The 72,089-nt window shown below is 36.7% G+C and overlaps 2 non-coding genes across 2 annotated transcripts; both read left to right on the forward strand.

Moving 5' to 3' along the window:
• Window positions 1-33,879: 33,879 nt before the first annotated feature.
• LOC116120480 lies at window positions 33,880-33,986 on the forward strand. The gene has a single exon (XR_004126555.1). It is a non-coding gene; the product is annotated as a small nucleolar RNA R71 (small nucleolar RNA).
• Window positions 33,987-45,137: 11,151 nt separating this feature from the next.
• Window positions 45,138-45,244, forward strand: LOC116120478. The gene has a single exon (XR_004126553.1). It is a non-coding gene; the product is annotated as a small nucleolar RNA R71 (small nucleolar RNA).
• The last annotated feature ends 26,845 nt before the right edge of the window (window positions 45,245-72,089 follow it).

Below are 72,089 nucleotides of genomic sequence, written 5' to 3' on the forward strand. Positions count from 1 at the left end.
AACCACACAGTTTGAGAGATTTGGCCGCGTGATTTGAGAGCTCTAACGTGCACAATCTAAGAAATCTGGTGTGAGCAATCTGAGAGCTCTGATGCGTAGGATCTAAGAGATTAGATGTGCGCAATCTGAATGATTTGACCCCTCAATCTAAGAGCTCTGATACGTGGCATCTGAGCTATCTGATCGCTTGATCTGACAGCCTTGGCCGCGCGATCTAAGAAACCTGCTGTGTGATCTGATAGCTTTGACCTGCACGATCTATGAGATCTGGCCGCACGATCTAAGAGCTTTGTTGTGTAAGACTTGACAGATCTAACTGCACAATCTGAAAGATTTGGCTACGCAATCTGAGAGATCTGGTGCAAGCGATCTGAGAGTTTTGATGTGCGCCATTTGAGAGATCTGATTGCGTGATATGAGAGATCTAGTCGAGCGATCTAGAAGACCTGTCAACGCAATTTGATAGCTTTGATCAGTATGATCTAAGCATTTTGACTGCATGATCTGGCAGATCTGGCCACATGATCTAAGAGCTTTGATGTGGACAATATGAGAGATCTAACCGCGTGATCTAATAGATCTGGCCACGTGATCTAAGAGGTATGGCCGCACGATTTGAGAGCTTTGATGCATAAGACTTGAGAGATCTGATCGCACAATCTAAGAGATCTGGCTACACAATCTGAGAGCTCTGGCTACACAATCTGAGAGCTCTGATACGCGTTATCCAAGAGACTTGATGCGCATAATCTGAGAGATTTGTTCGCATGATCTAAGAGATCTAGCTGGGCGATTTGAGACCTCTTACTGCACTATCTGAGAGATCATATGTGTACGATCTGAGTGATCTGACCACACGATCTAAGAGCTTGACGCGTACGATCTAAGAGATCTGACCACACGATCTAAGAGATTTGGCACTCGATGTGAGCTATCTAACCCCACAATTTGAGAGCTTTGTGTTAGAGTAAGTGCCCTAGAGCCAATCTATTATTGTAAAATTGACTCTGCAATAAATGTTTATTTATCAATAAAAGGCATATTCTTCTATATCATGTAAATCATAGTCATATGTAATGATATATATCCTTAGGATGGTAGAACCGTGACGAGGGTATCAAGTGTTTCAAATCTTGATAGTGAGAACCCTATGATCACATATGGTGGCCATTCTAGAAACGTCTGTAGCCTTAGTATTATTCTGACTAAGGACACATATAATACGGTATGGCTATCATAGTGTTGAACGACTCTGTCAAAAGGTAGTGATTGATCTCACTTGTCAAGGTTGTTTGCCGACAACCTAGTGCAACGCATGGGTGCTTGCTAGAGGCAATTTCACTAGACAAACCCACCAGAGGATTCCATATGGATGGTAACCCTAGTGTAACACTTGGCAATCCAAGCTTTTTATTGTAATGCAGGACTTAGAAACTTCAATGGAGTCTGTCCTTCAATATGTGAAGGAAATTCATATTTCTTTCAATTCTTGGATGGACAAAATGGAGGTTGATCTGAAGAAGAAGCAAAAGAAGAAGAAGAAATATGTTCTGACAGAACCTGTTGATCAGAACGTGATGTCTCCTTTTGCTCCAGTTCCTTCTGCTATCTCTCATGCTCTTGCAATGCCTACTAAAGATGCTGCTACTCGTGAAATTGAAGAAGAATAGGCAGATCATGCTGATGAGGAAGACACTGCTCATGAGGAAGAAGAAAAAGTTGTTGCTGAAGAAGAAGAAGCACTTGAAGACGCAACTGCTCAGGATGATACCCATGTGTGCACTCACGATACTCCTTTAGTCTAAGATGAAGATGTTGATACCTTCTTTACTGCTGTTCCAAAAGTTAAAGTGGAGGATTCTCATGTCACCATCACTGCTCCTTCAAAGTGCAGAACCAAGAGAAAATCTTTAAGACTTATGAACAAAGAGAGGGAGTAAGAAGCATAAGGGAGTGATTTTTTTTTACTGTTATCTCTCCATAAGAGAGTTTGTTGCTACTGTTTTTGCTTTGGTTCTATAAAACTCTTTAGTTATCTTACTTTGATGTTTTATGTTTATCTTACTTTGATGTGCTAACCTGGAGTTCACATTTGTGTTGTTTTTGTTGGTTATTTTTGTTTGTAAGTTGTTTTTACAAATCTGCAGGTTTAATTAGTTGATTGAATCAGGTTTGCACTTAATCCTTTCGTGTTCTTTGTTCTTTGTTCTTTGTTCATAAGTTGGACAAAGGGGGAGAATGTGGAAAACTCATATGTGTCAAACTTATGAATTGTGTGTGCACACTAATTGCCAAACTTGAGATTTGGCTTGTTTTATTTAGAATGTGTGTGTGCACAACAGTTTGTGCTCTCACTCTTGCTTTAGATATTTGCAACCCAGTACGAGTTCCATGACTGAAAAGGTGAAAAAGATATTGTTTATCTTTGTCTCTCACTTTTTAGGACCTTTTTACATGTGTCATAACATCTTTAAGTTGTCCTAGGGAATAAAAGTACTTTTCCCAATTTGCTTTGTGGTCCAAACCAAAAAGAAGGAAAACTTTCCATATTTGGACAAACATGCGTCAGTCCCTTGTTCGTTCACTTGGCATTTTATTGTTGAGCAAGAAATCCTTCATTATATAATACCTCTTCTTGCGTATGAATCTAACCTTTTGACACTTTGTTTCATTGTACTCTGATTCTCTTAGAGAATTTTTCTCTCACAAGGTTCAAGGTTCATTTCCATATTTTGTGCCAAAACCTCACCATATCAAACACGTTATTGATGGCTTTTTGGAAGATGGTTCCTTTGCTGATGCTGGTGTGTGGCATCAGTGGTTGAAGCTTGGTGGTTCATAAGCTGCTCACAAGTGTGTTTCCGCTGTGAAAAAGATCCAAAGATGTTGCTACACGTTAAGGATTCAGAGTGTGGTGCTAAGTGTAAAGTTGAATAAGGAGTTTTTTTTACTGTAACTTAGATCAGCTTTGAACTATATCTTGTAATGTGTTTTTAACTTAGTGGATTGCTTTGATTTGGACAAGGTCCCATGGATGTAGGCTAAAAGTGGTTTTAGCCGAACCATGTATATGGCTATGTTCTTTATTTGCTACACTTGTGTTTGATGTGTTCAAATTGGAAATGTTTAATCTACTTGGTAAATATTCCGCTGCACTTAAAATGGGTAAACACACTCTTTAATGTGAGTTAAATCTCCAACTTTCTCCCCAACACTAACCATTAACAAAAACAGAAAGGGGATCCGTAAACAAAATTTTAACATACCCGAATCATCACATTATGAAAAACAACCCTAGATCTCATAAAATAAAATCCAACCCATCAGATCAACAAATTCAAAATCTTGCAATACAACCTTAAACTCACCGCCCACGACTGATCCCCATTTATCGGTGATCAAATCACGGCAAATTGAGCACGAAAGGGAGCCAAAACCTTTACCACCGCTATTACACTCACCTCCATTGCTGACTGCAGCATCAACTGCCACATCGTCATCGTCATTAGCCCTTAATCCCATAATTAAACAAAATCGCCAAATTTGAAAACCCTAATTCAACGAAATAAAAAATACCACTACCATGACCCAAGGACAAGAAAAATAAAAAAAAGTTAAAGTTGAATTACACGAAACTAGAAGGTAGATTAACAGAGAAATGGAGAGAGAAAGATGATGAAATTGAATGGGTGTGAGATGTGTGAGAAAGAAGAGCATGAGGAGAAGAGAGCTGTAGAAAAAATTGGCTCTGTTTGGTTCACTAGTTTGATGCTTTTTATAATAGTATTTTGGAAAAAGTAAAGTTAGGTTATCTTTATGAGAAAAGTAATTATTAATGTTTGAAGAGTTGAATAAAGTAGAATTGGATTTTGAAAATATTGGAACAAATGCATTTTTGGGTTTTTATGATAGAATAGTGGAATATGATAGGGTAATAATAGTGAACCAAAGAGGCCCTTAGGAATTAGGGTAATTAATAAATTTATTTTTATTTTACACGGGTACCCATGGGATTTAGATTTTAAAACTAATTAAATTTGATATTGATTATAAAATAATCAAATTGATAGAAGAATTTGAAAAGCAACCTTTTGTAGCTTTTGACCATAAGATTATTTTTAAAACTCATTTTGAAAATAAGAATGACAAATGAAGCCCTTTGTAAGATATCAAATTATAAAGTAAATTATTAAAAAGCCAAATTAAACAAATAAATAAATTAATCATTTTTTTACATTATAAAAATTGGATTGCACTATGGCAATCATTGTCTCCAGCTCCGATAAGCCACCTCTGAATTCTGATTCGATGTTTGAGTGTAGAGGAAATATATTCTCCAACCACCTGCACTGAAACACCACATCAACTTTTAGCAAAACCATTAGGCTTACATAGATGGGCAAATTCCAATCCTGGCAACACCAACTGTGTTGCTGGAAGTGCCCTTCAATGGTCGCCGAAAGTTGACCGTCGGTGCTAAAGGTGATTACCATTGTGCAGACAAATTTTTGTAAGTTTAAGTTTTATAAATTATTATATAAAAATCTTTATGTATAAAATGAATTAAATAGATTTTTTAAAATATTTATCCAAATGCTATTTATAGTTATAAATGTATCTAAGAATGAATATATACTTTTTGGTCATTATACATATGAAAATCTAATTTACCAAACACATATATGGTATATAGCTTTTGAAACTCACGACAATTTCAAAAATTAAATTTACCAAACACATTTTTGATTATTTTTAAAGTTTGGTATAAACTAATTAAACTTATAGCTAAAATAATCCGAAACTAGCCCTTAAAATGACATATTTTACTCATTAAAATATATGTGTAATCATAAAATATATTTTAGTATATATTTAATAAATATTACAAAATATACTAAAATAATTTATCTAAATTAAAATTTATTAAATCAAATATTAAAAAAAAATCAGAAGAAAATAGCGGTGGCACGCAACCAACTGTCAGAATTCGACAATAAACTGTCGAAATCAAGCAATCCCTACCAAGACAGTCGACGTCATAGCTAGTCCTCTAAGGACTGACATGAGCTGATCTATCAGAATCTGGTGGTTTCACCGGATTCTGACAAGCCATTTGGCCACAATAGGCGACCAAATGTTTTGCCGCCTTTTATGGCCAAATAGCTTGTTGTAATCCTCTTATAAATCAAATTATTTCATAGTCATCTTCAAACTTGGTCAGTTTTAAAAGCTGATTAACAAATACTTTTATTGTTGTAGCTTAAAACTTAATTGATTATTTTTAAGCTACAACAATCTCAAACACACTCTTACTTTTTTCAATTTAATTACAATTTTATCATTTTTTAAAACTACTAAATAGGATATAATTTTTTTATATATATAATTTGTAGCTAGATATTATAATTATTTGCAATGAAACAAATAATTTATATCAAAAATTTATAATTTATTGCTTCGATTAAAATTAATTGTAACAGATATTGCTATAATTAACAAATTTAATAATAATTACAAATTTATAGCAATATTTTCATATTAGATAGATAATATTACATCATAAGAAAAATTCTAATATAAAAAATAAAATATTAATAAAGTCATTTTCAACCAAATAATTATCTACTCATAAAATATTTTATCCTAGTAATTTAAAATGTTATCAACTAATTTTTTTACAAAATATGAATGCTTCAAGGTCATTACTACCAACCCCAATTTAAATAGGCATTAAATAAGTTGTTGATTTTCTAGTTGTTGCTATTGCCATCTCCGGTCACTGACATTTGTGACTCCACCATTCTTAATTTCCTCTTCCTACTTTATTCTTTTACAATTGTATTGTACCATTGTATTAAAATTTTTATCAAAGTATTAAACCAAACACATAAACAATGAAAAAGTTTTTAAGAAGGTAATTTTGCAATATTTTATATGATTTAATTTGTTTTTTTCTATTTTCTTGCATTTTCTATATATAATTAACAATAAACAAATGTTGCCATTCCCAAATATTAATAGTATTATTAACTTTGTCATCATCATCATAATCTAAAACATACATACAAGTCTATATATACAAATATGTAACATTACCAATTTTTATAATTTCTCAATCTCATGCCTAAAATCATCTATATTTCATAAAGTGTTAGTTTTAAATTATCATAGGAAAGACAAAAACCTTAGAGATCTTTTAAAACAAAATTTTATTTTACAAAAGCTCACACTCTTAACTCGCTGAGGAGTTCTTTTAAGTTGGCTATTGGTTGAAGGTTCCAATTTACTGTTGACCTTAGCGGTGTGATTAACACTATGTTTTACTATAACTATTTAATTCATAAGTAATAAAAATAAATTAGAATATCTATAGCTGCATATTATAAGGATTGTAGCAAATTAATTTTTACATTCTTTATTTGCTACAAATTCAAATAATTTATAGCTAATACACACATACTAGCTATATATTTAAACTAGTAGCTGATAATGATACTATAATATTGTTACTATCTTGAAAATAAAATTTGTATAGCTAAATACCTTCATCAGCTACAAATTTCAATATTTTATAGCTAATGCACAAATAATAGCTATATAGTTAAACTCGTAGCTAATAGTGATACTATATGCCATGTAAATAAAATGTTTATAGCTAAATACATTAATTAGCTACAATGTTTTACCATAGCTAATACATTGTAGCTAAATGACTAGTTATTGCCACGATTTTAAGTTAAAGCAAGAGATGAATATTAGCTTCGAGTGAGGAAGTCTTATCATTAAAATTATTTCAATTAGATATAGATTTTGACTTTTGTAGTTGTAAATATGTATTTGCTGCAGTTTTCCTTTCTGTAGCTAATTTTCATAGCTATATGTCTATAATGTTGTAGTGACCATTGGTTAGCTGTGAGCCGGGTCCAGATCAATCCAAAACCTTATCTGAAGGCTCAACAACTATGGTAAACATCTAGCAATGTGCCATAGCCCCTAAACCACGATGAAGGAATAGCTCCATCAAACCTGTATTAGGTCATATTTTCCATGTAGGTAACATCCTTCCGTTCTCATATCCTGATAGATTATGAATTCACAGATCGTCAAAATCCTAACTCGATATCATTCTAAATTGTCGATCAATATGTTCGGAACTCATCATCATGAACTTACCTTCGTATGACTAATGTTATACTCTAATAAGATATTTTGGTTTCTGACATTTATCAACATTCATCCTGGAACTCAAATTTGGATGGAGTCAGTGAGTACTTGCGATCCTATATGTCTGAGTCAACGGATCCCTTCTTGACCATTGTTCGTTTCTGCATATGAACAACGCATGACCAAGTAGGCTTTAACATACAAGGCATGACTAGCCTCATACTTATACACCATATCAACTGTGTGCATCCGTACATGGTTCGACCACGATGTCTCAGGTCAAAGGACTACATTGTACACTAACATGACCAAATGATAAATCATTGACTACATGCAATTCCATGTGATTCATTTTTTGTCGGTCACATTTGAAAAATAGTTCACCAACTATTAATCCATACTAATCCACTAGTGACATGACTAACCCCCCCCCTCCCCTTTTGAAGCATTTAGTATGCCTACTATGTAATATTGTTGCCCAAACAATATTACTTCTGTAGGGAACATTTTGATAATTTCATTTACTTATTAAATGGATTATCAGGACAATTCATATATATACTTTATTTAAATGCATGACAAAATAAAGGAAGCAACTTATATATATGAATCAAAGAACTCTTTCTTTCATTTATTAATATATTGATACAAGACAAAATGCTCTGAAACCGACAACATTAATGGTTTCTAGGGCATACACTAACAATTTGACCAAACTGACAAGCTTCACAAAAAGGTTATTTTACTGCTAGAGGAACCATGTACCTGTAGTTTATTCAGTACACTTTGTATGGTTCTTACATTTCTATGACCTGACCTAGCATGCCATAACATAGTAATATTAATGTTTACAGTAACTAATTTATCCTTATTACATTAGAAAGCACCAGCAACTAAGGTTGCAACATTTGTAAGCATGCCAAAACAAGAGCTGAAGTTATTGCTGAAAAAAGATTCTGTTGCAGGAGAATGAGCATAAGATGACAGGGAAACGGGGATTCACTGTGCAATAGGAGATATTTGCAACTAATACAGACCATCTTTCAAATTGCGTTGGAGTAAAATAACTCTAGTAGTCTTATCCTTTTTCATATAGTGATCAGAATGAAACTCAACAATAACACCATTATCCTTAGCTATTTGAGAAATACTAAGCAAATTTTTTACTATTTGAGGAACACATAACAAATTTGTTAATTGTAGTAATTTCTTAAAGAGTTAGAAGGTATAAGAGACATACCTATGTGAGTGATAGGAACAGCCTGCTGATTTCCAACTTGAACTTGAGAACCTCTTTTATAGTTGTTTTTAATCAATAGGTTGTTATATATGTTGTCATATGGTTAGTGGCTCCCGAGTCCACATATTAGGTCTGTACAGTTAAAGTTATGGAGTTACAACATATATATTCTGAGAAGAGGAAAATGGTGAGGATGAATTCCCAAATTCTTGAACTGAAGAGGCAGCATGAACAACATTTACAAGAATAAAAGGTTAATACAAATTGGTCTGTTGTGGATAATGACTATACTGTTAAGTAGCTCCGGTGTGAATAATGGAAAAACCAGGTAACTCAGGACTAAAATAACCACGAACAAGATTATTTATAGTGTCCTTGCATCATTCTTGCTGCCAATAGTGCTTGAGCAGACTCATTTGATTGAGTTTGAAACTGGGCTTATGGGGGCACTAAAGAAGAACCACCAGTTGTAAAACCTTGGTATCCTCGATCAAATCAATGAAAGCATTGTAGAAAGAATGACCTCATTTTCCACACACCTGGCATATAAGCTTTGGCGTAAAATAACCTCTACCTCTGCCTCTACTTCTCATCATGTGAGGGTTATACATCATCATGCCAGAAGGAAGGAAACTATTAAAACTAGTTGTGATTGGAAACTGAGATGAGTACTGGGAATTGAACTCAGTCGTTGGACTCCTTTGATTCATAGTACTACTAAAAAATGGAGGAAAAATAAGAGTCTACAGCTAAACAAAGGGTTGATTAGGAATTACAATTGAATTGGTGTCCTATTTTATTTAAGGTATTATTTGTATTTAAAAAATACAACGATCTCATAGTATCTTACATTATATTCAAGATATCAAATCTTCTAATTTAGGATATGCGGTATCTACACTTAAAATAAAATAAAAGATCAAAAAAAAAAAATAAAAAATGATACAAAGTTGTAACATTATTAATTGTTTTATAGGCCGACTTAGCATTAAGATATGGATGAATACTTACAAGGTATAAAAGCTTAGTAGCTAACTAATTTTACTTAAAAAGAGAATTATGTCAACATATATATCTTTAGTTTATTTTTTTTCTGTTTCGTAAGAATGCTGTTGATGCGTGATTTTGACACCAACCAAACGCACGTGTGAAATGCTGAGCTGGCTCAGAAGACACACGTGGATGAGAGAAATAGAAAAACAAAAACAATAGAGAACAACGTCTAAAGTGGTTCAGATGCTAAGGAAGCAAATCCTACGTCCACTGGTTTTGTATTAATGATAGTGGTCAGGTTGCGTTCAGCGGACTGACTTACAAATGATTATACAAGAGGGAGAATGCTATTTTTTCTTTAGAGATTAGCTAATCCCTTAAATGAGAGAGGAACCCTCAATTTATAGTGGGATGGATTAAGGTTATCATTACTAAATCTGTGAGTTGGTGGGATTATCCGTGCAAATCCTTCTTTATGTCCCATTACCCACCTTCTAGAGTGATTTACACGATTTGGTGCAGGGATTGGACACGTAGAATCGCTATAGCTTCTGGCTAGTCTGACGCTCACCCACTGCCCTGACACGAGCATGCCGCCCCTGTCATTGTATGACATGGCTGCCTTTGACTGGCTGTAGGCCTACCTAAGCTCTGACTTTTTATGCTGACTGAGTCTTGCGTCAGCCTTACATTTTTAGGCATAACAGAAGTCCCCTAGTTTTTAAGGTGTGAGGATTGGACCTTGGAAACTATAGTTCATGCCGTGACAAGATGCCTTCTGGTGTGCTGTCGTAGGCAACCAAGATTAAAACCTAAAAACACATGTAGTAGTGTGAGTCAGGGTCATTCCCACGGAGAGTGTCTAGCCGTATCTTATGTTATGTGAACAAGGCTGAGGGGGGTTTTAGTAAAACATAAACAATCACAGGAAAAAACAAAAGCAATTCAAATCTAAATCAATCAAAATAACGAAACTTTGTCTCCGTCAACATCCACCACCGGAATCTTACAACTGATCATTGATGCAAAAATAAATCAATTCTTGCTTTGAATATTCACCGTTGGAACTATTTTCCTATCTCTCCTTAATTGTAATTAATTAGGAAACAAGCGATCTTAATTAATCTTACCACTAAACAACCCTAGACAAGCGCTAAAGATTTAATCTAATGGTAGCCTTAAGAATTAGAGAGATCGATGAAGCTAAACAACACAAACTCAAGCGGTTGTATTTAATTTAGTTGAGTGTTCTTCTTAAGATTACTAATTCCTAACGCAGCAGATTATTAACCCTAATTGCTTCATAAGTTAGAGGAATCAAACAATTACGGATTTGATATCTAACTTAGCAGTAGATTGCAACAATTAATAAACTAGTAGGCCTCCTAGTAATTAAATGAAACAATCATAAAATTAGGCACAGAAGAACATCCAATACTCAAACATGAAAATTGAACACTAAAAAATATAGATTAGATCTCACAGTTTATTAATTCCGAGGCCTCCGTTTCCTTCGACCAAGTTATAAAAGTTTTAGCTACTCATGGCCATAAACAAAACTCAAAAGAAAGAAAAATTCCAGAGAAGAGAAGAGAGAGGCGTGGTGTCCCCCTAAAACCTAATATGATCTCTCCTTTTAAAATCCCATTCAAATCTGGGAAAACTACTCAATCTCCTAAACAAATTCTAATATCCTAAAATAACACTTATCCTAATCTGATTAATTGGAAATAAAATAGAGTCCTAATAAAATAGGAAAGTGGTATTTCCAGCTGTAATTTTCGTGCAACATGTATGTCTTCAAAACGTGCAATAATAGATTGACTTGCATGACAAGTCAGAACGTCGGCAGTGCAGGTGTGTCAACTTCAAGCCCGATTACAGCCTTGATTAAGAGAGAATCTTTCCAAACTCAAAACATGAAAGTTTTAGATATATTTCCTAGAGTTCCACATCATTTTGAATCATCTCAATCTGAGCTCGGATGAGAGAATTATGCCCAGATTACGATGCAGTGGCGAAACTGTCCGAATTCACCTACTTAGTTCCGTTTTGCAATTAACACCTCCATTTGCTTCCTAAATCAAAATAAAGTAATAATGAGTACAATTAGGCAACAAATACGTATAAAAGACTAAACATTAAGGGGGGTAAATATGACATTTACATTCCCATCACCTTCGAGGAAACTTTGGTTATCCCGACCTGTATGAGACGAGGTTGTGACTGCGTTTTCGTGCATACGATCTGATATAGTCTTCGCTTCAGGATGAACGACCTGATCTCAGACCATATCAGTGCCTTTGATTTTGATTTTCCAAAGTTTACGACCTGATTATACTTGGAATTCTCTGGACAAGGGATTGGGTTGTTTCGAAGCTGAATACTCGTCGAGTCACGTCGTTTAGCGACCAATGGGGTAGAACCGAGGAGACACGTTGCTTCATGACTGGCCAGACGAAGAGTGTTCTACGTAATGATCTCTTCAGACGTTACCTGTTGCATTTTTGTAAGAGATATATTTAATGAAGCGCCTTCTGCTCTGACAAACGTGTCCTATGCATAATTAATGCCAGCTATGCGCATTAAATGCGTGACATGCTGAAACAATATACTCTTATCAGTGCATTAAATGTAGATTGGGGTGCATTTAATGCGGTAGGAGAATCGTGCCGTCGTTTGGGTTTTTCAATGGAGAAGGACGACAATTTGGTTTTCTTGGAGTGTGATGGTCACCCTTCCCCATGGATCTGCGACACGTGGTCACGATCAATGGTAAGGTACATTTTTCCTCCCAAACATCGTTTGATTTCAGGAAAACCAAGTGCTAGTTCTCTTGCTATAAAACCCAGGTTCGTTTCAGGCAATGTCACCACACATCTTTTCAGAGAGAGCAAGAGACTTTTGCAAACTTGGATTCTTTACCTTCTAAGCCAGCGCGTACCTGATATTCGAAGCAGAAGGATCCATCTTCATATTCTGAGAGGTAAGAATCATTTTCTGTTTTTATTTCTCACTCCTAGTAGTTGATAAATGATTGGTTTTCCGGTAGTTGATCAGAGACGAAATGTTCTTGCTGGGTTTGAGCCATGAATGGCGGCTCGAATCATTCTGTTAGGGTTTTCTGGGATTTAGGAGGGGAAGTGTTTGCTTTCCTCCATGTCATTGTACGAAATGGTGTACGAGGGCTAAAAAGATTCCCTGCTTGTCGCTTTTGCAGACTGCAGTAGGATGGACCATTTAACAACCAGATCCGAGGAAGGGACTAGTTCATCCATGCAGGATGTTCCTGTGAGTCCCACCCAAGAGATCTTTTTGGTACTTACTGAGGATGAGCTCGATATGGTGATAGACCAATATGGTATCCGCGGGGATGTTTTCCGCAATAGGACGCGCACAGCTCGGCATCCGCCACGTGGGTTGGCTACGATCTCCGAGGAAATCTTCAAGGGTGGGGTGTTGATCCCTTTCCACCCTTTTGTCAGGTTGATCCTGAATCATTTCGGGATCGCACCGATGTAACTCACGCCAAATGCGTACATGATTATGGTTGCCATGTACATCGCGTGTCGCAAGAATGGGTTGGGCAAGCTAACCGCAGTAGAACTTGATTGCTTATACATCCTAAAAAAGAGCAAGGACAAGGACTCCTACTACTTGTCCATGCAACCTGCTATCGCAGCGGGGATACACAGTTACCCTAGCAACGCGGTGGCTTATGAGACTAAGTTTTTCTTTTCTCGTTACGACGACCTCTGTCACTTCCAAGACCCGAATAGGTTTTTTTCCCTTAACGAGCTCATGGACTTTGTTTTTCTTACTAACAAACTGTTTATTTTTTTGGCAGTTAACAAAACGACCAGTTTGGAGCTGCTCGCAGATCCAGACAGAATTGTAGCCTTCGGTTTCTTGCCCGAAGCAAGTCACGACGCAAAGCTGCTTGTGACAATCACGAATCTGCGGAGGTACGGCTTCTTTAATGTAGACGTGACCTTAGAGTCTCCATCGAGTAAGTTGCGTTAACTGGATCCTTTTTGATTGTGCAATGAACTATTTTTTACTAACGACGTTCATATGCAGCAACCATGCCTCCAAAGATGCCAGGGTCGCCACGACGAAGGCAGTTTTCTTTCCCTCAGGCGAGGAATGCTATGTAACGCCCCACTTGAGGTACGTACTTAAGATTTACTGTATTACTTAACAGTTCATTGATTCGGTTTTAATTGAGTTGGTATGTTGTATTGGTTAAGTGTTTGTCTAGGTTTTGGTTGAGATTTGGTGAATTTTGGAAATCCAATCTTCATCGGGGTGAAGGAGAATCTTCGCCGCGGCGATGAGGTGCTGCACCCATGGGTAGGTTCTGCCATGTTTTGCCGAGGCGACGGAATTTTCTTCGCCGCGGCGAAGAGCCTAACAAAAAGTTTCTTGAGTTTTCTAGAGAATTCTTCCTTTGGGGCATAATGACCATTCTACCCCTAATTAGTAGGAATAGTGGGGAGTAAAATGTAAGGAAATTAAGTAGAGAATGTGTTGGTAATAAGGGTGTATTTGCAAAGAATCAAAGGATATAGATGGAATTTCTAAGGAAGAGCAAGGGCAAAATGGGAAATGATGGTTATAATATGAGCTAAAAGGAATAAGTGTAGAGAAAATCTTCATTTCACCTATTTCCACCACCATAACCATTCTCTAACTTCTCTCAATTCTCCATCCAATCTTCCAAGATTTCTAAGGAGCTTTTGGGTAATTTTTTAGTAATGATTTCATCTAAAGCATCCTAAGGTAAGGATTCTTGCTTTAGATATAGTTTTGCTTATATTTGTATCTTGAAGCCTTATGGTTTTATGCGTTAAAGGTGTAGAGAAGGGACAAGGTACTAAGGAGAAGTATTAGTGGAACCTCTCCATTAAAGGTAAGTAAATCCAAACTAAATTGAGATTTAAGAATTTATTTGAGTAGAGATTGTGTATGTATATGTATGTATTATGCTTGCTGAGAAATTGAGATGTTATGAGTATGTATCTATGTTGATATGAATTTAATTGAGTTATGAGAAGTGTTGTGATTGCATAATGATGAGTTGAGTTTGATTGAAGTTGGAGGGAGTTTTGAGCAAACCCTATGGGAGTGTTTTGCCTTGACAGGAAATTAGAGTGTATGAGGGAGTTTTCCTCCCATTTTGGATGATTAAAGAGAAGAGTAGAGTTATAGATAAGTAGAGCTTTGGTATGCACATGAGTTGTTTGAGGAAATGCCTAAGTGAAATCTGCCCTGTCACAGCCGTGACTTTCTAAGTGAATTTTGGGCATCTTACGGATTGAACTGGGCTGAGACCAAAACATCAAAGTTGTAGCCCTGTTTTTAAGCTTTAAAACGAGACCAAAACCGTAGCAATCCGATGTGTATAACGCAAGTTATGCCCTTTTTAGTGCGACCTGTGCAGAATGACTGTTTTGATGCAATATTGCATTTGGCATTTCATAAGTGCATTAGTGAGCATGAGTTGTCCATACACATTTTTCTTATGCACTTAAGAAGTAGCTTGAGACATAGTAGAGAATGTAAGTATAAGCTACTTTAAGAGTAAAGAGAGAGAAAGAGAGAATGAGCACTAGAGAACGAAGAGAAAAGAGAATAGAGTAGGTTATGCGATGGGGAACCCGTGAGTAATGGGTAGAGTTTCCCGCATGTACGCCGCATTGAGAGAGCGGCATGAGTATGAGAGAGAGAAAAGTGGTGTAGCCCGTGAGAGTGCATGCGGATGAGGGCTATACCCGAGAGTACCCGAGAGAGAGATTATATACTCACATGGCCAAGGGTTCCGAATCCATGCATAACCGAGTCCGATCGGCTAGAATGAGTAGAAGTCACGTAGAGTGGGGGTGAGTCCCGGCCGTGCCTCTGATAAGATGAGGTCGTGACTACTAAAGAGAGTTAGTAGAAAAGAATTAGAGAGAGATAGTTACGGGGATAGATGCGTAGAGGATTTACTTACTGAGCATTAGTTGTGCTCACCCCGTTGTTTTTCATGTTTTGCAGGATCTAGGTGAGGACACGGTCGGATGGGCGTCGGCAAGCGAAGGGAAATGGCTACATTGTCCATCTTATTTTTGATGTTTTGTACATGTTACAATGTTTGTGAAAAGAATATTTATGTACATATATATGTTTAATGAAAGAAAAAATTTGGGCCCAACTATTTATGTTATTTTACATGTATGGTCATTATGTATTTTTTTGAGTATTTGAGTAGAAAGCGGCTATTACACGCTAGGAAAACCGAAGCTACTCCCAGTGGTCCCTCGGCCGAAGGGGCAACATCAGAGGCTTCGACGCGTCCTACTGAGACTCCCCAACCTTCGACGGCCACCCCGATCCGACCTATGGGCGCTTCCTAGCCTTTGGCTGCTCGCCCGAAGCAAAAGACAATGGCCTAACGACCCAGGAAGAGACACAAATTCGGGTCAAAGAATCAGAGTCTGAACCGGAGGATCTGGGCGTTCAGCCCGGGAGGTCGCAACCAGGCATTCCCACTGCTTCGGGAGCATCTCCAGCAGGGAAAGAAAAGGTCAAAGGAACTGGAAAGAGGTCGGGTAAGGAACCGGTGGGTAACACCCTTGCCGAGGGCACCGACAAGGGCACTCCAGTGCTGGACTCGATGGGACAACTGCCAGATCATTTGTAGTCGACGGTCTTCGCCTTGCTGGAGTGCGAACTCGCAGAAGTATTTGAAGAGTTCGTGGGTTTCGACCATGTGGACCTGATGTCCACATCAATCCAGCACATTGGCAAGGTAAAACAAATTGTCCTCAGCGAGGACTGCCCTTTTGTTCTTGGTAGGAAACTGACATTCTTCTTGTTCGCAGGCTCTGCTCTCCATGCAACTATCCTTGCAAAAGGTTCGGCTGGGAGCTGCTGCGGGAGAGGTCACGCTGAAGGAAAAGAATGCGAAGCTCAAACAGGACCTGGAAGCTACCGAATCAGAAAAAAGGCTATCCACTGAATCGGTGGTCTGGTACCTGAACAAAAGGGATGCAACTCTTCGTACAGTGGATTTTCAAAAGGCCGAGCTTGAGAAGCACGGGGAGGAGATAAAAGAACTTCAGAGAACCATAGCCAGGCTCTCTAGGGAAGTCGGCGAGAAAGATCAGGAGCTCAAAACGACCTCTCAGCGGGCCTTACGAGCAGAGCAGGAAAGAGAGGTCTTAGAGAAGCAAAGGCAGGCTCTCGAGGCTGAACTCTAAGCATGTTAGGGAAAAGTTACTTCACTGACCAAAGAGATGCAGAACCAAGCAGCGGAGATCGAGGCAAAAGCTGCTGAATGGGCGATTGAGTCTATCTATGCCTTGCGGCTGAAGAACCCGCAGATTGATATGTCCGACCTCTCGGAGGATTGGCGGGAAACTCTTCTTTCCATGGCGCGACTCGAGGATGACGAAGCAGCGGAGGTCACCCGAGGATTTGATCAGGGAGATGCTTCGGGACATGCCCCTGAGGAACCTGCAACCGACCAAACGGATGGCAACTAGCCTTGAGATGACGAGGTCGGTCCTTCGGGAGTTGAGAATCAGGACCGATAATTGTAATTTGTTTTTGGGAACTTGTCTTGTTTGCTGTATTTATTAATGAAATGCCTCTTAAATCTTGAGCACTTACAATTTCTGTACCTATGAGATTGCATTCTAACCGTTTATAACATTAGAACAAGTCTAGGCAAACATAATTATAACACGTCTATATGAACAGAATTACATGCGAGGATTATTACAAAAGAACAGGATAATACACTTGTTATTTACATTCACAAAGATTGCGAAAAATAAAATCTTTACAAGGAAAAACTGAGTTCGGAATTACTGACAATATGATCGGAGATGCTCAGCATTCCAAGCTCGGGGTACTTCGGAACCATTCAGCCTTTTGAGATGATAAGTCCCCAGTCTTATCACTTTGGCGATGTGGTATGGACCTTCTCAGTTCAGTCCTAAAACTCCAGCGCTTGGTTCTCTAGTACCGAAAAGAACTTCCTTCAAAACGAGGTTGCCGACTTGGAAGTCTCTTCTCCTGACCTTAAAGTCGAAGAACCTCTTCGCGCGTTGCTGATAGGTTGCTATTCTTAGCTAAGCCTTGCTGTGATGCTCTTTAACTAGGTCTAGACTTGCGTGCATAAGCGCTTCATTGTTGGCTTCGCTGTATATGTCCCTCCAAAGTGAACCGGTTTCTACCTCCATAGGGATCATTGCTTCGCAATCATATGCTAGCGAAAAAGGGGTTTCTGAGGTAGAGGTTCTCGGAGTTGTCCTATATGCCGATAGAACTTTGGGGAAGTCGTCAGCCCAATTTCCCTTGGCTGCGCCAAGTTTTGCCTTCAGAGTGTGCTTGATGGTTTTGTTGTTTTTTGGTTCTTCTTGGGTGGGTTGGCCCATGCAGGTCTAATCTCTAAAGAAAAAATAGCATTCTCCCTCTTGTATAATCATTTGTAAGTTAGTCCGCTGAACGCGACCTGACCACTATCATTAATACAAAATCAGTGGATGTAGGATTTGCTTCCTTATCATCCGAACCACTTTAAATGCTGTTCTATATTGTTTTTGTTTTTGTTTTTCTCTCATCCACGTGTGTCTTCTAGGCTATCTCAACATTTCACACGTGCGTTTGGTTGGTGTCAAAATCACGCATTAATAGTTTATGCCTGAAAATGTAGGGCACACGCAAGACTCAGTCAGCATAAAAAGTCAGAGCTTAGGTAGGCCCGCAGCCAGTCAGAGGCAGCCATGTCATACAATGACAGGGGCGGCATGCTTGTGTTAGGGCAGTGGGTGCGCGTCAGACCAGCTAGGAGCTATAGTGATTCCACATGTCCAATCCCTGCGCCAAATCGTGTAAATCACTCTAGAAGGTGGGCAATGGGACATAAAGAAGGATTTGCACGGATAATCCCATCAACTCACAGATTTAGTAATGATAACCTTAATCCATCCCACTATAAATTGAGGGCTCCTCTCTCATTTAAGGGATTAGCTAATCTCTAAAGAAAAAATAGCATTCTCCCTCTTGTATAATCATTTGTAAGTTAGTCCACTGAACGCGACCTGACCACTATCATTAATACAAAATTAGTGGACGTAGGATTTGCTTCCTTAGCATCCGAACCACTTTAAACGCTGTTCTTTATTGTTTTTGTTTTTCTATTTCTCTCATCCACGTGTGTCTTCTGGGCCAGCTCAGCATTTCACACGTGCGTTTGGTTGGTGTCAAAATCACGCATCAACAAATGCCAAATCAGTAAAGGTTGTCTAGTTGTTTTTTTTTTTTTATATTATATGAATTACAATTATCTCTTTAATTAATCAAATAATTGTCAAATTCTAATTTTACTTAAGAAGAGGACTGTTGATATATCTATCTTTAGTTAATTCTTTATATATTTTCCTCCTAAAGGATCCCCAATCAATTTCGTTTTTGGTAACATTTAAAATCTACCTTAAAATTAAATATCTTTTCACTTAATCAATATCCATATATAATATATGTCAAATATGCTTGTCAATTCTAACCATACATAGAAACCTACTACATATGAAATTAAAGTCTCATATAAATCCTTCTTATTGCAGCTTCGAACGTGAATAGAATAGAGTCGAAAATGGAGAAAACTAGAATTGGCTCTCTTTTGATGTTTTGTTTGGTGTTAGGACTTGTACTTGGACTGTCTTCAACCTCTACTTTCAAGTGCTACGAGAATTGTTTCCTTGAATGTGCTCAGTCTTTTAAACCCGTGACTTTCTGCACAAACAAGTGCTTAAAGGAGTGTGTCACCACAACCACAAGCTCTTTAGATGCCAATTACTTTTGCAAGCTTGGTTGTGCCACCTCTTTGTGCACCAATCTCAGCATAAAGAAAATTGATAGGACTTTGGGGATTGATGTTGCTGAAATTGTAGAAGTCGCTGAAGCTATGGGAAGGTACTCTGCAAGGATTCTAAAGGCTCCTGTATGGGCAAAAGACTATCAAGTGGGATAGATGGGGATATTAGAATTATTATTATGAAATAAGTATTAGGAAATAAGATATTATTAATTATTATTATGAAATAAGTATTAGGAAATAAGATATTTTTGTGGGAATCATTAGGGAATAATGTGTAGGTTTTGAGTGGAAGAATTGTTGCCTTGGAAGGTTACTTCCTTAAGTCAGGTTATTAGGGTAATTTTAGGATTATCTCATTTGCAATTTTTTTATTTTCATGTATATCCTTTAGTATTTTAGGTTCTATAGACTATAATTGAGTGGTTATCTCAATCTTTTTAGCATTTATTTGTTTAATCAAAAAATTTAATTTTTTTTTTTTTTATATTGAACTTGTAACCTCTGACATTAAATTCTCGGTCCATCCCTAAATATATTTAATAAATAGAGAATCTCTAGAACTCATAATTTGCCTTTCTTTTCTTGTTCAGCTACAGAGAAAGTGGAAAGCTGTACTGATTCATGCTTGAAGAATTATTGCACCCAGAAGTGATCACCAACTAATGAGAAATACTTGCTATTTATTGTTACTCAATAATAACTGTTTTGCTATCTAAATGAATAAATATTAAAAATTCTTTGGCTACAATCTAAATCTTTGTTATCAACTGTTGAAATTTATGTAAAGTAAACAATGAAAATAACTAGTCATAACGGCATGATTTCAAAGGAAAAAAAAAAAAAATAAGATTACGGCTATAGAATGATTAGGAACCTGGCCCATGTGACAACGTGGTCAGGGGACCAGGTCACAGTTTGACCAGTCTAACCGGTTTGACCAGTCTAACCGATTTGACCAGTCTAACCAGTTTGACCAGTCTAACCGATTTGACCAGTCTAACCAGTTTGACTGACAGTTTAACCGTCAATCCAATAGGTTTAAATTCTAGCAAACACACCCCTGATAAATATACATCAGACTTGAGTATGATGGGGGTTTTGGTGGGGAGATGTCTGTGAGGCAAATGGAGGAGTCGGGGTGATTTTTGGTGTCGGGAATGACAAGAAAAAGGAAAAATCGTGAAACCCTAAGGGTGGCCGATGGTGATCGATGAACAATCAAGGTCAGGGGCATTAGGGTTTTTTGCAGGGAGATGCCAATGAGGCCAATGGAGGGTTCGGGGTGATTTTAGGCACTGGAATCGACCAGAATGAGGGAGAAAGTGCCTGAATGTGAGAGGGGGTGAGTGGAAGGAGTAGGGGGTGTTTGTAATTTTGAGGGCTAGTTTTCTGCCTTTACCGGTTAAACCAGTGAAGGCCTCGGGTCCCGGTCTAACTGGTTAAACTAGCTAGGCCGGGCCGGGCCAAGTTCGGTTTCTAATCAATGGGCTATACTAATTTATCTTGATAATTGATGCGAACTCAATCCATGGGAGCTCTAACTCAACTGATGTGAGCTCAAACTTAATCCTTGGGAGCTTGAACTTAATCCTTACGAGCTCAACCAATGCAAGCTCTAATCAGCTAATACGAGCTCGAACTCAATCCTTGAGAGCTCAAACTTAATCATTACAAACTCATCGTATGCCAGCTCAACTAATGTGAGCTCAACCTCAAACACTTCATTTGGCTTCAATATAATTACATGGAAAGGAAACAATTCTAATGAAGTCAATCGAGAGCACATGGTTCACATGGGTCCATTTAATGAAAAGACAAGGTTATGATATGGGCGGCTTAAAACTTTCCTGAATTGACAAAGACAAGGATGACAACTTTGGGCGGCTCCTTGTTCCCTTCCTTTTTTTTTTTTTTCTTTCAATAAGTACAGTAATAAAATTAAAGAATAACAAATTTACAACCTAATGCCAACCCTTTGACAAGCCAAAGAGCTACAGAATACAAAAGAATGGAGCAACAAGGAATGACAACCAATCCTGATGCCCACCAACAAAGCAATCTAAAGCAGAAGGAAAAGCACTCTAGATTGCTGCAAAAACAAATAACTCAGCAGACGCTTTACACGGGCAACAGTAACCATAGAAACCAGTAAAAAATCTACTACTTGGGAAACTCAAATGTTGTTTTCAATTTCTTGGCTTTAGGGACAGTTAGAATAGCCTTTTGTTATGTCCTATGCTTATTGTATTTTTGTAATTTGACTTATCTCTCGTTGTTTTGGCACCACAAATGTTAGGCCATATATAAAAGCCAATTTTATTGTAATAGTCAGTTTTGTTGAATGAAATTTTAAGCTCTTGAAAGAGTTGTTTATCCCTAATCCTTTATCCAAGTCTTGCCAAGATTTGGTGGTGGAATCCAAAACCGGTGACTTTGCCTTCACATTTTGGGGACCCTTGGCCAATGACAGTCTTTACACCTTGGGATATTGGCTTCTACATTTGTTTATGTTGTTAGTGAATTTCATAGTCAGTGATGTAGCCTTTACGCTTTGGAGATCATTACCATCTACCTTAAATTTATCTTTTGTTAATTTCAACTCACTCTAAACTCAGTCGACTCGCATTAATAATAATGCGGAACAAAATCAATTGAAATCATCCATTGCAGGGCTGATGCGTTGAAATTACAACATGCAATGTGTAGTAAGTGCACTAGTCGCAAAAAGTAATAAAGTGATAAGTAGAGTATCGTTCCCACGAGGGTTGCGTGTTAAGCACTGATTTTCCTAGTTGTTTATCAAGTTGGAGAAACCGAAAGATGTTTGGAATTGCGGGAGACAATTAAGCTAAGATTAAAACAAAAATCACTACGTAATTTAAAATCTAAATAATGCAAACAATATTAATTCAAGAAAAAATATCAATTAAGACAAAGCGGTTAGGGTTTTGACTTCACTAGGATTTTACAAATTAATCTACAAATTCCGTTACTTCTACATTCACATGCACGCATTATAAATCAGACACCCTAACATGTAAAACATATATTGTCAGGCTATGTTTTCCTACTTATCCCTATTAAGCTTCTGCACCCAACAAATTGAAGGTTAATAGTTCTAAGTCTCTTAAGCTAAATGGAATCCTAAATTGATTTCATTGATTCTCAAACCTATCTCTAGCGTTCAATAAAACAATGGCAATTACCCTAAGAATCTAATACATGATTCACTTCTCAGTCTCATCATGCTCAATAAGTAATTTCAATAAAAACAAGAGTAATTACACAATCCATGCAATAGAATGTAAAAGCAACATCAATTTATTGATTAGACATTAAAATCCCAATTACATCAAAACCCTAACCCAAAAGTGAGTTAGTTCATACTAAAATTAAAGCAAATCAAAATAAAAACTGTAAACAAAGAATTCAACATGATGGAATAAAGAAAAGAGAACAAAATCTTCCCTAATTGATGAACCCAAAGAGTTTCAATCTCCAATCTTCTCTTCTTTCTCCCAAAACAAAGTCGAAGCCCTTCTCAGGCTAAGTCCCACTTATATAGTCGGTCCCAAAACCCTAAGACTCTCGCATAAAATTAAAACACACAGTTTTAATAATTGAAAATTGTAGACTTCGTCGCGGCATCGAGTTGGCTTCTAATTCACTATTTGACCGAATTTTTTTGAACTATTCTGAAATTACAAAACTGCCCTCCGCTTGCTTCCTAGCTTGAATCTTCAATCTTTAGTGATCTCCATTAGGGACAAGCTTCATAGTGCTTCAAATCCACTTTAGAACTTCCCCGAATCCTGAGATTCGCTTGCTTCTGGGTCCAGAAACTCAATTCCGCTTAGTATTTGTTATAACTGCACGTTTTTGGCCTGAAACATAAAATAAATGAAATTAAGTTGCAATTCAGGCACAAACGAAAGAAGAAGTATCCAAAATCCGGCCAAAAAGCCTAGATAAAACAGTATAATCCTAGGATTATCAAACACCCCGAACTTAAGACATGCTCGTTCTCGAGCATCAGGCACAAAATTTGACTAAAAGAGAGCAACTAACAAACAGAAAAAGATAACAAAATTGAAAATGAAATGAGAGAAATTAGAATCAAAGTCAAACACAAAGAATTGCCTAGAATTTATACAAGTCTAAGAAATTGTTGGAACATTATTACTGGAAAATGCTTAACACTCCAAGAAGTTATAAGTTAATTGACTATCTTTCTCTATCGGCCTCCTGAGTAGGTAATCCCCACTTCAGTCCACCTTCTGACTTCTCGGATTATTTTATGCAGAAATGCAAAGTTTATCAAATGGTGGTAGACTCCATAAGCCTAAGTATCAAACTACTCTCCACTAATGTGAACTAGACATCACTAAGAATCAAAAGGTCTTTACAAGCTTGTAACGTTAGGCTCGGTTAGTGGGCTCCATAGAAAAGGATAAGATGAACAAAGTAAGAGAACTCGGTTTTCTTCATGCAAATACTAAGAGCTACATTAATCTCCGCTTTCTTTCTTCACCACCAATCAAAGTGTCAATCATTTTATAACCCTCAAACATGTGCAATTCTTATTTTTGATTCTGAATTGAAACTCTCAATTTTCTATTTCTTTTTTTTTTTAAAAAAAAAACAACATCAATTTATTGAGGTCAATTACCCCTTCTTCTTGCCCTTTTTGTGACCCCCAAACTTATTATTTTGTTTCATCAAAATCTCACACAACTCTTCAAGCTCTTTTGTGTCTGCATTAGGTTCAGAATTCTCTTAAAGGTTGTGAAATGTGTTTAGGGTGAAAGGTTTGGGCATTTTTGGTTGATCAAGAAGAATAGGACAGTGATAATCTCATAAGGCTCAAATGGGTGACTAGGGAAAAATTTATTCATGGTCGGTTGGAAGGGCTCAAACGTTTCGAAAAATTGCCTAAATCATTTCCTTAATAATGTCTATTCCTAGAATTTCGCCTCAAGCACTTCTCAACTAGGTTCTAGTGTCCACCAACATTATCAAGACTTCACCTAACCACATAAAATGTTTCTAAGCATGCCGAAATAATGAAAATGGTGCTTGAACCACTCAACAAGCCTCTAGAAAAGAAAAATTAATCAACCAACCTAAACTTGAAGCAATGCTTAACATTTCCATAAATAAAATCTCAACAGTCCTATTCGGATCATAGACTTATGCAATTCATCATTGGTAACAACAATACAAAACATAAAAACAAAATATCAAATTTTCCTACCCCGAAACTTAAAATGACATTGTCCCCAATGTCACATCATGCACATTTCAGGAATAGAAAACATAGTTAAAGGGTATGAGATATTTCCCTGAGTAATCCGTGGAGGCTGATTTTCGTTCAACATCATGCACACCCATTCCTTGGCTTCCTCATCATCATCATCTGTAAAACAAATGAAATTCTATGGTGCCCACTATGTTAGAAATTTCCACTGAATAATATGAAAAATTTACAACGTAATCTCACCCTTACAAACTAAACTAGAAAATTCAAACAACAATTAACAATCTAACAAAGGAAAATTGGTTCCAATGTACAAAACAAAAACAAAAACAAATGAAAACAGAAAATACAAAAACAAGTGTTTCAGGCTTCATTCGTCGTCTTCCTCTTCTCCTTCGATGTCATCATCTTCTTCCATGGCATCATCTTCTTCCTCCTCTTGCCAATCTGGCCATTGGAAGTTTGAAACATCAATGCCTAGATTGGCGCAGCAGTTGTATTGTATCTCATACAGCATTCAAGTTTGCCCTACCATCCAATCTTGACATTGTTCCATCCTGTTCACCTTATCTAAAATTTGTAGCAACAGCTCCCTTGTCGTGGATGTTGAACTAGATGTTGTGGCTGTTGCTGTGGTTCTTGGTCTTTTCGAACCGGAGCTGGTTTCTTCACTGGGAGGACGTTCTAGGAGCTTGTGATAATAATTGTGATCGAGGGGTGTGGCAGATGAGGAAGTGGTTCATCATCTACCTTCTTGACTCCCACTCGAGTGCAAATCTCAGTGATGAGATGTGGGAAGGCGAAGCTCCCTTGTTCTGGTTTAGCTGCATGCCGTATACTCTCCATTATTATATTCCCCACATCCATTTTCTTTCTAGTGGCAATGGCATAAAGTAAAACTGCTCGCTCAAAAACCATTGTATTGTAGTGCGTTTCTGGGACCATCCGCGCACAGACAAAGTACTGCCACAATCTAGCCATGGGAATCAAATTAGTTCCTTTTATGCTTTTTTTGCCCTTCTTCGAAATTTCCCAAGACGTACCCGGCTTTGCTATAACCTTAAAAATCTCCTCTTCGTTAATCTCTTCTTTTTGAATTCTAAATACTCATCATGGTCAATTGGATCAATCTTGTAGAAATCATTGATAATCTTTGCACTAATTTGCACTTTAATACCCCTCACATAAACATGCCCGGGCTCACACTCAGCGAAGTTGGCATAAAATTCTCTTACTATTGGCTCTATTGCTAAGTGCTCCGGTTCACGTAGAAAGATATCCCAACCTCTCCCTCAATTCCAATCTTCTCTATGGACGGTGGTCAATCCTCTCTCGGCAATAAAACCTTTGTCTTTTCTCTTAATTGCTCCTTCGTAACGCTGCCTAGCCTTCTCATTCACAAACCTATTGTCGACTTGTTTTCCTTTACCCCTGGGAACCGTTTTGAGCGGCATTTCAGTTTTCAATAGTGATCACCCAAATCTACCCCTAAAATTGAGTAATTCAACTCCCAAAATTCAACACTAAAGCACACTTTCTACAAACCACAATCACGCCTCAATTCACACACAGGTTTCAAAAATTACACTTACACCCCAAAATCACCACTCTTCCAAACTCAATCAAGCCACTTCAAAATAAAAAACCCAACTTCCTCAACACAAAACAAATCAAAATCAACACTTTTTAAATCAAGATCACTCCACAATTCGCATCAAAATCCACAACTCACGAGATTCAATCAATTTCTCAAACTTAAAGCATTAAAAATCGCAATTGACCAAATTTAAGGCTAGAGGACTTGAAATCTTACTACACCCACGACGAATTCACCACCAATTTCTCCAATTTCTGCCCAACTCGAAAGATCCCCAAGTTTTGGAAAACCTAGGGTTTCCAAACTTTTCTTCAATACTTTGCAAAATCTTTGAAAAAGTGAGGTGATTTAGTTTTTTTGAGGGTTAAGGAGTCGAGTAGTGGGAAGAAAATTCACTGGAAACTCTCTGGATTGAAGGTGGAAGTGTTTGGTTCTTAGAGGTGCTTGGAAGTTTTCGCAAAAAATGAAAAGTCATTGCGAGTTTATATAGAAAGTAGACTTCACCGCGGCGAAGTTCTTGATTCAATTGTGCGATACACTCGATCCTGCGGCGAACTTTGGCAGTAAGTACAACGCCGCGGCAAAATCTGGAATTCCATTAAGTCTAATTTTGGGTAGTGTGTACAACACCACAGCAAAGAATAAACTTCACCGCGACGAAATCTAGGGACTTCCAATACTTGCCACATTTTGATTATCCACCTGAAACACCAAAAACAAACGAAATTAAACTATTTCCTAAGTCATAAAACATATAAACAAATTTAAAACAACTTAAAAAAAATTAGAACACTTGGGTTGCCTCCCAAGAAGCGTTTGTTTATACTTCTTTCTCAAGTCCTCATTCCGAAATGTCGAGTTTGATGGGTAGTGACTTGCAACTCAACGCCCCATCAATGTATGGCTTCAATCGCTGCCCATTAACCTTAAATGTCCTATTTTCTTCATGTGAAATCTCCATAGCCCCGTATGGGTAGACTTCCGTGACTATGAAGGGTTCGGACCATCTAGACTTAAATTTTCCAGGAAAGAGCCTAAGTCTAGAATTGTACACCAAAACTTTCTGACCCATTTCAAAGTTTTTTTTCGTGATATGCTTGTCATGCCACATCTTGGTCTTTTCTTTGTAAATACGGGCATTCTCATAAGCTTCATGAAGAAACTCGTCAAATTCATTCAATTTCAGCGTCCTTTCCTCCCCAATAGCTTGTAAATCCATGTTTACCTGTTTGACTGCCCACTATGCCTTATGCTCGAGTTCCATCGGCAAGTGACATGCCTTCCCATATACCAACCGGAATGGAGACATACCAATTGGAGTCTTGAATGCAGTACTGTATGCCTATAATGCATCATCTAACTTTCATGACCAGTCCTTCCTAGACGCATTAACTGTCTTCTCTAAAACTCTTTTCAACTATCTGTTTGACAGTTCCACTTGCCCATTGGTCTGAGGATGGTCTGATCTGGCCACTCTATGTTTCACTCCGTATTTTCCCAAAAGAGCATCAAATTACCTATTGCAAAAATGAGATCCCCTATCACGATGATTGCCCATGGTACTCCAAATCTTGAGAAAATGTTCTTCTTCACAAAGTTAACCAATACTTTGGCATCATTGGATGGTAATGCCACTGCTTCCACCCATTTCGACACATAGTCCACAGCCACCAAGATGTACATATTTCCATAAGAATTTGGGAAAGGGCCCATGAAGTCAATCCCCCACACATCAAAAAGTTCAACAACCAGAATGTTATTCAACGACATCTTATCTCTCTTTGAAATATTTCCACTTCGTTGATATTGATCAAATTCCTGAACTACCCGGAAAGCATCCTTGAATAGAGTTGGCCAACAAAATCTAGATTGAAGGACCTTGGCCGCTGTCCCAGTCCTTCCAAAATGATCACCCACTTCCTTCTCATGGCAATGCCTTAAAATACTCTTTATCTCCTTTTCTGGGACACACCTACGTATCATCTGATCTGCACAATGTTTATACAGAAATGGTTCTTCTCGGAAATAAAAATTCAAGTCAGAGAAAAATTTCCTCTTCTGCTGGAATGTCATGCAATTTGGGAGCACTCTCGATGATAAATAATTTGCAATATCTACATACCAAGGTGCTTCTTCAACTCTCATCAGTTTCTCATCCGAGAATGTCTCCTTGATTTGAGTTTCCTCTTCACTTCCCTGGTTTGGTCATTCAATCCTTGATAGATGATCTGCCACCACATTTTCTGACCTCTTTTTATCTCGGATCTCCAATTCAAACTCTTGCAGTAGTAGGATCCATCTTATTAGCCTTGGTTTTGCTTCTTGCTTTGCCAATAGATGCTTGAGCGCTGAATGATCTGTGTAGACTATCACCTTAGCACCTAGCAAATAAGAGCAAAATTTGTCAAATGCAAAAACAATGGCTAACAGTCTTTTTTCAGTAGTGGTGTAATTCAACTGTGCATCGGTTAGTGTCTTGCTAGCATACTGAATTACATGAAAAACTTTGTTCTTCCTTTGTCCTAAAACTACTCCTAATGCAAAATCACTAGCATCACACATCAATTCAAAATGTAGTTCCCAATTGGGAACTACAATAATGGGTGCAGACACTAATAAATTCTTAAGAGTTTGAAAAGCATGCATGCATTCATCATCAAAATCAAAAGAGACATCCTTAATCAGTAAATTGCAAAGGGGTTTAGAAATTTTAGAGAAATCCTTGATAAACCGTCTATAGAACTCCGTATGCCCCAGGAAACTTCGGACTACCTTAACGTTTGCAGGTGGTGGCAGCTTCTCAATCACTTCTGTTTTGGCTCGATCCATTTCAATGCCATCCTTTGAAATTCGATGACTGAGTACTATTCCTTCTTAAACCATGAAGTGACATTTCTCTCAGTTGAGCACCAAATTTGTATCTTGACATCACTGCAAAACAAATTAGAGGTTAGACAAGCAATTATCAAAAGAAGAACTGAAAATAGAGAAGTCATCCATGAAGACTTCTATGAATCGCTCCACTATGTCACCAAAAATTGACATCATGCATCGCTGGAATGTGGCTGGTGCATTACACAACCCAAAAGGCATCCTTTTGTATGCAAAGGTGCCATAAGGACAAGTGAATGTCGTATTCTCTTGATCTTCAAGAGCAATGGTAATCTAATTATACCCTAAAAAGCCATCCAAGAAACAATAATAAGCATGCCCCACCAATCTTTCCAACATTTGATCGATGAAAGGAAGTGGAAAAGGATCCTTCCTTGTTGCTTCATTCAGTTTTCTGTAATCGATGCACACCCTCCAACCCGTGACTGTCCTAGTTGGCATCAATTCATTGCTATCATTCTTTATTTGTAATGACTCTTCCTAGCTAAAATACTTGGGAAATATAATACGACAAAAACACATAAGCATATAAATAAAAGATAATGGGCCTAAAAATTTCTTTACTTTATATATAAAATTCTTTACATTAATAAAAGTCTCATGTACATAAGCTCAAAAATAGTAGACAGTGGTGCCATTTCCCTCCGCTTCTCGACGTCCATCCGACCGCTTCTCGCCTATTTTTTGCAAAAACAAAGAAATCAACGGAGTGAGCACTAATTGCTCAGTAAGTAAATCCGCTACACTAGCCTTCTCTTTGCGTTGCTCACATTCTGAGTTTCTTTCCTTACATTACTCTTCTCTGTTCTTTCTCTATTCTTATCTCTATTTCTCACTGTTTTTTTGTTCTCACTTTCTTTGTTCTTTCTTTCTAGTTCTTTCTGAATTTCTCACTACCCATGATAGAAATCATGGTATCATGCATAAGTGTGATGCAAATGCACAAATGCATAGAGATGCATTTTCTTTTCACTTTTCTATTTCTATTTCTTATTTTGTTTTATTGTTTCTTTTCTTTCTTCTTCTTTTCTTATTCTTTCTTATTCTTTGCCGATCGGACTCAGTTGATGCATGGATTTGGAACCTTGGCCATGTGAGTGAATACAGTCCTCATCTACATGCATTCTTACGGATTGTACGAATTCTTTTTCTTTTTAGGCCACTCGTTAGAAGCGGCGTGCATGTAGGTATATTTTTCTGGGTACAGCCCTCATCCACACACACTCTTACGGGCCATACAAATTCTTCTTCTTATTCTTAGGCCGCTCACTGAAGGCGGCATGCGTGTGGGAATATTCTTCTTCTTATCACCCACGAGTTCCCCATCACAACAACCTTTTTTTTCTTTTCTTTAGCACTTTTCTTTCTTTCTCTTTGTTCTTTAGTGCTTTTCTTTCTTTCTCTTTATTCTTTAAGTTCTCATACATATGCATATGTTTGCAAGTAGATGATTCATGCTTATTATTCTTTTTAAATGCAAATATTTAATGCAAGTATGCCATGTAGCATAAAAATAAGTCTTTCTCTATCATCTACAAGCTCATATCAAGATCACAAATAAATACACTCACACATACACTTCTCTTGGACATTTCATCAAACATAATGCATGCATACTCAAATTCTAATTTAGCTATACTTCTACTTCTTTCTCAAACCACCAATATATTGGAGCTTAGCTCCCTAAATTCAATATAAAACCTGGCCAGGATAATATACTCCATAATTTTCCTTAAATTCTTTCTCAACTCACCCAATCCTCAATCAATTTTTATCAATACAACCACCACTTCTCATGGTGGAAGTCCAATCATTAATCATCAAATTCCTCAACCATTCCAACAACCAATCTCAAGCATATATATTCATATAAGAAAATCTCTACACTTTTATTGCTCAATCAAGGGTTAGGGTTGGATTTACTTACCTTAAACTTGAGTACTTCCACTAGAATCTCTCTTTCTTTGGTAAATTTGTTCTTTCTCTAAAACCCTTTGGATGCTTAGGATTAAATCTCTACCAAAATCCAACCAAAAGCCCTCTAATTTTCCTTGGAAATTTGATGAAGAGATTGAGAGAATTGAGAATGAAAGTGGCGTGTGGGGTGTAGAGAATGGTAGGGTTTGTGTGCTTGAACCCTTAATATCTCATATTAATATTCATACCTTCCCATTTTGTCCTTACACTTTCTTAGAAATTTCATCTTTGTCCTTTAGTCAATTACAAAAATGCCCTCATCACCATTGCATTCTCCATAAAATTTCCTTACTTTTCACTCCCCACATTTTCAACTAATTAGGGGTAGAATGGTCATTTTTCCCTTAAGGAAATTTCTCTAGAATTTTCTCAAGAATTCCAGCCAGCTTTTTGCCCCGACGAAGCTTTTTCTTTGCCTCGACGAAAAATTCCAGAGCATACGTTGCCGTGGCGAAACTTGCAATTCCCAAATTCGCCAATCTTCCACCTTAAAACCAGCAAAACTAAGGGCAACCAAGCAACACTAAGAGCATACAAACATAACTAAGGGCAAACAAGCATAATTAAGCTACGTACAGTCATGTGGGCGTTACATTCTTACCGTGATATCTCCTTTCTTTGGAACCACTTGCACCGGGCTCACCCATGGACTATCTGAAATATGGTAGATTATGCCTGCATCTAAAAGTTTCACCACTTCCTTTCTCACCACTTCCTTCATAGAAGGATTCAATCTCCATTGCCACTGGATCGTAGGCTTGACATCATCTTCCATGAGTATCTTGTGTATATAAAAAGATGGAGAGATGCCTCTAATGTTCGATATGGTCCATCCAATTGCTGATTTATGCTCCTTTAACACCCGAATCAACCGCTCTTTCTCCAATTTACTCAGCCTTGCATTGATGATCGCTGGAAAGGTTTCTGATTCACCAAGATATACATATTTGAGGTGAGAAGGTAAAGGCTTCAATTCAAGTTTTGGAGGTTCTTCCGTTCTTGCCTTTTTCTTCTCTTTTTTAATATCAAAATCTCCAAATTCTGGATCTTGGCTTGCGTTTATCGGTTGAAGTGCTTCCAAAAGCCTAGCACACTCATTCTTCGTCAGCTCATCTACCTCTGTTGTTTTTGATTGGGTAATGCAAGCTTCTAAAGGTAGTTGAGGGGTGTTCTCTTTGATAGCATCTGCTACTAGTCTATCCACCCAGTCTACACTAAAGCATGAATCTGACTCTAATGGAAATTTCATGGCCTCAAAGACATTGAATGTTACCGTTTCATCTTGGACCCTTAAAAGCAATTTTCCTTCTTGCACATCAATTAGGGCTCTTCCGGTGGCAAGAAATATTCGCCCCAAGATGAGAGGCATTTCCTTGTCTTCTTCCATATCCAACACGACAAAGTCTGCAGGAAAGATGACTTTGTCCACCTTAACCAATACATCTTCAACTATGCCCCTCAGATGCTTGATGGATCTATCTGCAAGCTGTAAAGATATGGTCGTTGGCTTCACTTCACCAATTCTTAGTCTTCTGAAAACAGAAAAAGGCATTAGATTAATGCTTGCACCTAGATCACATAAAACTCTATCAAATGTAATATCTCCTATAACACAAGGGATAGTGAAACTCCCCTAGATCTTTGAGTTTTGCTGGCAGCTTTTTCTGTAGAATGGCACTACACTCTTCTGTAAGCATCACTGTTTCCTCCTCTTTCAACTTCCTTTTATTTGATAGTATTTCCTTGAGGAATTTTGCGTAGCTTGACATCTACTGCAAGGCATCTACAAAAGGAATGTTAATATGCAGTTTTTTAAATACATCAAGAAATTTTGTGAACTACTTATCCTGATTTTCCTTTCTGAGCCTCTAGGGAAAAGGCACAGGACGGGTATGATGTGCCAACTCCAGTGGTATCTTAGGAAATGGTAATTTTTCTTTCTTTTGCCTTGGCCTGTCTTCCCTCTTTGGTTCTTCTTCTTTGGAACTAGTTGGGTTTTCTTCAACCACGATTTCTTCCTCGATTTGTTCATCGGATTCTTCCTTTACTTTACTTAGTGGGTTCTCATCCTTCCCTTTTTGTTCAACCTCTTCCAACACTATTCCACTTCTTAAAGTTATTGTATTCACTTGTTCTCATGGATTTGTCACTGTGTTGCTTGGTAGGGAACCCTATGGTCACTCATTCAGCTTTTCGGCTATTTGCCTCACTTGTACCTCCAAGTTTCGAATGGACGCCCTTGATTTTTGAAATTTGCCCTCGTCTCACTCATGAAACTTGTAGTCTCTTGCATGAATTTCCCGAACATATCCTCCAATTTTGACAATCTTTGATCCCCTGGTTGATTATTCACCCCCACTTGATTGTTTGGCATTGTTCTTTGATTCCATTGGTTCTTCTATTGATACTGATTGCCCCAAGACAAGTTTGGATGATTCCTCCAACCAAGATTGCACGTGTTGGAGAAAGGATTGTTCTGTTGTCTCTGATTCCCTGCCAAAGAGTTGACTTGTTCTAATGATGATGAAGCTGAAGCAAAGGTGTTCCCCACTTGACATTCATTGCTCGCATGGTTGCCTGCACAAAAATCACATGTCATTTGAGGTGTTTGAATAGAATTTACTTGCATACTTTCTAATTGCTTCTGAAGTGCTGTAAGTTGGGCTGAAATGGCTGTGTAAGCATCAACTTCATGAATACCCATAGACTTCTTCGACTGCATTCTCTCATTGGGTCTCTGATAGTTGTTACTTGCCAGGACTTCAAGTAACTCATAAGCTTCTTCAGGTGTCTTGTTTTGCAATGCTCCTCTAGCTGCTACATCTACCATTGTTTGCACATTTATCATTAACCCATTATAGAACGTTTGGACATGAATCCAAACTGGCAAACTATGGTGTGGACACTTTCTCAGCAGTTCCTTATATCTTTCCCAAGCTTCATAAAGTGATTCATTCTCTTCCTATAGAAATGATGTGATATCATTTCTCATCTTTGCTGATTTCGCTGAAGGGAAGTATTTAGTCAAGAACTTCTGTGCCAATTCATTCCAAGTTGTGATTGTTCCTGCTGGTAGTGCCATTAACCATCCCTTTGCTTTATCCCTTAATGAAAAAGGAAATAATCTTAATTTGATGGCATCATCTAACACTCTATTTGACTTGAAGGTATCGCAGATCTCCAAGAAATTTGCAATATGTGAATTTGGATCTTCCTTCAGATCTCTTTTAAATTGTACCGACTATTGGATCATCTGGATGATTGCCGACTTTATTTCAAAGTTGTTGGCTTGCATCGGTGGCCTAGTTATACTTGGACCACTACCATCAATCGAGGGCACTGAAAATTCCCTCAATGTTCTGTTTTCCGCCATCTCAATGACTATTGCCTCTTGTTCTCTTCTTTCTCTGTTAAGTCTTCTTGCGGTTCTTTCAATCTTTGCATCAATAGGAACCACTGGATGACGTCTAGCTATTCGCATAATCTACACAGAAAGAAAGAAAACGTGAGATCACAAGCTAACAGAAAAGAACAGCAAAATTAAACATCAATAGGAACCACTGGATGATGTCTAGCTCTTTGCATAAACTACACAGAAAGAAAGAAAACGTGAGATCACAAGCTAACAGAAAAGAACAGAAAAATTAAACTATAAAACAATTAAAACTAAAATTAAACTCCAATCTAGCTAAAACCAGAAAAATACAATAGTAACACCAAATCAATCCCCCGCAATGGCGCCAAAAACTTGATGTGTTGAAATTACAACATGCAATGTGTAACAAGTGCACTAGCCATAAAAAGCAATAAGGTGATAAGTAGAGTATCATTCCCACGAGGATTGCGTGTTAAGCACTGATTTTCCTAGTTGTTTATCAAGCTGGAGAAACCGAAAGATGTTTGGAATTGCGGGAGACAATTAAGCTAAGATTAAAACAAAACTCACTACGTAATTTAAAATCTAAATAATGCAAACAATATTAATTCAAGAAAAAATATCAATTAAGACAAAGCGGTTAGGGTTTTGACTTCACTAGGATTTTACGAATTAATCTACAAATTCTGTTACTTCTACATTCACATGCACGCATTATAAATCGGACACCCTTGATGCGTTGTTACTACAACATGCAAAAATAGCAAGTATACTAGTCGTACAAAGTAATAAAGTGATGAGTGAGTATCATTCCCACGAGGATTGTTTGCTAAGCACTAAGTTTTCTACTGTTTTCAAGTTGGAGCAATCGAACTCGTTTGGATTAATGGGAGAAATTTAGACTAAAACTAAAACATAATTTGCTAACTTAAAAGTAAACTATGAAAACAAGATTTAAAACAAGGATACAATCGATTCAAACAAACAGGTAGGATTTTGACTTTGACTTCATTCAGACTCTATGGGTTAAACCTAAGGATTATACTAATTCCATATTCACATGCATTGATTATAAATCGAATTCTCTAAAGTGTAAAATATACCTTCTCAGGCTATATTTCCTTACTCTTCCCTATTAAACTTCCGCACCCAACAAAATGAAGATTAATAGTTCAAAGCTCATTAAGCACAAAGAATCGTAGATTGATTTAATTGATTCTCAAATCTATCTCTAGCATTCAATACTATAATGGTGATTACCCAAGAAGCTTAACACGATTCATTTCTTAATCTCATCATGTTCATCACATAAAAACAATAAATTCAGAATAATCACACAATCAAAGCAAAATCATATGAAAATAATAACAATCAATTACTTAACCCATGGAATTCCAAATTACATCAAAACCCTAACCCAAAATGGGTTAGTTCATAGCTAAATCAACAACACAAACAAAAGAAACGAAAAACCCAATGTTTAACATAATGAAAACAAGAGAAAGGACAAGAGATTTCCCCAAATGACGAATCCACTGGTTTTAGTCTCGAATCTTCACCCTTTTCAATCAAAGTTCGCCCAAACTAAACCTAAGAAAATGAAAATAGCTGCTCTCTCCTAAAAACGAACGACCTTTACAAAAATGGCAAAGTTTCTCTTTTATACCTCGCCCAAAAACCTAAGACTCCACCTAAAATGAAACTGTGCGTTTTAACAAAAACTGGAAATTGCAGACTTCGCTGCGGCGAAGAAGGATTCTCGTCGTGGTGACGAAGTAAGAATAGATGCTCTCGTCCGCAACTCCTTTCGCTGCGGCGAACCTTTATGTGGAATTCTGAATTTACAGAATTACCCTCTACTTGCTTCTTTGCTTGAATTTTTGATCTTCGACGCTCTCCTCATGGAAACAAGCTTCATAGTGCTCCACTCTGCTTTAGAATTCTCCCAACTTCTGAGATCCGCTCACTTCTGAGTCCAAAAACTCCAATTCGCTCATTATTTGCATAAAATGTCTATTTTAGCCTGAAACACAAAATATAAAGAATTAAGTAGCAATTCAGGTCAAAATGAACTAAGAAGTATCTGAAATCCGACTAAAAAGTCCAATAAAAACAGTACAATCCACGGATTATCAAATACCCCCAAACTAAAGACATGCTCGTCCTCGAGCATCAGGTACAAAACTCAAAGAAAGAAAAACAACAAATAACCAAAAACACAAAACACAACACAACAAAACTGAAAAATGAACAAACACAAATTAGACTCAAACTCAACATACGAATTGGCTAGAAATTACACAAGTCTCAAAGCTTGTTGAAAAATTATTATTAGAAAATGTTCAACACTCCAAGAAGTTTTAAGCTACATCGACTGTCTTCCTCAATCAGTCCACCGAGTAGGTGATCCCTACTTCAATCCACATTCCAACTTCCCAGATTATTTTATATAGAAATGAAAAGTTTATCAAATGGTGGCAGACTCCATAAGCCTAAATATCAAACTACTCTCCACTAATGTAGACTAGACATTGCTAAGAATCAACAGGTCTTTACAAGCTTGTAACGTTAGGCTCAGGTAGTGGATTCCAAGAAAAAGGATAGGATAAACAAAGTAAGAGAACTCGGTTTTCCTCATGCAAACACTACAAGTCACATCTATCTCCACTTCTTCTCAACCACCAATCAAAGTGTCAACCATTTCACAACCCTCAAACTTATATATTTCTTATTTCTGATTTTGAATTGAACCAATTTTTTTTATTTTTTATTTTTTTTTTATGAAAATAATAACAATCATTCGAATTGAGGTTAACTACCTCTCTTATTCTTATTTCCCTTCTCACAACCCCCAAACTGTTCTTTTAGTATGTTCGCACAACTCTTCACGTTCTTTGTGTTTGCATTAGGCCCAAAATTCTCCTAAGGGTATGATAAAGTGTTTACGGTAATTGGATTGAACAATTTTCTTTTCTTTTCTTTTCTTTTTTTTTTTTTTTTTTTTTTTTTGTTGCAAAGAAAATAAAGCAATGAAAATCTCTAAGGCTCAAATGGGTGACTAGGGACAAATTCATTCATGGGTCGACTGGAAAGGCTCAAAGTTTCGAAAAATGCCTACATCATTTCTTCAACATTGTCTATTCCTAAAATTTTGCCTCAAGCCTTCTCTACTAGGTTCTAGAATCCCACCAACATTATCAAACTTTACCTAACCACATAAAATGAATCTAAGCATGCCGAAATAAATGAAAATGGTGGTTGAACCACTCAACAAACCTCAATCAAAATTCAGTCAATAAACATAAACTTGAAGCAATGCTTAATATTTTTCAACAATAAAATCCCAAAATCCTAGTCTCATCATGGACTTATGCAATTCATCATTGGCAACCACAACAAAAACACAAACGTAACTGAAACAAAAATAATTTTTTTTTCAAATTTTTCCTACCCCCAAACGAAAGATGACATTGTCCCCAATGTCACATTATGCACAAATTAGGAATAGAAAACAAACTAGAGAAAGGTACGAGATAATTCCCTGATTAATCTGTGAAGTTAAAGTTCCGCTCAACAGTGTGCACCCCCGTTCCTTGACTTTTTCATCACCAAACATCTGTAAAAACAATTGAAACTGTGGTGTCCACTGTGTTAGAAAAATTCACTGACTAATATGAAAATATTACAACCCTAATCTCGTCTTTACATTAACTATGAAATTAAAACAAGAATGAAACAACAAAAACAATCCCAAACAAAAAATATCAACTGAGTTCAATGTTCGAAATGAAAGAAAAAACAGAAACAACTAAAAAAAAAAAAATAACGAAAACTAAAACAGGTGCTCATTCTTCGGCCTCCTCCTCTTCCTTAGCGTCATCCTCTTCTAAATCGGAGCCTAACCATTCATTTGAATCCCAGTCTTCCCACTGGTTTCTGAAGTATCAATCCCGAGCTTGTTGTAGTAGCTTAGTTGCAGCTCGTGTGTCTTCCTGGTCTGCTCTGCCAGCCACCTGTGACGTCGCTCCATCCGTTTCATCTTACCCATCATCTTCTGCATATTTCTCTCACTGGGACTGTTGAACCGGATGCGGTGGCAGCTGTTGTTGTTCTCCTTCTCTTGGTGCCTGATCTGGGCCCTTCTTCTGGTTGAGGCTCAAGATGTTTGCGAAAGTAGGCTGTGTCGAGGACTGGGGCAGCATGGATCAGTGGCTCATCATCTTGTACCTCGATTCCCGCTTTAGTGCACAACTCTGTAATGAGATATGGGAACGGAAAACTGCCTTGCCCTGGTTTGGCTGCACGCTGAATGTTGTTCAGGACAATTTGTCCCACATTCATTCTATTTCCTGTGGCAATAGAATACAACAAAAGTGCCTTCTCATACGTCACTGTACTGTAGTGCGTTTCTGGCATCATCCTTGCACTGATAAAATACTGCCACAACTGAGCCATCGGTGCCAATTTAGCTCCCTTGATGCTCTTCTTGACCTTTTTTGAAACCTCCCAAGTGGTGTCCGGTTTTGTAATGACCGAAAGAATAATATCATCCTTAAACTGTGTCTTTCTAAAATCCGCATACTCATCCCAGTCAATGTGAGGTAAGCCATAGAAATCATTGATGACCTTTGCCGTAAATACCACATCAGTACCCCTCACAAAAACAACCCCCTCATCACATTCAGGGAGGTTGGCATAAAACTCTTTCACCAGTGGTTCCACAGCCGCATGTGCAGGTTCACTCATAAAGCCCTCCCAACTTCTCCCTCGACCTCACTCATCAGCTTGGGTTGCAGTCAATCCACGCTCAGAGATAAATCCCTTGTCTTTCCTTTTGGCTGCTACCTCATAGTTTTTCCGAGCCTTTTTACTTACAAACCGGTCGTCTACTTTCTTTCCTTTTCCCTTGCCCTTGGATGGTACCTTGACTTTGAGTGGCATTTTCTTCAAAACTACACTTCAACTCAACAATGCAACCCAAAAATTCAAACCTAAGTGTCCTACGACAACCAATTCAATCCTGCAAAAATTGACAACACTTCCAAAAATTCGCACTTAGACCCCCAAACTACGATTTTTCCAAATTCAACCAAACACTCCAAAATTCAAAACCCAGACTCCTTAATATCACACAATGCACAATCAACCATTCCTCAAACAAAATCAACACTCACAAGCACAAAAATTCCACAACTCAACCAACAATCAAAATTTTCAGATCTACAAATCAAAACTCGAATTTTTTTTGAGATAAAAAGCTTAGAGACCGTGAAATCTTACCCAAACTAAGGAGTATTCGCCACCAATTGAGCCAAAATCAGCCTAGATTGCAAAACCCCAAATTTCTTGAACTAAAAAATTTCGCGAATTTTTCGCAAAAATTGTTGTTGAAATGAGTTGTTTTGGTGTTTAGGAGGGTTAAGGAGTGAGTAAATTTGCTTGGAAATCACTGGCATAGCTCTGGATTGAATGTTAGAAAATTTTTCTCTGAACTGCGTTTGAGAGGTTCGCAAAAAATGAAGCGTTGCGTTGAATATTTATACACAGCAGTTTTCGCCGCGGCGAAGAACAAGCTTCGTTGTGGCAAAGTTCTTCGTCACAAACCCTAATTTCAACCCAGGTTTAGCCGCGGTGAAGACAAATTCTTAGCTACGGTGAAAAATTACCGAGAGTACAGCACTGCGGTGACGAATTGTCTTCGCTGTGGCGAAGTTCCCTTGGTCAATTTCGCCCATATTTCCTTCGCCGCGGTGAAAAATTACCGAGAGAATGGCGTCGTAGCGAAGAACAATCTTCGCCGCGGCGAGGTCTGGAACCTTTCGCCTTCCAAGATATTCAAAAATTGCTTCGCCGCGGCGAAAACTGGAACATTTTGTTTTCCAACTTGATTTGCAATTTCATCTGAAACATCCAAAACATACCAATTAAACTTCATAAACAAAATCAACAAAAACTAAAGAACTACAAAACAATCAACAAGGATAAATAAATCAAAACACTTGGGTTGCCTCCCAAGGAGCACTTGTTTATAGTTGAAAGCTCGATTCTCTCAATTCTTCAAGTCGGAATGTCAAGCCGGATCGGGATGAACTTGTAACTCATCACCCCATCAATGTATGGCTTCAATCTCTATCCATTGACTGTAAAAGTACCCTTTTCTTCATGTGAAACTTCCACCACTCCATATGAGTGAATTCTTGTAACTGTGAATGGTCCGGACCATTTAGACTTAAGTTTTCCGGGGAAGAGCCTAAGTCTAGAATTGAACAACAACACTTTCTGACCCACTTCAAAGTTCTTCTTCCTGATATGTTTGTCATGCCACCTTTTTGTCTTCTCTTTGTAAATTCGAGCATTCTCATATGCTTCGAGATGGAACTCATCAAGTTCATTCAAAGTCAGCATCCTTTCCTCCCCAGTAGCTCTTAAGTCCATGTTTAGCTGCTTGACTGCCCAGTATGCCTTATGCTCGAGTTCTACCGGTAAGTGACATGCTTTCCCATATACCATCCTAAAAGGAGATATACCAATTGGAGTCTTAAATGCAGTTCGGTAGGCCCATAATGCATTATCCAATTTCCGTGACCAATCCTTCCTAGATGCATTAACTGTCTTTTCTAAAATTCCCTTAAGTTCTCTGTTAGACAGTTCTACTTGCCCGCTCGTCTGTGGATGGTAAGGTGTTGCAACTCTATGCTTCACTCCATACTTTCCCAAAAGTGCATCCAATTGCCTATTGCAAAAATGGGATCCTCCATCACTAATGATTGCCCGTGGTACCCCAAACATTGAGAAAATGTTATTTCTTACAAAATTAACCACTACCCTAGCATCATTAGATGGCAATGCAGTCGCTTCCACCCACTTCGATACGTAGTCCACCGCCACCAAAATATATGTGTTCCCAAAAGAATTTGGGAAGGGACCCATGAAGTCAATCCCCCACACATCAAATAGCTCAACCACAAGGATGTTGTTCAACGACATCTCATCCCTTTTTGAAATATTACCCCTCCGTTGACATTGGTCGCACTCCTGAACTATCTGGAAAGAATCCTTAAAAAGGGTTGGCCAATAAAACCCAAATTGAAGAACCTTGGCTGTTGTCCTAGCTCCTCCAAAATGGCCACCCACTTCCCTCTCGTGACAATGCCGTAGAATGCTTTCCATTTCCTCTTCCGGGACACATCTACGTATCATTTGATCAGCACAGTATCTATACAAAAATGGCTCTTCCCAAAAGTAATACTTCAAATATGAGAAGAATTTCCTCTTTTGTTGGTGACTTCCAATTGGGAGCACCCTCGATGACAAATAATTCGCAAAATCTGCATACCATGGTGCTTCATCCACTCTCATCAATTTCTCATCTGGAAATGTTTCTCTAATTGGAATTTCCTCTTCATTTCCCTGGATTGGTCTCTCAATCCTTGACAAGTGATCTGCCACCACATTTTTTGACCCCTTCTTATCTTGAATTTCCAACTCAAACTCCTGAAGCAATAGGATCCATCTTATCAGCCAAGGTTTCGCTTCTTGCATTGCTAATAGGTGCTTGAGTGCTGAATGGTGTATGTAGACCATCACCTTTGCACCTAACAAATATGAACGAAATTTGTCAAAAGCAAAAACCATAGCCAACAATTCTTTTTTAGTGGTGGTGTAATTCAATTGTGCATCAGTGAGTGTTTTGCTAGCATACTGAATTACATGCAACACTTTGTTTTTCCTCTGTCCTAACACTACTCCTAGAGCAAAATCACTAGCATTGCATATCAATTCAAATGGTAGTCCCCAATCGGGAACTGCAATAATAGGTGCAGATACTAATAATTTTTTTAGAGTTAGAAAGGCATGCATGCATTCATTATTAAAATCAAAAGCAACATCTTTAATCAACAAATTGCAAAGGGGTTTAGAAATCGTAGAAAAATCCTTGCTGAATCGTCTGTAAAACCCCGCATACCCCAAGAAACTTCAAACTGCTTTAACATTTGATGGTGGTGGCAGCTTCTCAATCACTTCTATCTTTGCTCAATCTACTTCTATTCCGTCTTTTGAAATTCTATGACTAAGCACTATTCCCTCTTGGACCATGAAGTGACACTTCTCCCAATTGAGCACCAAGTTCGTCTTTTTACATCGCTGCAAAACAAGAGAATGATTGGCTAAGCAATTATCAAACGATGAACCAAAAACTGAGAAGTCATCCATGAAGACTTCTATAAACCGTTCCACCATATCTCCAAAGATTGACATCATGCATCTCTGAAATGTGGCTGGTGCATTGCATAACCCAAAGGGCATCCTTCGATAAGCAAAGGTGCCATATGGACAAGTGAAGGTCTTCTTCTCTTGATCCTCAGGAGCAATGGCAATCTGATTATATCCTGAATACCCGTCCAAGAAACAGTAATAGGCATGTTCTGCCAACCTCTCCAACATCTGATCAATGAAAGGAAGTGGAAAATGATCCTTCCTTGTAGCCTCATTCAATTTCTGGTAATCAATGCACACTTTCCAGCCTGTGACCGTCCTAGTTGGTATCAATTCATTACTCTCATTCTTTATCACCGTGATACCTCCTTTCTTCGGAACCACTTGTACCAGGCAAACCCATGGACTATCGAAAATAGGATAAATTATTCCTGCATCTAGGAGTTTCACCACCTCATTTCTCACCACTTCCTTCATGGAAGGATTCAATCTTCGTTGTGGTTGCACCCTAGGCTTGATATCATCCTCCATAAGTATCTTATGCATACAAAATGATGGCGAGATGCCTCTAATATCCGAAATAGTCCATCCAATTGCTAGTCTGTGTTCCCTCAACACCCTAATCAACCGCCTTTCTTCCAATTTGCTCAAACTTGAACTAATAATTACTGGGAAGGTCTCTGATTCCCTAAGATACACATATTTGAGGTGGGAAGGTACAAGTTTCAACTCAAGCTTTGGAGGTTCTTCATTTTTTTCCTTTTCCTTCTTTTTTTCAAAAACAAATTCCTCAAATTCTAGATCTTGGCTCTCATCAATCGGTTGAAGTGCTTCCAATAATCTAGCACATTCATTGCTCGCCGACTCATGTACCTCAACTGTTTTTTATTTGGCAATACAAGCTTCTAGAGGTAATTGTGGGGTATTCTCTTTAATAGATTCTGCTACTAGTTTGTCCACCACATTAACACTAAAACATGAATCCAATTCAGATGGAAACTTCGTAGCCTCAAAGACATTGAAAGTTACTGTTTCATCTTGAACTCTCAATAGTAACTTCCCTTCTTGCATATCTATAAGTGCTCTTCCCGTGGCAAAAAATGGTCGGCCCAAAATAAGAGGAATTTCCTTATCCTTTTTCATGTCCAAAACAAAAAGATCTCCCGGAAAGAATATCTTATCCACCTTTACCAACACATCTTCCACTATCCCCTTCGGATGTTTTATGGACCTATTTGCAAGTTGCAACGACACGATCAAAAGTAATGTCTCCTATAATGCAAGGAATAGTAAAACTCCCTGGATCTTTGAGCTTTGGGGGTAGCTTTTTTTGGAGAATGGCACTGCATTCCTCTGTCAGCATCACTGTTTCCTCATCCTCTAACTTCACTTTGTTTGATAAAATTTCCTTAAGAAATTTCGCATAGCTTGGCATTTGTTGCAATGCATCTGCAAAAGGAATCTTAATATGCAATTTTCTAAATATCTCAATGAATTTGGAAAACTGCTTATCCTGATTCTTTTTCTTTAGTCTTTGAGGAAATGGCACAGGTGGAGTGTGATGTGCCAATTTTGGTGGTATCTCGGGAAATGGAAATTTCTCTTTCCTTTGTCTTTGTCTCACTTCCCGTTTCTGTTCTTCTTCCCTAGAAATAGATGGTTTCTCTTCAGGAACTATCTCTTCATCTACTTCCTCATCAGATTCTTCATTTTCCCTTGGTGGCTTTTTTTCTTCTCTTGATTTTTCCACCTTTTCCAAAACTGTCCCACTCCTCAAAATTATTGCATTTGCTTGCTCATGTGGGTTAGTCACTGTGTTGCTTGGTATAGACCCCTGTGGTCTCTCATTTAGCTTTTCAGCTAACTGCCCTATCTGTACCTCCAAGTTTCGAATGGATGCCCCTTGATTTCTGAAATTAGTTCTCGTCTCATTCATAAAACCTGTGGTCTCTTGCATGAACTTCCCAAACATGTCCTCCAATTTTGTCACTCTTGGGTCTCCTTGTTGGTTGTTCACCTCTGTTTGGTTGTTTGGCAATGCCCTTTGGTTCCATTGATTATTTTGCTGGTTCTGATTGCCCCAAGACAGATTTGTATGATTCCTCCAACCCGGATTGTATGTGTTGGAATAGGGATTGTTTGGTTGCCTCTGATTTCCTGCCAAGTAGTTAACTTGCTCCGATGATGAAGATGAAGAAGCAAATGTGTTTCCCACTTGACACTCACTGCTCACGTGGCTACCTGCACAAAAATCACAAGTTAGTTGAGGAGCTTGAATAGAGTTTACCTGCATATTTCCCAATTGTTTCTGAAGTGCCGTGAGTTGGGCTGAAATGGCCGTGAATGCATCAACTTCATAAAGACCCATAGATTTTATTGGTATTGCTCTCTCATTGGGTCTTTGATGGTTGTTGCTTGCCAGGACTTCAAGCAACTCATAAGCCTCCTCCGGTGTCTTATTCTGCAAGGCTCCTCCCGATGCCGCATCCACCATAGTTTGCACGTTACCTATCAATCCATTGTAAAATGTTTGGACTTGTAGCCAAATTGGCAAATCCATGGTGTGGAAATTTCCTCATCAGTTCCTTGTATCTCTCCCAAGCCTCATACAATGAATCAAATTCTTCTTGTAGAAACGATGTAATATCATTTCTCATTTTTTGCTGATTTTGCTGGAGGAAAGAATTTGGTTATGAACTTCTGTGCTAGATCGTTCCATGTTGTGATAGTTCCCGATGGTAGTGCTGTTAACCATCCTTTAGCTTTATCCCCCAATGAGAATGGGAATAGTCTCAACCTGATGGCGTCATCTGACACTCCGTTGGACTTGAAAGTGTCACAAATTTCCAAAAAGTTTGCAATATGCTGATTCGGATCTTCCTTCGAATCTCCATTAAACCTTACTGACTGTTGGATTATTTGGATGATTGCCGGCTTTATTTCAAAAGTGTTGGCTTGGATCACTGGTCTTGTAATGCTCGAACAACTACCATCAACTGTGGGAACTGAGAATTCCCTAAGTGTTCTGGTTTCTGCCATTTCAACCGCTATGACCTCTGGTTCAACCACTGTAGCCTCTCGTTCTCTTTTCTCTCTGTTAAGTCTTTTGGCGGTTCTCTCAATCTCAGGATCAACAGGAACCACTGGCTGACGTCTTGCTCTTCGCATAAACTACACAGCAAGAGCAAAAGAAAGTGATATCACAAACCAACTGAAAAATAAAAACAAAAGTAAAACTGAAAAATGATAAAAACAAAAATTAAAACTCCAATCTAGCTAACTAAAGAAAAACTCAATGTTAACATAAAAATCAATCCCCGGCAATGGCGCCAAAAACTTGATGCGTTGTTACTACAACATGCAAAAATAGCAAGTATACTAGTCAAACAAAGTAATAAAGTGATGAGCAAGTATTGTTCCTGCAAGGATTGTTTGCTAAGCACTAAGTTTTCTACCGTTTTCAAGTTGGAGCAATCAAACTCGTTTGGATTAATGGGAGAAATTTAGACTAAAACTAAAACAGAATTTGCTAACTTAAAAGTAAACTATGAAAACAAGATTTAAAACAAGGATACAATCGATTCAAACAAACGGGTAGGGTTTTGACTTCATTCCGACTCTATGGGTTAAACCTAAAGATTATACTAATTCCATATTCACATGCATTGATTGTAAATCGAATTCTCTAAAGTGTAAAATATACCTTCTCAGGCTATATTTCCTTACTCTTCCTTATTAAACTTCCGCACCCAACAAAATGAAGATTAATAGTTCAAAGCTCATTAAGCACAAAGAATCCTAGACTGATTTCATTGATTCTCAAATCTATCTCTAGCATTCAATACTACAATGGTGATTACCCAAGAAGCTTAACATGATTCATTTCTTAATCTCATCATGTTCATCACATAAAAACAATAAATTCAGAATAATCACACAATCAAAGCAAAATCATATGAAAATAATAACAATCAATTACTTAACCCATGGAATTTCGAATTACATCAAAACCCTAACCCAAAATGGGTTAGTTCATAGCTAAATCAACAACACAAACAAAAGAAACAAAAAACCCAATGTTTAACATAATGAAAACAAGAGAAAGGACAAGAGATCTCCCCAAATGACGAATCCACTGGTTTTAGTCTCGAATCTTCACCCTTTTCAATCAAAGTTCGCCCAAACTAAACCTAAGAAAATGAAAATAGCTGCTCTCTCCTAAAAACGAACGACCTTTACAAAAATGGCTAAGTTTCTCTTTTATACCTCACCCAAAACCTAAGACTCCACCTAAAATGAAACTGTACGTTTTAACAAAAACTGGAAATTGCAGACTTCGCTGCGGCAAAGAAGGATTCTCGTCGTGGTGACGAAGTAAGAATAGATGCTCTCGTGCGCAACTCCTTTCGCTGCGACGAACCTTCATATGGAATTCTGAATTTATAGAATTGCCTTCCGCTTGCTTCTTTGCTTGAATTTTTGATCTTCGACACTCTCCTCATGGAAACAAGCTTCATAGTGCTCCACTCTACTTCAGAATTCTCCCAACTTCTGAGATCCGCTCACTTCTGAGTCCAAAAACTCCAATTCGCTCATTATTTGCATAAAATGTCCTTTTAGCCTGAAACACAAAATATAAAGAATTAAGTAGCAATTCAGGTCAAAATGAACTAAAAAGTATCTGAAATCCACAAAAAAGTCTAATAAGAACAGTATAATCCACGGATTATCAACCCTAACATGTAAAACATACCCTCTCAGGCTATGTTTTCCTACTTATCCCTATTAAGCTTCCGCAACCAACAAATTGAAGGTTAATAGTTCCAAGTCCGTTAAGCTAAATGGAATCCTAAATTGATATCATTGATTCTCAAACATATCTCTAGCATTCAATAAAACAATGGCAATTACCCTAAGAAGCTAATACATTATTCACTTCTCAGTCTCATCATGCTCAACAAGTAATTTCAATAAAAACAAGAGTAATTACACAATCCATGCAATAGAATGTAAAAGCAACATCAATTTATTGATTAGACATTAAAATCCCAATTACATCAAAACCCTAACCCAAAAGTGAGTTAGTTCATACTAAAATTAAAGCAAATCAAAATAAAAACTGTAAACAAAGAATTCAACATGATGGAATAAAGAAAAGAGAACAAAATCTACCCTAATTGATGAACCCAAAGAGTTTCAATCTCCAATCTTCTATTCTTTCTTCAAAAACAAAGTCGAACCCATTCTCAGGCTAAGTCCCACTTATATAGTCGGTCCCAAAACCCTAAGACTCTCAAATAAAATTAAAACGCACAGTTTTAATAACTGAAAATTGCAGACTTCGCCGCGGCATCGAGTTGGCTTCTAATTCACTATCTGACCCAAGAGTTTATCGCCGTGGCAAACTTTTCTGAACTATTCTGAAATTATAAAACTGCCCTCCGCTTGCTTCCTTGTTTGAATCTTCAATCTTTAGTGATCTCCAACAGGGACAAGCTTCATATTGCTTCATATTCCCCGAATCCTTAGATTCGCTTGCTTCTGGGTCCAGAAACTCAATTCCGCTCAGTATTTGCTATAACTGCATGTTTTGGCCTGAAACATAAAATATATGAAATTAAGTTGCAATTCAGGCACAAACGAAAGAAGAAGTATCCAAAATCCGGCCAAAAAGCCTAGGCAAAACAGTGTTATCCTAGGATTATCAAGGGCCTATGCTAATTTTTCTTCGAAATTAGTTAATTTGTAGACTCAATAAGCATGTGACAATTTTCAATTTATATGTCTATGTATATTTGTCAAAAGGACCAGTTTGTCATAAATCAAATTGTGTGGCCTTGTTTGTAATTCTATTGAATGGTGTCGTTTAGAAAAGTTGTTAGAAATCAGTTATACTGATTCCAACAGCTTCTTCTTCACTTCGTCACTTTACTTTTACTCTCTTTGTTTTCTAAATCAGCTCTGTATATAAAAGAGAGAGCTATACTACATTGTAATTATTTGTTATCAATAATCAAGATTACATCTCCTTCTTAGATTTTTCTCAAATTCTTTGCTTCTCATACATGGTATCAAAGCCGTGAATAATGTCAATGGCCAAGAAACCTAGTTCTTCATCCACTCTATTGCCTAATCACATTGAAGAGATACTACCGGAGTCTCTCAGTCGTTTGACTTCAACTCTTGCATCAAGTCTCCAAGTTATCAGCCCAAAACTGACGCACGATAACTACAGATTTTGGAGCTCCCAAGTCTTGTTCACAGTAGGCTCACATGAGCTTGAAGACCATTTATTAGGTAAAATTCCCTGCTCTCCACCTTTAATTATGGCAGATTCTTCAATTGATGAAAACCTAAGCTCACTTAAAGAGGATGTTAGGGCTCAAATTGACTAAATTAATCTGGATTATATCATGTGGAAAAGAACAGATAAATTTTTAGTTAGTTAGTTGCTAGCATCCATCTCTGAGAGCATATTCAATACTGTGTCGAAATGTAGATTTTCTACTGAAATCTGGAGAATTTTAGAGAATGAGTTTATCAATGATTCCAAGGCTCGAGCTCTACATCTCAAAAATTTGTTGCAAACTACACAAAAATGCAACCTTAGTGTTAGTGAATATGTCAAGAAAATGAAGGAAATTAGTGAAAGCCTATCTGCAAGTGGCTTAGTTGTTTTGGACAGTGATTTACTACAATATATCCTGGATGGTTTAGGACCAAAATATGACCCTGTAGTTGTAACACTTACTTCCAAACTTGAATCAAAGGTTGAATACTCTGTAACTCTCTAGGAGGCTCAATTTATCCTCCAAAAGTACGAAATTATATTGGAGAAATCTATATAATAGTTCTGCCCACTTAGCTGTTACTAATACATTTGGAAGTGCTAGAAATGTTGTTAACTTTGGAGGTGCTGGAAGTGTTGATAAATTTGGAGGTGTTGGAAATATTGTTGATTCTAGAGGTGCTAGAAATCTGGTTAATTCTGGAGGTGCTGGACATATTGGACCTACTCTTAATTATCTTGGAAATCCTCATTTTCAACAACCATATGCCATGTCCTCTGAAGTAGGTTCGCAAAGTCAATACAGTCAGATGTTTTACTCTAGACCTCTTGGTTTTGTGCCTTATGGAAGAGGCAAAGGTAAAGGTTTCAATAGAAATAAACTCATCTATCAGGTATACAACAAAGTAGGGCACTCGACAGTTCAGTGTTACCATAGGTTTAATGTTGAGTATAATGGGATGACACAATATGGAACTTCTCAATACACTGGTTCTGGTTCAGGTCTTTAGTTTTCTGGATCTAATTTTTAGTAGTTTCACCACAATAACAATCATCAGTTTGCTAGTCCTGAGCATAAGCAAATAACTTCTCTTGGTCCCCATCAGTTTACCCCTAGACATGAGTTAAGACAAACAAATCAGTTGAGTGCATCCTCATATAGCCCCTACTCTGGAATAGCTGGTTCCAATACTTCACTTCTAGGTTTAGGAATGACTAATGTTCATGATACTACTGCTTTTGGAATGCCAAGTAAACAAGTAACATGTTCTAATAAAGTCTCTAATCAAGCCTTTCTTGCTGCCTCAAATAATTAGTCAACTGTAGCTAATCAATTCACCTCCACTGACCCTATCTGGTATATGGATTCTGGAGCTATAGATCATGAAGCTTCAAATTTGAGCCATCTCCAAATAAACAAGGATTATGGTGGTCCAAATCAATTCCAACTGAGAAATGGTGAATACCTCAACATCTCTCATACAGGTAATACTCTTTTACCTGTGCTTTTCATTCCAAATCCTTTTATCTAAAGAACATTTTGTGTGTACAAAAAATTACCAAATACTTACTTAGCTTTTCAAAATTTACTAAAGATAATTAAGTGATTATGGAATTTAATGCTAACTGTTGCATTGTTAAGGACCAACTGACCAGGGCAAAGTTACTGCAAGGGGATCTTAAAGGAGGTATTTATTAGCTCCATATACCTCAAACTAAACCTATCTACTTCTCATGGTCAGTTTGTCAGAATTCCAGTCAAAATAGCTTTGCCTTTAATTGTAATAATGGAGTCACACATGGCTTGCAGTCTTCTTGTCATAATAACTCCAAGAGTGATTCCAGTTTACCTATTATAAAAAATGTTGTCCAATCCTCTGTATCCTATAATAAGCCACTAATGAATAAAATAGTTGATGTTGATTGTAGCCTTCATGGTGCTGTTCAGTCCTCTATATCCTGTAATGACAAATTAATGAATACAACTATTGATGTCAATTCTGATTTGTTTGAAAATGTTACTATTGGTTCTGATTTGTCTGAAAGTATTGTTTTTAATTCTAATCTATCATCAAATTTAGCTTCGAATGATGCTAAAGATCATTCTAAATCTTAGAATTTATGTTTTCTTATTGATAAAACTTCTCATGATTACATAACATGGCATAGAAGACTAGGGCATTCCCACTCTACTGTTCTACAAATGATTCTATCTAGACTGCCTAAAACTCAACAATATACTACCATTCTAAAAACCTCACTTCCTTTTTGTGATGCATGTCAATTAGGCAAGTTATATCACACAAGTTTTCCTCCTTCCTCTACCCAAGCCGCTGCCCTATTAGAGTTAGTTCATAGTGATGTTTGGGTTGCTACCCCTTTAGCATCTTCTAAAGGTTTTAGGTATTATACCTAGTTATTTCCACTCAGGACTAAGGTTGAAGTAAAGTCAATCTTTGTCAAATTCCACCATCTTGCCGAAAGACAATTTGGTCACAAATTGAAAAACTTACAAACAGGTTAAGGAGGAGAATTTATAGCCCTTCATAGTTACCTCACTAACCTAGGAATTCAGATTAGACACTCATGTCCTCACATACATCAACAGAATGGTAGAAGTGAGCGAAAGCATGAACATATAGTTGAAACAAGACTTATTTTGCTTGCTCATGCTTCCATGCCACTTCATTTTTGGTGGTTGTCTTTTGAAACAACAATTTATCTAATAAATCAAATGCCTACACCTGTTCTCAACCACATTTCACCATATTAGGAATTGTTTAACATGTTTCCTGTGTATAATAGTCTAAAGGTCTTTGGGTGCTCTTGTTTTCTTATCTTACAGTCTTTAATTAACACAAATTTAGTTTTCATTCTACCAAATGTGTTTTTTTTTGGATATAGTCTTGTTCAAAAGGAATATAAATGTCTTAGACTAGATGGAAAACTCTTTGTACACCTAGTGCTAAATTCAATGAACAAGAATTCCCTTTCTCTCTTGCAAATTTTTGTTCTAATACAGTTGATAAGTCAGTTGTCAAGTTAGTTCGTGAGTTCTCAGACTCTTGCACTGTTTCCAATTCATCATTTCCTTTTACTAAAATCTCCTCTGATCACTTCAAAAGACATTCTGAAGAAAGTGTTGCAGTAGGTAGCTCTTCCAGCAAGTTTGATCAAATGCAATCAAGTAAACATGATTCCTCAACACCACCTAACACAAACCTCACCTCTCCTACTTCGCAAAACACATCAACAATGCCACCTTTACATAATAATACACAGTCGCATTGTTCCTCTCCAACTTTGCCTAATTCACCTACGTCTTTTTTTGCCCTTTGTAAACCTAACTCATACCCTTTAGTGGCCTCTCTTCCTATTATCTTGTTTCCTGAGTCCATACCACATTACTCACTTGAAGTGGATCTCACATCACCAACAAAGCCTATTGATTTTTCTATTGCAAAACCTCCTGTTGGCACATTCCATGTTAACCAGATCCAAAATAGTAGCAGCAGCCCTTCAAAAGTTAGATGCTTCTAACAGAGATGATTGTACAACTCTTCTCAGCATTGAAACCTCTAATGTGGCTGATTATACAACTCTTACTGGTGCTAAATCTTCTAATATAGCTAACTGTACAACCCTTCTTAGTGTTGGAACAAGTGCTGCAGTTCCTAAACCTAATGTAGCTCTTAAAGCTTTCCTTAGTCTCGAATGGAAAGATGTAATGCAAAATGAGTTTAATGCATTATTAAAAAATGAAACCTAGACTCTCTTGTGCTTCCTCTTCCATTTTAAAAATATTGTGTGCAATAAATGGGTATTTAAAATAAAATATAATGTAGATGGCTCACTTCAAAAGTACAAGGCTAGACTTGTAGCCAAGGGGTTTCAACAAACTCCAGTTTTGGACTATTTTGAGACCTTTAGTCCAGTTGTGAAACCCTCCACTATCAGGATCATTCGTACCTTAGCAATCACCAATGGGTGGGATGTACAGCAAGTGGATGTCAATAATACTTTCTTGAATGGCACCTTGAATGAAGAAGTTTATATGGGACAACCCTTTGGTTTTGCAGACTCCACTAAACCATCTTATTTTTGTAAGTTGAATAAAGCACTATATGGCCATAAACAAGCTTCGAGAGCTTGGTTTGACAAGTTAAAGGCTACTCTCTACAACAAAGGCTTCCAGAATTCGATCTCTGATTCTAGCCTTTCTTTGTTTTTAATTAAAAATTCGCTCTAACCTATGTTCTTGTGTGTGTAGATGACATTTTAATTATAGGTTCAGATTAGGTTTTTATTGCTCAACTCATGCAAGATTTAAATGATGAATTTGCTCTCAAGACCTTTGGATCTCTTCATTACTTATGGGGTCTAGAAGCAACCAAAACAGCTATTGGTAGTCACCTGAAACAAAGTAAGTATGCTTATAATCTTCTCTCTAAAACCAAAATTCTGAAATGTAATCCATGTGCCACTCCCATAACTATGGGTATCAAGCTTTACTCCATCGATAGTGCTCCATTTGCGGACCCAACTCTCTACAGAAGTATAATTAGAGCTCTCCAATATCCGACTCTAACAAGACCAGACATTAGCTTCCCTATGAATAAGCTGAGTCAATTCTTATAGGCACCAATAGAACTTCATTGGCAGGCTTGCAAGAGAATTTTAAGATATAGCCAAGGTACTCTTCACTATGGTTTGCACTTCAAACCTGCCAGCACATTCATGGTAGAGTGCTATATTGATGTTGACTGGGGAAGCAACTTGGAAGACAGAATATCCATGAGTGGTTATTGTGTTTACATGGGACCCAACTTAATTCAATAGAGCTCCTAAAAATAGAAAGTTGTAGCTTTTTCCTCTACCGAGGCTGAATATAAAGCCTTAGCGCACACGACAACTGAAATTGCTTGGCTTAAGAGTATGTTTGCTGAATTAGGTTTGAAATTCAATAGTACTCCTGTCATTTGGTGCGCCAATGTAAGTGTCGGGGCACTTGCAGCCAATCATGTGTTCCTTGCACATACCAAACATATTGAAACTGATGCTCACTACATTCATGAGCAAGTGTTGGCCAAGAAACTACTTATTCAATATGTACGATCTACTCTTCAAATTGCTGATCTCCTTACTAAAGCCTTGTCAGTAACTCAATTTACTGAGCTATGGAAGAAACTAAATGTCATCAGCAAAGAAGACATGATAGTGCATTCATAGTACAAAGGAAAATTGAGTCTTGCAGCAGATTCCTAGTATGCACGATTTGACCATACTATTATTTTTTATTCATTTCGAAACTTAAGAATGCAGTGTTGGTTGAACTTGAGAAAGTAGCAGAGCAGCAACTTTATGTTGAGAAGTTCCTTTTAACCGAAAATAGCAAAGTAGCAGCATTATGTTGAGAAGTTTAATTCAGCCAAAAGTAGCAAAGCAGCAACATCATGTTGTGAAGTTTAATTCAGTTGGGTGTTGTAGTAGCAGTATGTTGTGAAGTTGTGTTGTTTGAAAAGTTTGTGCATATATGTTGAGTAGCATAATTTAATTTCAGAAGCTGAGAATGAATAGTAGCAATTGTTGGCAGAATTCATGAAGAATTGTTACTTAATTGATTTTTTGTCTGATAGTATGTTACAAGGTCCAATCAGGTGATGAAAATGCAAAGAACTGAAGAAATCCAATCAGGTTTCAAGGGGAATGTCAGTAAGGTGATGAAGAGAGAACTAAAGAAATTCAATCATCTAGTTTCAAGGGGAATGTCTGTGTATATTTGTCAAAAGGATCAGTTTGTCATAAATCAAACTGTATGGCCTTGTTTGTAATTCTGCTGAACGGTGTCGCTTAGAAAAGTTGTTAGAAATAAGTTATACTGATTCTAGTAGCTTCTTCTTCACTTCGTCACTTTACTCTTACTCTCTTTGTTTTATGAATTAGCTCTATATATAAAAGAGAGAGCTATACTACATTGTAATTAGTTGTTATCAATAATCAAGATTACATCTCCTTCCTAGATTTTTCTTGAATTCTTTGCTTCTCATACAATGCCCTTACATCAAAAGTTAAAAAAATGTCTTTTTCCCCCTTAATACGAATAACATAAAATTCAAATTATATAAAACAAAAAGATTATAAATAAAAAATCTAAACAAATAAGTATTCAATATCAAAGCTTATGGACTAAATTTGTGAATTGGTCAAAGGGTCAATGTATCTTGTATATGTTTTTTATATCCCCATTGACTCATTTGTTGAGAGCCAATCCACAAGCTTTCCTCTTAATGTTAGTTTTAGGAGTGTTTTGCTAAAGAAAAAATGCTACGTTTACAACTTAATCTCACAACCCTAACATGGCAACAAATTAACAATGTCACGTCAGCTCCTACCACATCCAAAGCACCCAATGCATTACTAGAAACAAACAGTCATTCCTTTATAAGGAACGGTTGTTTCTTAAGGAACAACCAAATGAATGATTGTTCCTTTATAAGAAACATTCATTCCTTCATAATGAACATTCATTCCCCATGAAGGAACGGTTGTTTCTTTGGTCTAGTCAAAATTATTTTGTGCCTTCGGTGTGGTGGAGCTGACATGACAGTGCCAACTCAGCTACCACGCCGGGGTTGTAAGAGAAGTTTGTGAGAATAGTCTGTGGGCATAGCATTACTCTTTATTGAAACCTTGGAAGAATGTAGGTGGTAAATTCTACTGTTCATTCAAAAGAGACGGATCTTGTGAGAGTAGAGCCACTGACAATATAATTGACTTGCACGAAGAGGAAAAGAGAACATGAAGGCTCGGGTGACACTAGTGTGGTGTCTACCGTAGGCACTTTGATGCTCAAGTATTTTAGTGAAGGCCGAGAGTGTGATAATCATATTTTACACTATGATTTTGCACTGAATTTTGATAGGATTTAGGATACTTTTCATACAATTTGGCCCATAATTGCTACCTAATTCTATTAATTTGTCTTTGCAGGCCTAAACGATGATTTTGAGCATAAATGACAGTTTTGAGTGTAAATTGTGTAACTTGATCTTGGAAACTCGGAATGACCTGAATTTAGATGCTTTGGAAAGCCAAGAAGAAGAGCTACAAATTTCATGTTTTGGGTTTTCCTAATTCTGACTGGATAAGGGCGAAAACTTGGCTTGAAGTCGTGAAAAGTACGCTGGGAACTGAAGAAAAACGTCTTTGGACGTGCTTCAGTATTTCTGCCATAACTTGAGCTGTAGACCTTGGATTGTGCTGATTCTTGAACGACCAGAAATATATTTTAAAGGGCTACAATTAATATGTTTAAAACATTTCCAGATTCAGACTCTATCATGCTTAAATTTGGCCTGAAATTTACTCGCCACGGTAAGGAAAAATCTTCGCCGCGGCGAAACCTGCATCAGATGTAAAAATAAAACAACGTGTTTTGGCTTGCTAGGGCTTCATCTTTAAGTGAGAGAGGTATAAATTAGAGCGAAAAGGAAGAGAAAAGTCTTGGTTCTTCATTTGAAAGGCAGCTCTTGGAAGGAGAAGAGTATTGAAGATTTGGGCTTCAAATTAGAGAAGATTTCTCCATCTTTTGCTTGTTTTTCAATGATGAATCTTGATTCAGTTTGTTTTAGTTATATTATTTCATTTTTGAGTATGAACTGAGTTGTTTAGCTAGGGTTTGATGTAACCGTGATACAATGATTCAATTTTATATGAATTGATTTACTTTGAGTTTTAATTTCATGATTGAGTGTTTATCTCTTTGCTTAATGACTTTTGGATACTTGATCACCATTCAAATGCTTTAATTAGGGGAGTATTTCTTAACCCTTCTCTTTTCTCTATTCCTTGTTCTTTATGGTGTGACATTGAGGACAATGTCATTTTAAGTTTGGGGGTAGGAAAATGTTCAAAAATTTTGTGTCCAGTTTGTTTGTGTGTTTTAGCTCGAAATTGAGTTTCTTTTTGTTTTAAGTTCTTTGATTGTTATTTGTTTAGTGTGTTTTGTGTGTGTTGTGTTGTTGTTGCCTAGATGAATTGCATAAGTCTATGATGAAACTAGAATTGTTGGGATATTATTTTTGGAAAATGTTAAGCATTGCTTCAAGTTTAGGTTGGTTGACTTGATTTAGCTTGAGGTTCGTTGAGTGGTTCAACCACCATTTTCACTCTTTTGGCATGCTTAGAAACATTTTATGTGGTTAGGTGAAGTTTTGATAATGTTGGTGGACTCTAGAACCTAGAAGTGCTTGAGGCGAAATTCTAGGATTAGACATTGTTGAGGAAATGATTTAGGCATTTCTCAGAACGTTTGAGTCTTTCCAGCCGACCCATGAATGAATCTTTCCCTAGTCACCAATTTGAGCCTTATGAGATTATCATTGCCTTATTTTCCTTGCAAACCAAAAATTGTCCAATCCCTATACTCTAAACACTTCATCAGAGTGGAAAGGATTATCGGAATAATGCAGCAGCTCTTGGGAGCAAGAACTTTGAGAGCTAGGTGCTATGGGTTATTTCTAAATAAATATTGAGAGGGTTTGCCTCTATTTATATAGTGAACCCAAGATGTTGAAGTCCTGGTAAGACTCTGACTCCTATTTGGTACATGAGTTCCAATTAGGCAGGAAATATGATCTCTTGCCTTTATCAAATTAGGCTTAACATTTAGAGTAAGATTCGGGATCTTGACAAAAGTGGAAATATAATAGGATTCTGGCTCCTATTATGGACTATTGTGGGCTAATAAGCTAGAACCCAGTTTAGCTTAACTTATAGGATAACCCAACTCATAGAGTGGACAGTTCACAAGGTGGATTTAAGCGTAAGCCCAATCGGGATTGGGTTAAGGCATTGTGCCGTGGCATCTTTATTTTGTTGTTGATGAGACCCAACATGATTTTTGGCCCTTACAAAGACCAACTTCGATAAAATAATGAAAGACATGTTTGGGATTGATAAAAGTGGCATTAAAAATAATTAAATAAATGTTCTAGAATCTGCAAAAATACTTTTCAAAACGTATAATGTCATAGAAAAAGAAGAAAAAAATGACAAACTATTTTCTTGCTTTCAAATGATAAAACCTCTCTCTCTCTCTCTCTCTCTCTCTCTCTCTCTCTCTCTCTCTCTCTCTCTCTATATATATATATATATATATATATATATATATATACATACATATAAAGCTGAATATCCATATTAATTGATCACGTGGCACATTTTGGAAGCTCTAGAATTGTTCCATTTTGACGCATTGGATTAACAACTAGGATTTGTTATTTAATGGGCCCAATCAAATTGCTTCATCTTGACACATTGGGTTTGTATTTATTGTTCCATCTTGACATATTGGATTTGTATTAATAATTAAAAAAATTGTATTAATAATTAATAATAATACTAATTATAAAGGTGCATTGCATTGGCATTCCAAAGGTCTAACCATAGTGACACCTTGGAATTGTGATTGCCATGTGGTTGAATTTTACTGGTGATGATGTAGACAATATTAATTAGTACATTAGTATTCCAAAGTTGAATGTGTGGTTTAATGAGATATTAATGCATTGCATTGATATTCCAATAGTAATAATATAGGTGCATTACATTGGCATTCCAAAGCTGTGACTGTTTTGACGCGTTGGATGTGCATTAATAACAAGTATACAGATACATTGGATTGCAATTAATAATTGTGGTTTAGTGACATCTGTCTAGGATTGCTATTAATAATTATATAAGTGCATTGCATTGACATTGCAAACCTTTCTTCGTATTCAATTCGTATTTACTTAAGTTGGCATTCGAAATGCTAGAGTAGGTGCCCTAGAGCTAATCAATTATTGTAGAATTGACTCTTTGTAATAATGTTTCTTGATCAATAAAAGGCACTTTATTCTATATCGCGTAAATCATCATTGTATGTATTGATATATGTCCTTAGAATGGTAGAACCGTGAAGAGGGTATCAAGTGTCTCAAATCTTGATAGTGAGAACCCTATGAGCACATATGGTGGCCATTCTAGAAACGTTCGTAGCCCTAGTATTATTCTAAATAAAGGGCATAGATAATATGGTAAGGTTATCATAGTGTTAAACGACCCTGTCAAAAGACAGTGACTGATCTCACTTGTCAAGATTGTTTGGTGACAACCTAGTGCAACACATGGGTAAGCATGCTGTAGGCAAGTTCACTAGACTGACCCACCAGAGGATTCTATATGGATGGTAACCCCAGTGTCTATGGAACAAATCCTCTAACGAATGGTGGTCCATGTGATCCTTAGACTTGAGATCACCGGAGCGCCTTATGCACCGATTGGTGTAGTTTGACGCTGGCCCAAAACAGTTCTATTCAGAGCTGTTAATACAGTAGTGATTGGCTGCATCAAGGAGTGCATCAAGACTATGGTGGATCGACAGAGGATTCATCACTCCCGGGTACGGGGGGAGTTATCTCACGGCGCAATTCATAAATGTCAATGACACTAAAACTGTGGCCATAGTGGGATTGAGTTGTTGCTCTATCTAGTTTATAATTCAGGTAATTGGTCTAGTAACTGAACACATAATATCGAGAGTAACCGAGGTTGACACTATTTCTATGCCCCGGTCTCGTTGAGATAACAAATGATGAAAGGATTAGATTGTACGGTAACCATATCGTTGACAGGTAGCTGCTTCACTGAATCCGAATCTATTAGGTGGCCATGACGCCTTGCTAGGGGCCAATCTTGGTCTGTGTGTAATGAGACGATTAATTGGTGTTAATCGCGATACTGCACACTACCGGTATGATGAGGAGCCTAAGAGTCACACACATAGAAGATAATTAAGAGCCAATTTATTAAAAGGGCGGTTTCATCTTTTTAGGTGAAAGGGTATTTGGATAATTTCGCAATGCAATTAAATTTGCTGAGGTCGTACCTTTATTTAATTTGTTAATAAAATTAAATAAGTGAAATTATATTTAAATATGTGTTCGCATATATTTAAATGAATTATTGTTATTGTTAAATGTTAATAAATGATAAATATATATTAATCGAATTTAATTGAAATAATAATAATAATAATTAAAATATCTAAATGGGGCTATTTGGACATAGGGGTTGTTTGGGTTTATGCCCAAGCCTATTCCATGATGGAATAGGGCAAAGTGTGCACTATATAAGTGCAACACTTTGTGAAATTAAAAAATTAATTCATTTCAATCATTTGAAAAAAAAAAAACCCAACCCCCTTTTCTCTTTCACACCAGTTTTCCTTTTGCTTGAAACAAAACTTGCTTGATTTTGTTCTTGGTTCTTAAGGCTAAAGAGAATCTAGCAAATCCCTCTTTAGTTCCTTGGGGTTGTCTTCGTGTGGACTAACGGTGGTTCGATCCTACCCTTGGATCGGTAGCAAAACCCATTCAAAGTTTAAGTTGGAGGAGCCTCCAAACGTGGGTATGGTTTCTTAACTTTAAATTGATTTTCTGCAGATTTGTATTTAATGCATAGACTGTTAAAATTTGTACGGATCTTGGTTCTAAGGAACGATCCATGTTGTTTATGTTTTTGTTTCCGCTGCCATAACTTGATCATTTCCTAACAGTGGTATCAGAGCCTTGGGTACCAAATTTTACAGTTTATTGTATGATTTATAACATGTTATTTGTGTTAAATCTACAAAATCTGCTTTTGAATGAATGATTCAGTTTATCAATTGGTTTAATAATGAGTTGATGAATGTTATATTGGTTGGTTGGTATCTTGGTCGAATGCTTGTGCATTCGATTTGATTTGGATATGTGTTATTATGTGAAAAACTGCAAAAGCGCGAATTGTATGATTCTGGGATTTGCAGACTTCGCCGCGGCAACGTTCTTACTGGAATTTTCAGGGTTGCCTGTTTTGCCACGGCGAAATAAAACTTCACCACGGCGACAAGGTTGCTATCCCAATTCGGTGTTTTTTGTGAAGGGACCAAACTGCAGTTTTTAATAACCTATAAAGCCAATAACCATTCTGCACATATAAGAGGGTAATTAATAATAAACCCACCCAATTCAAAAATTGAATGTTTTTGAAATGTATGCCATGTACTTGTTTGTATATTGCATGGTGCCCGGTACGTGAGCCCTATGACCTATTGTGAATGTTTTAAATTATTTTTGGGTATGTATGGTTGTAAGTTTTAAAATAGGGCCTAAGTGTCTTGCCTTCCTTCCTCTTCTCGATGTACAGTCTCTTCTCATCTCATTCCCCTCGAATGTAAATCGAGGTCTCTAAATTTATTGATGTAAAATTACTTTAAGATTAATTTTATTGTAAATTTAGTATGATATTTTTGTAATGTACTTGAGGCGGAGCAAAGGAAGAGGCAATCGTACTTGAAGACTCAAGATATTCATTATAGGACCCCTAGGTGACCTACCGATTCCTCTAGGCTCGAGGAAATCGGTTTAAGTTGGGCCATGTACCACCACGTTTTAATATTATGTTTAGAATGCATTCTAAGGCTGAATGTTCAATAACATGCCAAACAATGTCATTCTAACAAAGATAATAATCTGGTGAGACATTAAATAATAAACCCTCAATTAAAGTATATTAAGTCACGTATGCCTTTCATCACCATGGTTTTAATCAAACCACTGTTCGTCGAAACCTTATTTGTCAAAGCGAAGGGTACACTTCTACCAGTGGGAGGTTAAGATTCATTGGAGTTATCCTTAATGGTGATGGGTTAACTTAAAATGACGATTTTGCTTGTTCGCCAAAGAGAAGGTTGATAAACACATCATAGGCATAATAGAGAAGTGCACATATTGTGAGTACGTGGTAGCATGTAGTGTCTACTCTACTGATACTGAGAATCACACTTGAGGACGATGGTTAGGGCCATTGGATTGTGTGATTGGCTTGTTGGTTTCTTCACATTTGAGGTTGATTGTAAGAGCTATCAACTGGTGTGGATTAAGTTTGTTGGCCTACCTAATCAACTCATTTTGGCTTGTTCGCCAAAGCGAAAGTTTGAAATGGGCCAGATGGGATCTCAGTCCACCAGGAAAGCCCATTGGCTTTCCCGAGTTAATAGTGAGGGCTATTGACTTGAGGAAAATAGTGGGAGTGTCATTTAATAAAAGGACCATATTAAATAATAATGAACTTTATAATGACTTTATCTTTTCTGCAATTGTAGATTCACCAAAATGAGCATTATGAATCTATGACTGGTAATCGAGAAAGAAAACAGGTTGGATGGATCCGATATCTCAGACTGGTATCGTAATCTTTGGATTATACCCAAGTCGAAAAAGAAATTGTATATCCTTGAAAAGCCATACATGGTTGAGCCTGATCCCGATGCCATTCAGGAAGTAAAGGATACTTATGAAAAGTTCCTTGATGATGCTGGTGGCGTTCAATGCTTGATGTTAGCATCGATGACACTAGTGCTACAAAAGCAGCATGAGAATATGGATGCTATTGCCATTATTCTACACCTCATGGAGTTTTTCGAAGGGAATGCTCGACATGAGAGCTACAAGGTGTCAAAAGCACTGTTTGGAATTTGTCTGACTGAGGAAGCCCAAGTTGGTCCTCATGTGCTCAAGATGATCGAGCACATAGAGAGGCTTGAGACTTTGATTTGAGTTGGATGCAGAATTACAAATGGATTTAATTTTGCAATCCTTGCCTAACTCTTATGCATCGTTCATAATGAACTTCAATATGAACATAATGGTGAAAACCCTGTCAGAGTTTTTGAACATGTTGAGGACTGCAGAGCAAGCTGAAGCCAAATGTGGATATTCATACTTCATCACATTTACTGATGATTTCAGTAGATACGGTTATGTCTACCTTATGAGATATAAATATGAAGGCTTTGATAAATTTAAAGAATTCAGGAATGAAGTACAGAATATGTTGGGCAAAAGTATTAAAGCTCTTTGGTCGGATCGAGGAGGTGAATACTTAAGCTCAGGGTTTTCTGAATACTGAAGGAATGTGGGATAGTATCACAACTCACCCCTCCGTATACACCCCAACACAATGGAGTATCTGAAAGGAGGAATAGGACCTTACTTGACATGGTTAGGTTCATGATGAGTTTTAATGATTTACCTGCATCATTCTAGGGTTATGCCTTAGAGACTACGACTCATGTTTTGAACCGTGTGCCATCCAAGTCTGTAGATAAGACTCCATATGAACTATGGAGTGGGCGAAAGCCCAACTTGTCTTATCTAAGGATTTGGGGTTGCGAAGCTTATGTTGAGAAGTAACTTTGAACAAGTTGGGCCCAAAATCCTGTAAATTTATATTTGTGGGGTATCCAAAGGAGACCAAAGGATACTATTTCTACCACCCAGAAGAGCACAAAATTTTTGTTGCTCGTTCTGGTGTCTTCCTAGAAAAGGAATTTTTTCTAAGAAGTACTAGTGGGAGAAAAGTATAACTCAATGAAGTTCTAGAACCACTAATTATACTAGACGAAGGATGGGATGATGTGCCATAGGAAGTGGTTGAACATCATAAGAAGGTTACTCCACAAACTATGGATCAAAGTGAACCACCTCAAGTAGCACAGGAGCTACATAGATCTGGAAGAGTATGCCATAAGCCCGTGAGATACGGTTATCTCGTGACTCAACATGGTGACGTACTAGTCTACCAAGATGATGAACCCAGAATCTACAAAGATGCTATATCGGATCCAGATTCTGTTAAATGGCTTGAAGCCATGAAATTTGAGATGGACTCCATGTACCAGAACCAAGTATGGTCTCTGGTGGAACCATCTGAAGGGGTAAGACCCATAGGGTGTAAATGGGTCTTCAAGAAGAAGACTAACATGGATGGCACAGTGCATACTTATAAGGCACGACTGGTTGCCAAAGGTTTCAAACAAATTCATGGTATTGACTATGAAGAAACCTTTTCGCCGGTTGCCATGATTAAATCCATCCGGATTATGCTTGCGATTACTGCATATCATGACTATAAGATTGGGCAAATGGATGTCAAAACAGCTTTCTTGAACGAATACCTTGAAGAGGATTTGTATATGACACAACCTGATGGTTTCGTTCTTGATGGGCAAGCTGATAGGGTATGCAAGTTGTAGAGATCCATTTATGGACTCAACCAAACTTCAAGGAGCTGGAACATTCGTTTCGATGAAGCCGTAAAAGAATTTGGTTTTATCAACAATGAAGACGAGTCTTGTGTTTACAAGAAAGTGAGTGGAAATGTAGTGGCATTCCTAGTGTTGTATGTCAATGACATACTTCTGATCGGGAATGATATACCGAACTTGCAGTCGGTAAAGACTTGGTTATCCAAGTGCTTCTCCATGAAAGACTTAGGGGAAGTAGCCTACATCTTTGGAATAAAGATCTATCGTGATAGATCGCGTAGGTTGCTTGGCCTAAGTCAAAGTGCATATATTGACAAAGTACTAAAAAGACTCAGTATGAAAGAATCTAAGAAGAGATTTCTTCCGATGTCACATGGTGTTTATCTCTCTAAGGAAATGTGTCCTAGAACACAAGATGAGAGAGATAGGATGAAGAGGATCCCATATGCATTAGTAATTGGATCTATCATGTATGCGATGCTATTACTCGGATTGATGTCTTGTGAGCTTTGAGCACTTGTAGCAGATATTAATCAGATCCAGGTGAGCGTCACTGGACGGCTGTCAAGAACATTCTTAAGTACTTGAAGAGGACTAAGGATATGTTCTTGGTTTATAGAGGGGAAGATGAGCTCACTGTAAGAGGATACAGTGATGCTTGTTTCCAAACAAACAAACAAAGATGATTATCGATCGCAATCAGGTTTTGTATTTTGTCTCAATAGGGGTGCAGTGAGCTGGAAGAGCGCTAAGCAAAGCACTGTAGCGAACTCTACAATAGAGGCTAAGTATATTGCATTAGTAGATACGGCCAAAGAAGTAGTCTGGATTAGGAAGTTCATCACTGAACTTGGTATGGTTCCCACGATTGTTGATCCAATAGACATCCATTGTGACAACAATGGAGCAACTGCTCAAGACAGGGAACCACGGTCTCATCAGAAGTCCAAACACATACTCAGACGATTCCGTCTCATCAGAGAAATAATTGAAAGGAAAGATGTATAGATCAGCAAAGTGCATACTAACAACAATCTCGCAGATCCACTGAAAAAGCCTCTGTAGCATCAGAAGCATGAAAGGCACTTGAGATCATTTGGTATTAAATACATGAATGATTGGTTGTAGTGCAAGTGGGAGATTGTTATAGTAGGTGCCTTAGAGCCAATCAATTATTGTAGAATTGACTCATTGTAATAATGTTCATTGATCAATAAAAGGCATTTTATTCTATATCGCGTAAATCATCATTGCATGTATTGATATATGTCTTTAGAATGGTAGAACCGTGACGAGGGTATCAAGTGTTTCAAATATTGATAGTGAGAACCCTATGAGCACATATGGTGGCCATTTTAGAAATGTCTGTAGCCTTAGTATTATTCTGAAGTAAGGGCACAGATAATACGGTAAGACTATCATAGTGTTGAACGACCCCGTTGAAAGACAGTAATTGATCTCACTTGTCAAGGTTGTTTGGTGACAACCTGATGCAACACATGAGTGCTTACTGTAGGCAAGTTCACTGGAGTAACCCACCAGAGGATTCCATATGGATGGTAACCTCAGTGTCTATGAAACAAATCCTCTAACGAATGGTGGTGCATGTGATGCTTAGACTTGAGATCACCAGAGCGCCTTATGTACCGATTGGTGTAGTTTGACACTAGCCTAACGTAGTTCTATTCAGAGCTGTCAATACGGTAGTGATTGGCTGCATCAAGACTATGGTGGATTGACAAAGGATTCATCACTCCCGGGTACTGGGGGAGTTATCTCACGATGTAATTCAGTAAATGGCAATGACACTAAAATGGTGGCCACAATGTGATTGAGTTGTTGCTCTATCTAGTTTATAATTCAGGTCATTGGTCCAGTAACTGAACACATAATATCGAGAGTAACCGAGGTTGACACTATTTATATGCCCCGGTCTCGTTGAGATAACGGATGATGAAAGGATTGGATTGTACGGTAACCACATCATTGACAAGTAGCTGCTTCACTAAATCCGAATCTATCAGGTGGCCATGATGCCTTGCTAGGGGCCAATCTTGGTCTGTGTGTGGTGAGACGATTAATTGGTGTTAATCGCGATACTACACACTACTGGTATGATGAGGAGCCTAAGAGTCACACACATAGAAGATAATTAAGAGCCAGTTTATTAAAAGGGCGGTTTCGTCTTTTTAGGCGAAAGGGTATTTTAATAATTTCATAGTGCAATTAAATTTGCTGAGGTCGTAGCCTTTATTTAATTTGTTAATAAATTCAAATAAGTGAAATTATATTTAAATATGTGTTCGCATATATTTAAATGAATTATGGTTATTGTTAAATCTTAATATATGATAAATATATATTAATTTAATTTAATTGAAATAATAATAATAATAATTAAAATATCTAAATGGGGCTGTTTGGACATAGGGGCTGTTTGGGTTGTTGTCCAAGCCTATTCCATGATGGAATAGGGAAAAGTGTGCACTATATAAGTGCAACACTTTGTGAAATTAAAAAATTAATTCATTTCAATCATTTGAAAAAAAAAAAAAAAAAAATCCAGCCCCTTTTTTCTCTCCCACGCCAGTTTTCCTTTTGCTTGAAACAAAACTTGCTTGATTTTGTTCTTGGTTCTTAAGGCTAAAGAGGATCTAGCAAATCCCTCTTTAGTTCCTTGCGGTTATCTTCATGTGGACTAATGGCGGTTCGATCCTACCCTTGGATCGGTAGCGAAACTCATTTAGAGTTAAAGTTGGAGGAGCCTCCAAACGTAGGTATGGTTTCTTAACTTTAAATTGATTTTCTGCAGGTTTGTATTTAATGCATAGACTATTAAAATTTGTACCCTGATCTGCTTCTAAGGAACAATCCATGTTGTTTATGTTTTTGTTTCCGCTGCCATAACTTGATCGTTTCCTAACACGAAAGGTCTAAATAAGGGGTTATAAAAGGGGCGTATGTTCAGTTGTGTATTATCGCAATATATTAGTTGGTGTCAACTATACGTCTAGTCTTTTCTTAATTGTTTATAGGTCATGTTAGTTTGTGTCAATAATATGTCTGTTCTTCATGATTTTGTTAATCGATGATTTTTTATTTATTTGTGTTTGTTGTTTACAGGTCAAAGATTCATGAATTGGCATGGAATAAAGACAATGTCTGATTGACATTGTCAAATGAGTTGTTATTTTGATTCGTTCTTCTAAACTGTGAGTATATCTTCTAACTATTTTAATACGAAATCGTAAATACATCTCCTAACTATTTTTAACAATTATTATTTGATTGAATGATTGTTTTTGTTCGGTCAATCTATTTCAATGATTAATTGTGTTAGTCTTGCCAAACAGTAAGTGTATTTCTTAACAATTTTAATATGAAGATTAATTAACTTTCGTTGATTTCGTTTTCAGGTAACAGTTGTTATACGAATGAATAATTGTTCCTTAACAATCTTAACATGAAGATCTATTAAATTTTGTTATGTTTGTTTTCAAGGAAATGTTCGTGTACTTTACTAAGATCAAATCAAGGATGATCTTATTGTCAGCCGAACTGTGAGTATGTGTCATATCTATATTAGTAGAAACAATTTATTTGTGTTGAATATGTTTTCTGTAAAAACATTTGTGTATTTTAATTTGTTATATGAATGATTAATTGTTTATGTCCTGTTGATGTGTGAGTATATATGTTAAATGAATTAATTTTGGCTGATTCCGTTTTCCAATTAATAGGTGTTATTTGAAATATTTCTTATCAGTTCTAATATGATAATCTCTTAAATTTGGGTTAAGTAAACCATTCATTTTATTATCACACGCATTTCGGTTTCCACCAAACAATTAGTAGTAAATTGACCATAACTTTCTCAATAAAAATCTAATTGATGAGAGGTTTGAATCTTTAGAAACTAGACAGACAGGGCTTTAATTTGATATATTATATGCTTAATTTAGATAATTTTAGCCCCACTACTGAACCATTCCTTTTATCATCATACACATTTTGGTTTCCCCTATTTCTTGATTTCCACTGAACAGTTAGTAGCACATTAGCCATAACTTGCTCAATAAAAATTCAATTGATAAGCGGTTTGAATTTTTGAAAAATAGATAGATAGGGATTCAATTTTATATATTATACACTTAATTTGGATAACTATAGCCCCACTTCCAAACCTTTCATTTTATCATCACACACATTTTAGTTTCCACTAATTAGTTAGTAGTAAATTGGTCATAACTTGCTCAATAAAACTCCAATTGATGAGAGGTTTAATATTTAGAAACTAGATAGATAGAGATTTAATTTGGTATATTATATGCTTAATTTGGATAACTATAGCCCCACTGCCAAACCATTCCTTTTATCCTCACATATTTCGGTTTCCATTAAATAGTCAGTAGTAAATTGACCACAACTTGCTCAATAAAACTCCAATTGATAAGAGGTTTGAATCTTTAGAAACTAGATGGATAGGGAATTAATTTGATATATATATTCTTAATTTGGATAATTTTAGCCCCACTTCTGAACCATTCCTTTTATCATCACACACATTTTGGTTTCTCCTGTTTCTCGATTTTCACTGAACAGTTAGTAGTACATTAGCCATAACTTGCTCAATAAAAATCCAATTGATGAGCGGTTTAAATTTTTAAAAAATAGACAGACAGCGATTTAATTTGATATATCATACACTTAATTTGAATAACTGTAGCCACACTGCCAAACCATTCTTTTTATCATCACATACATTTCGGTTTCCACTAAACAGTCAGTAGTAAATTGGCCATACCTTGCTCAATAAAACTCCAATTGATGAGAGGTTTGAATCTTTATAAACTAGATAGACAGGGATTTAATTTGGAAAATCATACGCTTAATTTGGATAACTATAGTCCCACTGTTGAACCATTCTTTTTATCATCACACATTTCAGTTTCCATTGAACAGGTAGTAAGTAAAATGACCATAACTTGCTCAATAAAACTCCAATTGATAAGAGGTTTGAATCTTTAATCTAGATAGATAGGGAATTAATTTGGTATATTATACACTTAAATTGGATAAATGTAACCCCACTTTGAATCATTCCTTCTAACATCATACACGTTTTGGTTTCCCTTGTTTCTTGATTTTCACTTAACAATAAGCAGTAAATTGGCCATAACATACAAATAAAAATCCAATTGATGAGCAGTTTGAATCTTTGGAAACTAGAAAGATAGAGCTTTAATTTGATATATTATATGATGAATTTGAATAATTATAGACCTACGGCCGAACCATTTATTTTATCATCACACATAAAACCAATTCAATTTTAGTGATGACAAAGGAAAACAAATATTGATATGTAGTTTTAATTGTATTTGTTCTATCTCTTTTTGTTGATATTTTTATGTTACATACATATATCGAAAACAGGTTGTTGTTGAATATAGCAAATTTTATTTGTATCACAAATATCATCTGATGTTTGTTGCCGAACCATGTAGCTTTAGTAAGCAATTTGTAATATGCCAAACTACTATTATTATCGTTAAAGGAAAACAAATATTGATATGTAGTTTTAATTGTAATTGTTCTATCTGTTTTTGTTCATATCTTTTTATGTTACATGCATATATCATGAAAAGTGGTTGTTGCTGAATATAACTAATTTCATTTATTTAACAAATATCAACTTATGTTTGATGCTGAACCATGTAGCTTTAGTAAATCATTCATTTTATCATTACACACATTTAGGTTTCCACTAAATAATCGGTATTAAATTGACCATAAATTGCTCAATAAAACTCTAATTGATGAGAGGTTTGAATCTTTAGAAACTAGATAGACAGTGCTTTAATTTGATATATTATACACTTAATTTGAATAATTGTAGCCCCACTTTTGAACAATTTCTTTTATCATCACACACATTTCAGTTTTTACTTAATAGTAAGTAGTAAATTGACCATAACTTTCTCAATAAAAATCCAATTGATGAGAGGTTTGAATCTTTAGAAACCAGACAGATAGGGATTTAAGTTTTATGTGCTTAATTTGGATAACTTTAGGCCCACTTCCGAACCATTTATTTTATCATCACAAACATTTCGGTTTTCACTAAACAGTCAGTAATAAATTGACCATAACTTGCTCAATAAAAATCCAATTGATGAGAAGTTTGAATCTTTAGAAACTAGACAGATAGTGATTTAATTTGATATATTATACGCTTAATTTATATAATTGTAGCCCCACTACCGAACCATTCCTTTTATCATCAGACACATTTTGGTTTCCCTTGTTTCTCAATTTCCACTGAACAGTCAGTAGTAAATTAGTCATGACTTGCTCAATAAAAATTAAATTGATAAGTAGTTTGAATCTTTAGAAACTAGAAAGATAGGACTTTAATTTGATATATTATACGGTGAATTTGGATAACTATAGAGCTGTTGCCGAACCATTCATTTTATCATTACACACACAAAACAAATTCAATTTATTGATGACAAAGGAAAACAAATAAAATATTGATATGTAGTTTTAATTGTATTTGTTCTATCTCTTTCTTTAGGATGCTATCATTAATTTTTTTTTTGCTATAGGTGGTGCTCAACTATTTGCGGCAAATGGATTTGTGTCACAGGACCTTTATCTTCATGGCTTCTTCAATTCTTCAATTAAGTTGGCTTCAGATTATACTGTAGGAGTTGTTGTTGCTTTCTATGTGAGTTCTCTTCTCAACATTCTTAATTTTTTTTTTATTTCTAAAATAATTCATTTTCTCTTCTCAACAATCAAAATCAGTTTTTTCCTTCAGCTCTGCAAGTCTCTTGCTTAAAAGTTTACATTTTTCAATAATGTTTCTCTTTCTCTGATTGATTTATAGATTTATCAATAATATCCAGTGGGTTGTCCTGCAAATTTTTTTGTTTTTCTTGACAAAGTTTTAAACTTTGGTTGCAGATGTCAAATGAAGACATATTTGAGAAGAACCATGATGATATAGACTTTGGTTCAATTTGTGGATATTTTGTTTATTGATTTTTTAATTATCAATTCAATATAAAATGAATTTCAATATAGAAAATATATATCTAAAACACAAAAAAACCAATAATAATGTAAAACTTTTATATTATATATATATAATATATATATATATATATATATATATATATATATATATATATATATATATATATAAACATACCCGCTTAACACAACTTGAAAATGAATATAAGTTATAGAATTTGCGGAAAGTCAATATAAATTTTAAGTTTAAGGTAAATTAAATATCATACACGATTCACTACCAAATACTAACATCGAATATCAAAGACATATTTGTAAAAATAATATTATTGTATAAGGTGATGATCCTGAAAAATAATTAGATCATATAATATTAGGTGATCTTCTCATGTGGATGAATGATTTAATAACATTTCTATAATTGATATTAATAATTATACATGTACAATTATTAATTTTATTAACACAACTTTGTATATAAACACAATTTATATTTACTTTAAAATTTGTATAATTTAACAATTATTATGTTTAATTTATTTAGTTTATTTTTTGTTAGTATAAATTTATTATAATCTATTTCAAAAAAATTGGATGAAAATATATGTGCAACCTGCATGCCCCATGTCTAGTTGACAATAAAATAGAATACTTTCTTATTTGGTTTTTAGCAAAGAATGCCTAGAATTTTGGCACAAGTCAGAAAATTGATTTTTCTTCAAGAACTTTAATGTGACACAATCAGGTTTGCTGTAATATATTAGGGTCGTGAACACCGATACCATGTCGGGAAGCGTATCACAATTCTTGACGCAATTCTTGTAGTAAAAGATTGAAAAATTTTGTCGAACAATTTTAATAAATAAAAACCTCTTGTGATGCAAAATGGCTCCATGAAAACCCTAAGACCTTTCACTGCACCAATTTGCGTAGCTGAAGGTTTATGAAAAAATAAAAAAAAAAATCATAAAATTTTGAAGTTTGAACCTAACACTAATATAAAAAATAATAAAAAATAAAAAATGGGAGAGAGACTGTTACC

Source organism: Pistacia vera, unplaced genomic scaffold, assembly GCF_008641045.1.
Source record: "Pistacia vera cultivar Batoury unplaced genomic scaffold, PisVer_v2 Contig937, whole genome shotgun sequence".
NCBI lineage: Eukaryota > Viridiplantae > Streptophyta > Magnoliopsida > Sapindales > Anacardiaceae > Pistacia > Pistacia vera.